This window comes from Leptopilina heterotoma, unplaced genomic scaffold, assembly GCF_015476425.1.
Source record: "Leptopilina heterotoma isolate Lh14 unplaced genomic scaffold, ASM1547642v1 Lhet_11, whole genome shotgun sequence".
Taxonomy (NCBI): Eukaryota; Metazoa; Arthropoda; class Insecta; order Hymenoptera; family Figitidae; genus Leptopilina; species Leptopilina heterotoma.
Window position 1 is genome coordinate 2,850,967 of NW_025110829.1, and position 65,586 is coordinate 2,916,552.

General features: G+C 26.7%; 4 protein-coding genes across 6 annotated transcripts; 2 read left to right on the forward strand and 2 right to left on the reverse strand.

Moving 5' to 3' along the window:
- The first annotated feature begins 231 nt into the window (after nt 1-231).
- LOC122504027 (tyrocidine synthase 3) lies at nt 232-32,894 on the forward strand. 3 transcript variants are annotated; one of them, XM_043614870.1, is made up of 13 exons: nt 232-649; nt 11,942-12,074; nt 16,095-16,370; nt 18,461-18,616; nt 18,698-18,924; nt 19,105-19,167; nt 19,283-19,493; nt 19,677-19,844; nt 23,872-24,068; nt 25,244-25,433; nt 29,110-29,470; nt 29,567-30,017; nt 32,441-32,894. In XM_043614870.1, the coding sequence occupies exons 2-13, from the start codon at nt 11,942-11,944 to the stop codon at nt 32,576-32,578; spliced, it is 2,571 nt and encodes an 856-aa protein (XP_043470805.1). In that variant the 5' UTR covers nt 232-649; the 3' UTR covers nt 32,579-32,894. The 3 variants fall into 3 exon arrangements, with proteins under 3 accessions (XP_043470805.1, XP_043470827.1, XP_043470816.1); XM_043614892.1 differs by lacking the exon at nt 232-649 and adding an exon at nt 7,592-7,613; XM_043614881.1 differs by lacking the exon at nt 232-649 and adding an exon at nt 11,177-11,422.
- Nucleotides 32,895-33,326: 432 nt separating this feature from the next.
- LOC122504078 (elongation of very long chain fatty acids protein 4-like) lies at nt 33,327-37,844 on the forward strand. Its single transcript, XM_043614979.1, has 4 exons — nt 33,327-33,649; nt 34,443-34,711; nt 37,206-37,505; nt 37,591-37,844. Exons 1-4 carry the CDS (start codon nt 33,604-33,606, stop codon nt 37,756-37,758), a joined length of 783 nt encoding a protein of 260 aa, XP_043470914.1. The 5' UTR covers nt 33,327-33,603; the 3' UTR covers nt 37,759-37,844.
- A 4,713-nt stretch (nt 37,845-42,557) lies between these two features.
- Nucleotides 42,558-44,135, reverse strand: LOC122503786. Its single transcript, XM_043614478.1, has one exon. It carries the CDS (start codon nt 44,133-44,135, stop codon nt 42,558-42,560), a length of 1,578 nt encoding a protein of 525 aa, XP_043470413.1.
- Nucleotides 44,136-56,330: 12,195 nt separating this feature from the next.
- Nucleotides 56,331-57,713, reverse strand: LOC122503801 (golgin subfamily A member 6-like protein 22). The gene has a single exon (XM_043614502.1). It carries the CDS (start codon nt 57,711-57,713, stop codon nt 56,331-56,333), a length of 1,383 nt encoding a protein of 460 aa, XP_043470437.1.
- Nucleotides 57,714-65,586: the final 7,873 nt, after the last annotated feature.

Here is a 65,586-nt window from a genome sequence, read left to right on the forward strand (position 1 = left end):
ATTTGTTGCTATGGCAGCAGTAACATTAACGTCATTTTCAATCAGTCATTTTTATTTGTAACCTTTTGAATTTTGGATTTTTTCTAAATTCCTGTGTTTCAATTGTATAAAAATACATTTGTACAAAAAAAGTACAATAGCTTTTGTTAGAAGGGTATGCAATAAATGATTATATTAACGATTCAGGGTCCTCGAAGGCAGCTTCATATAAAAGCACGAGAAACGTCCATGAGAAGAGACATTCTCTCGCGTCAGCCACGCCGATAATCATCTGACAAAAGATTTATCCCTCTCACCAAAAAAAATATCACTAGAAATTTCACTGAACAAACTTCTTCTTATGTTAAAGAGTTACGTCGTAAAAATTTTTTTTCCTTAAAAAAGTAAAACTAGGAATGTTTTCTTTCCGTATAAAAGAAAACGCGATTCATTGGATTACTGATTGCTAATAGAAGAAAAAACAATTGCTTATTTAATACAGATTAATTAGGAAGTTTAGTGAAATCATCGAACAGTTAAGAAGTGGGCGTATTAAATGATAAGGTGAAATGAGTTTCTATCGCAGTTAACTCTCAGCTTTGTGACTTTAATTACTGTGCTAATTACGTGTTAAGTTCATAGTGATCAGTGTATAAGGAATTAACCAACGGTGGGTAAACTACTTTTTTGTACTCAGAAAGCAATTAATTAATTAATTTTATAATTATTCTTTGTTTTTTTAATTGATTAATTTTTCTAGTCTTTGTTGCCTTTAATTTTTACTTCACACAATAAGCAATTAATTAATTAATTCTATAATTACTCTTTACATTTTAAAATTGGTTTTTTAAATGCTAGTATTTAAATTTTTGGTACACTTAATTTTTATCTTATACACGGAGAAAAATATGAAGTAACTTTTACTACTTTTATAGTAAAACATTTCTGGTTAAGCATTTCTAGTAACTTTTAAAAGCATTTCTTTTACTGGTTTTGGAGTGAATTTTGCTACGTTCGAAGAAAATTTTACTAATTTTTTACAAATATGTTCTTTGAACGTAGTAAAATTTACTTCGAGCGTAGCAAAATTTACTCCGAAAGTAGTAAAAATTACCAGAAATGTTTTACTATAAAAGTAGTAAAAGTTACTTTATATTTTTCTCCGTGTACATAATAAATTTTAAATTAAACTTAATTATTCTAATTAATATAATTCTTCTAATTTTTTTAATGCTGTAATTAACAATTAATAATTGTCCATAGAAGAAAGAAATTTCATCTTCCAGAGGATTCCTCTCATTTTCGAAAATTTCTCATTTGCAAATTTCAATTTTATAGCATCAAAATTTTATAATTTTATCCTCTTGCCAGTATTCCATCACTTAAAAATTAATCCTCTTTAGGTTGCACCCAGAGAAATAGTATATTTGTCTCAGAACCAACTAGACTTTTTATTTGTTTGAAATAAATTTTATTTATCTCAAATATATGTTTTATTTGTGTCGAATAAAATTTTTATTTAAAAGAAATAAAAAGTCTAGTTGGTTCTGAGACAAATATACGTTTATTTAACTCAAATAAAATATATTTGGTTTAAATAATATTTTTCTCTGGGTGTGCTTATTTAAATAATTAAAAATAAATTGAACCGAACTGCTTAATTTGAATACCAAATTAGCAACATTTTTTCCTATTATTAGCAACTAGTGTTTAAAACTATTAATTATTTTATTCACAAATTTTTACAATTATGATTAAATTAAAATTCAATTTTATTCATTAATTTGAATTACAAAATTTGGCATTTGGAAATATTTTTGAAATAAAATAACCGAGTTTTGTTATTTGTTTTTTTATTAATCGTCTCATAAATGAAAAGTTTAAAATTAGAAAATATTAAAATAAAAAATGTTGAATAAAAATATAAAAATTTTAAATTTTATTAGAGATGAATTAAAACTGCCTAATTTGAAAACAAATATTTTTTGTCTTCCTGCTTTAAAAAAAAGAATAAAAAAATGTTTAAAACTCTATTAATTATTTCATTACCTAATTTTTATAATTATAGTTGAATTAAAATTCAATTTTATTCATTAATTTGAATTACAAAATTTGACATTTGGGAATATTTTTGAGATAAAAGAAGCGATTTTTGTTATTTGTTTTTTTTATTTTATTGATCGCCTCGTAAGCAAAAAGTTTAAAAATAGAAAACATAAAATTAAAAAATTTTAAATAAAAATTAAATTCAATTAAAGATGAATTAAAAATGCCTAATTCGATTACAAGCATTTTTTTTCTTCTCCCTTTAAAACAAAGAATAAATGATAATGTAAAAATTTTAAATTATTTCGTTTTGAAGGAGAATAAATTTTTTTTTCAATGCTTTTCAGAACAAAAATGTTAATTTCGAAAATTGAGAGAATATCAGGAAAAAAATTTCTTCTTTTAATATGAGATTACTTTTTTCTACTTATTATCATATTATTATATTCTATTTATTAATCACAAAGAATTTATTTATTTAAATAAATTTTAATATTTGCTAATTAAAATTTTTTCATAAGGAAAAATATTGCTTGCAAATAAAAATGAAAAAGGAAATATTAAAATCGGGAGCAAATTTTTCTCTCGCAGAATCTTAATATGTGGATAAAAAATGATATTTGGATTAATTTTAAAATATACGGACAAATCTTTCCAATTCGGTGTGTGGCAATGCGTTTATTGAACCGAAACAATTTCAGCGTGTTCAACTTTACCAACTTTCATGTAAAGCATACTTGCCTAATAGAGCGACTTATTAGGCCCCCTTCTCAACACATTTTTCTTGCCAATAACTTTTCTTTTTCTTTCTAATTCTCTCCCACTTTTCAACTCTCACACACTTTTTTCTCTCATAAATTATTCTACATAGTATATAGTATACATGTTTCTTTGAGATTTCATAAGATAATCATTAGCGGACACAGCGAATTTAAATGATAGTTGCAAACTTGTACCTGTAATCGTTTGTTTCACAGACTATCTATAACTTAAAACTCTAAGCACATCTTAAAAAAATATATCATTTATAAAAGAGATATTTTTTATCATTCCTTTCTCAAAATTTTCTTAAAAAATTAAAATATGCTAATTTGAAAAATACAGACAAAGAAATTGTCTCAAAAATTAGAGGGATTTAAAAAAATGGAACTACTTTCAAAACAAAATTTTTCTTCCACTTATAAAGATAAATTTAATAAATTTTACGATAGGAGATCAAATTTTCCACTTGACAATTATCAAAACCTAATCTTGTGTCGGTTAAGTATGTATAATAGTATTTTTTAATTATTTAAAACAAAAACAATTGTTTATTCCAAATGAATAATTTCTTCCATCATTTAGTAATAAAAACAATAATCTGCATTATGTTTCTTTTATAATTTCAAGTTTATTAGAGAGAAAAATCCCTCATAAAAGAATAAATTTTTTTTCGAATCAATAAGAAGCAAAAATATTAACAATGTCTCTAAAATTCTAAATATTCAACTAAATAAAATTTACTAATTCAAACCATTTATTTATCAAAAATATTCAAAAGTCCAGAGAAAACACCTATTTTGTATACATTTCATTAAAATTTTTGATGTACATACTATAAATGAACGAAACTTTTTTTGTTTAAATATTTTTGTAAACTACTATACTAAATTGAACAAAAATCTTTCGAAATCTGAATTAGTTAAAAATAATTGATCATAAGTAGAAAATAAATTTAAATAACTACAAAAATAATCAAATTTCAGTAATTGAATTAGTTGATTACAGGACAAAAAATCCAATCCAAAAAATGCAGATCGAAATATCCAAGAAGAAAAGTCCAAAGTACAAAAAATCCAAAATAAAAATGTCCAAAGTCAAAAAATCCAAAATAAATAAAAAAGGTTAAAAATAAATAATGAAACATGTAAAAAAGCCACGTTTTTACATTTTACGCTGTAAAATCAAAATTTATTAATTATTAAATTGTTTTCAAAAATAAAAAAATTCTTCACAAAAATTCAATTATTTTCATAAATAAAAAAATTTCTAGAAAAATTCCAATTATTCAATTATTTTTTTCAATATAATTCCAATTACATCACTCGATTAATTTAATTATTTTCAAAATTTTAAAATGTTAATTATTAGGGCAGCTGTGCTGTCGATACATATGAAACCCATGAGCTTATTTAAGAAATTTATTTGTGATATTGATTCGGAAAAATTGTTAACTTCTTTCACCTTTAATATTTAAAACGTTAAGTTTACTTACTTTCGATTCAGTCATCGAAATAAACAACTCAAAAAAAGGACAATTTCATTCAAGGCAACCATTTAAATTTTTATATCTCAATTTTTTTCATTGGATTTTTCATTTCTTTTGACTTTTTGACCAGGACAAAAAATTTAAAAAATAAGTCTAAAGTTAAACTATTTTTGTTTTCTTGGATTTTTTGGTTTGGACTTTTTGTTTTGGACTTCTTGTCCGGATACCGAATTAGTTACCAAATATTTGCAATTTTGACCAAACCTAAAAGTAAATTTATCTAAAATTTACTTACAATTAATTATTATTTAATTAGTAAAATATTACTATTTGAATCAGTGACTGACATTTTACTATCAAATTAGTCATTTTTTACTAACTAAAATTTAGGGAGATGTAAATTAAACATTTTACTCAATAAAGAATTAATCATTTTATTACTTTAATTAATACTTTTTTTAATTTTATAAAATACAAATCAATAGTTAAGCATAAAAAATATCGAATTTCAAATGAACTGAATTGAACAACTGAATTGAACCTTTAAAACATTTTAGGGACATTTTTGTATTAATTAATAATACATTTTTTTGAAACATTAAATCAAAAATTGTACAACAATTTCTAATGTGATGAGAGAGTTTATAAAACTAATTAGATAAACAAGCGTCAACATAAATGCTTTACTAATTTTCTTAATTGAAAACATGTATTATGCTAATTATATCACAAGAAATCGTTGTTAAGATCTCTAATCGCGAAAGTCTCAATGGTAATAAAGCAAAAGAGATTGATATATCAGTGAGATTTAATGTGAAGTGTTGAATACAACACAAAATACGTGTGTAATAACTAATAAAGGGTATATTAATTGCGCATACAATGCATAATATAATGAAAGATTTTATATACCACAATCTCTATCAATGATTACAAATTTTATAATAAATGTTTCACCGTTATTTATCACCAATGACTTTGTACTGATTTTCAAAAGGCAATAACTTTTAAATATATACACAGTAACACACGTGTGGCTTTTTATCACACACAAAGTCTGACTAATGTATTTTCTTTAATAATTTTTTTACTCAATTTTCCCATGAAAATTATTCGCATAATCATTGTTTTACGCTGTACGTGGCAAGTGTGTCACAGTGAATTTTCTAGCTTTTTAAAAAAACATTATAATTAACCCTGAATCATTTATTATTTATATTGTTTAGTGGAACATTTTTTTACTAGGCGAATTATTTTTTTCAGATAGGGTCACTGCACTAGTGAATGAACATTCGATTGAAACCCTATATTTATAATAATTAAGCGTGAAATTTATTTCTTACAAAGAATGATAAATTAATATTTTCTAAAGTATTTTTTTTTGCTTGTATAAAAATTATGAAACAAACATTTTCACATTTTTTCTAAGGATATCAAATTGAGACAAAAAAACAAATCAAAAGTGTTGCGTATAACCATTTACTTGCTGAGTGATCATTATTAACTGGTGTTTTCATACATATTTTATATTTTTAATAATATTTTAGTTTTAGTTACTTTCTTATTGTAAAAAAAATGGTATTGAAAAATAAACTACATACAGTGTAACCTCGATTTTCCAAACTGATTCAGGCAGGACCTGGTTCGGATAATCAAAAGTTCAGATAATAGAAATTGCAATTATTTTCGTTTATATTGATTATTTTAATTTTTTTTGCACTATTAAGCAATTCATGAAAAAAATATTCATTTTTTTGACAACTTTAAATCAAGATTTGCTCATGATCTTCGACTTTATATTAATCAACATACTTAATTTAATTGCGATATCCACACAGTGTTTAGCACTAATTATAGAATATTTTTTTATTATAAAGGGTGTAATCTTGAAAACCCGTGTAATGAGTAAATAAATAAATTAATTAAATGCACTTAAAAAAATTTCTATAGTAGATTTGACCACCATGGCATTTATGCCTTCTTTTAGGTATTCACATTAAAAATCAGTGGTTAGTCGATAAAATTTCTTTATTTTTGTAAGATTTCTCTACCAATAAATGTAAAAATTGATAGTTTGTATTTAAGATGACGAAAAAGTTCTCGGATAATAGAAGTTCGAATGAAATGATTTACAGTTCGGATAATCGAGGTTCCACTGTATTCCAAAATATTATACTATTTTTTTCATAATAAAAACTGTTCGATCTTCCACTCACTTTTCCTCTAAAACCTTGTTCAATATAGTAAATGATTCCATTGAAACCCCAAAATCATATAAATAAAAAATAGTTACCAGTTCAAAAAAATAGTTTTCATAAACAAACTTTTATGGAACTTCTATGGTTCAACTTTTTTTTGGATTTTTGGATTATGATTGCTTCAGATAAATTAAAGATTACTTTTTAACTATCTGAACTCAAAATTAATTTTTATCAAATACTTATCTGAAATACTTTCGTAATAATGATTTACAAAACAGAAATTCGTGCTAAGAGTTGATTTTCTCTTTCCTTTTTTCCTTCACCTGTAAAATTTTCGATATGCTTCTAAGGTGCTTTTCTTCGCGACGCGTCACATTTAGTTATACCAAATTTAGATGAAAAATTCATAAATGAACCAATCTTTTATTCTAAGTTTTTATTTAAGATACATTGATGACTCAGTAATGTGCATCTCCAAGAAAAAAAATGAAACTATTAATATTTTTAATAATTACCATGATATCTTTAGTTCACTTATAAAACTTGATTGGATACTTCTATGTATCCTTCTTCTACATTTTGGAATTAAAATTAATTAAAGACAATAGCAAAAATTGTAAATGATTGGTATCACAATTCACAAACCTACTTTTTCTGCGGTAGATTATAAAATTTTAATTCATATAATAAACATATAATAAACAAATTTACAAGATTAAGGAAAAGAACTACCTACCAAATAAAAATATTAAATTAAATTACAAAAAACCGAATTAATCGAAAGGAGGATATAATAAATCTTAGCAATCTTTACTCACAATTCTTAACAGATATCAAAAATAATTCTTAGAAAAACAAAATATACTCTTTTTTAAATTACTTTACTTAAAAAGGAATTTTATTTAGTTTTTCAAGCTAAAGTAATATTGTTAAATATTCTAATAGAAATACTAGATACGATATCAATGTTCTGTCTTTATTCATAAATCACCATTGTCTACATTTTCATGACAATTAAACCGACGTTTATAACATTTATTTTTGCCTGTTAGTTAGTCACTTCGTATTATTCCGCATCAATGCTTAACAAAATTCTAATTTCATTATAACTTCAACACTTTTGTAAATTGTTTTTTGAGGTGATGTTTGTAATTTTACGTTTTATTAACAATTAAAAAATATTTTTAGTTTCTGACGTGGACAATATAGATACCGTAATGTTAAGTAAACAGTGTTTTATTATTTCAATCGGAGTGATTGATAAATTTCTATATTCTAATTATTATTATTGTTATTATGTTTATTATCATTATCATTATCATTATCATTATCATTATCATTATCATTATCATTATCATTATCATTATCATTATCATTATCATTATCATTATCATTATCATTATCATTATCATTATCATTATCATTATCATTATCATTATCATTATCATTATCATTATCATTATCATTATTATTATTATTATTATTATTATTATTATTATTATTATTATTATTATTATTATTATTGTTTATTATTACTACTTTTATCATTAGAAGAATTATCCGTAGGGGAGGGTGGTCCCATACCGACCCCCTTATGTTTCTTGAAGATGGTACCACTAAAAAATTCGCCAGTACCATCAGTCGAACACTTTCACAACACCAACAACTGGGCCACAGGTTTTATCAATGCGTTTGATTTCATTCTGAAGATTCAAGCAATATTAGATTTTAGCATTGTTTAAATTAATTTTTGACCTATACGGAATTCGAGCTAACAGTGTTTTTTGAATACAGGAATATTTTTACGAAATTAATTTTGATTGTGTATGACCTTAACTTCAACGCACAACATTCAAATTAAATTGATTCCATTGATATAAGTGATTGGCAAAACATTTTGTGAAAATAGTGGGGGTGGTCCGAAACCGACCCTCAAGGGGTGGTCCCAACTCGACCCCCATATTTTTACAATGTAATTGTTTATTCTCTTCTTCCTTCTTGTTCAAATGAAGTGAGGATAGGTTTTGCATATTATTACTTTTATTTTTTAGGAATTTATAAAATATTTTACTAGCAATCACAGCACTTACCTATTACTTAACTTTTATTCTCTTTTGGTTAAATATTTTATTCATTAATTATTATAGCAACAACGACCAGATATTCATAATAATTGTAAATAAAACGGCTTTTTTGGTCGAACTAATTTATTTTATTTTGCCAACGTTTCGAACTGGTACCAGTTCATCTTCAGGGCTAAAAAACGTTAGAACACATTTAATATTTGTTTAAAATTTACAAAAATCAACTAATTAAACAACCTACCATTAACAAATTCTTCTAAAACATAAAAACACAAAAACAAAAAAGAAAGTACAATACTTGTGTGTCTACATAGTTCCGACGGACTGACTGATGTGTTAAATTAAGCATAATCGAGACGTATATCGGATTGCCAGACTACAGGGGTTGTAATAGTTTACGACGTTTACGTTGATTGAATTTTTACAAGAATACCAAATATAAAAAAAAATAATAAAATAAAAATAATATAATATAATTTTTTTTTTTTTTTTTTTTATTTGTTAATGAATTGTTATTGAATTTGTTAATGGTAGGTTGTTTAATTAGTTGATTTTTGTAAATTTTAAACAAATATTAAATGTGTTCTAACGTTTTTTAGCCCTGAAGATGAACTGGTACCAGTTCGAAACGTTGGCAAAATAAAATAAATTAGTTCGACCAAAAAAGCCGTTTTATTTACAATTACAATTATTTTATTCATTGTCAGTTGTAAAATGTTCTTGACAAGGCGATATGAATTAAGAAAAGGTGTACTTTTCGACATCTTTGAAAGCAGTTAAGTACGAAAACGAAAAAGAATTAATAACAAAATTCGTATATATTTTACTAGAAATAGGGCGAAAATTAAAACAGGCAAAACCATTGCTGCTATTATATTGGAAATTTAGACACTGTTTAACAATTTATATTGATTATTATTTTAAAAAAGGCCTTAAAATTTATTTAAATAAAGTAATCATATTAATTCAAGTTTAACTATGTCAACATAACTTAAAGACATAAATAATCTCAGAGTAAAGTTACTAATGATTCATTTATTTACCTTTTTGTTCAGAAAAAGGTCCAAAAATGTATTTAAATAAAGTCAAAATAATTTAACAGTTCATTACAGACTGTTGAATTTTATTTTAATTACTATCAGAATTTGATATCTTGATTATTCTTGAGATTTCCCCCAAACAAATGGGGGGTCGATTTCAGACCATAGGGGGGTCGGTTTCGGACCACCCATTTTGAAAAAATTTAAAAACGTAAATTTTCGCTTTTTCTTTAGATCTTTTATTAATGACAATCAGAAACCTCGGGAACCGTCAGGAAACATTGAAAAATAGTTCCTTTACTCAAAAAAATTTTGACGAAGACAAAGAAACACATTTTTGGCACATTTTTAGCCTTTGCACTTTAGGGGGTCGGTATGGGACCACCCTCCCCTAATACCTTTAATATAATAATTGATTTTAAGAAAATCGGAAATCGACATTATAAAGCTTCCTACGAGGAAGCAAAATACATGAAAAACAAATAAATAAGTAAGTTATGTCTTTTTCCTTTATGAAAGGAGATATTCTCGAACTTCTATATCTTTTCCGCCTTGATTGGATTTAAAAGCTTTCAAGAAATTAATGAAGCTAATTAATCAAACTCTCTTTATCAAAATTTATTTACTTCTTGGTCATAGAAAAAAATTCGTTTCTCTTTTTGCGTCGACATTTATAAACGTTGATAATTTTAGCTACATAAAAGATCTGATTTACTTGAAAAATGTACAGCTAATGAATTCATGGATAGCAATAAAAAATATAATTTCAACAGAATTTCTCATTAGAGTGTTCGATATTAAAAATTTCATGCCAATAAGAAATCGCTCATTTCTTCATATACAATATATATTCATATATCTTGTTTAGAAGTGTGACAAAAAAAAATTTCGAAACCTATAATTTCGTTGGTTGTAATCATATGAACTTCAACACACAATCTACTGCTACTATACATAATTATTTTTTAAATATGTAATTTCTTTCGCTAATGTTCAATTTTTAAAAATTTATTCTATACATAGTATGCAGACAATCATCATATTTTCATTGGGTAATTATGTTCGAAAATTTCAAACAAGATGTATATGAGAATAGTAATAATAATAACAATAATTATTATAATTATAATAATGCACTGTAAAAACAGTGTCTCAATGTAAGACGTTTTTGTCCCCACTTTTGAAACATTTGAGGTGTTTTACCTCAATAATTTTGAGGTAAAACACCTCAAATGTTTCAAAAGTGGGGACAAAACGTCTTACATTGAGACACTTGTTTTTACAGTGTAGCAATAGTAATAATAACAATAATAATACTAATAGTAATAATAATAAAAAAAATAATTATTATTTTTGAATTAGCTTTAATAAGAAGAAACGGATATTTTCAAATTAACTACTAAAGTTTTTAACGGTGACGTTAATAGCAGTAATTTACGTAATAAAGTTCTATTACTCATGGAAAATATAAGGGACTAAGTAAACAGTTAATTAGAATATAAATCGTCTGATGATGAAGATGACCTATTCCTCAAGCTCACATCTAACTTTTGTCAGCTAACGTCTTTATTTTCTCTCCAACTTGATAGCGCACAATATGTGTATAAAATAATTGTAGGGGAATCCTTGAAGATGATAAACTGTGTATATCTCAATTAGAATACAACACATATAAAGAGAAAATCGTGACATTTTTACAAGTTTCGAAATTATAATCTCTTGACTGTATATGTATGTGCATACATTATAAGTACATATCTGCACAAGAAATTTCTTTCTCAACGCAGTAATTAATGAAAAAAAACGAAAGAGATTTTTCTATAGGTAATTAAAGTAGAAATGAATTTATCCCCCCCTCTCTCTCTGTCTCTCTCTCTTTCTCGATAAAATAGATTTATTCAATATAATTTCTAGTGTCAAGAAATAACGGAAATTAATAATCAATTTAAATTTGCATTACAAATTTTTCCTATTTTATCCTTTATGGAGAACCTTCTTTTGATTACAAATAATTCAACACAGAATCAATTTGTCAACAACGATTATTTCAATAAAATTTCATTATTTATAGTATTTCAAAGATTTATACTATATTATTTCAATGTATTCACTCATTTGCATTATAATAACTTGAATATAAATTATCAACAATTAAAGTTTATTTATTTTTATTGCCAGTAAATCAAAATAAGAGTTTCACTTTAGGTAATAAGTGCGATTTTATCAATAAATAAAATACTAATATTTTTATTTATGCCAATTTAGATAATTATTTTTATCTAAATAAATATTGACAATTATTGGATCATTAGAATGAATTATTAGAAATTTATTTGTTTTCAGATGGGTTCTCTTCAACAACAATCGGTTCTAAAAGGAAATAATACTCCATTCAGTGACAAGAAGCAATTAATTCACAACATTTTAACCGAAACTGCAACGAAATACCCGAATCGAACAGCAATTCTATATGAAGGTAAATTGGACCAAGGCAATTTATATTTAAATTTGCATAAAGTCAATTAAGAAAGTACCACCCCCTGAAGATAAATTTAGAATTTATAGCTTAAACAAGTTGCTAATATTTTTCTATTTCGCTTTTTTCGTATTAGATTCTTTTTAATCAACAAAATATGTAAAACTTTATGCATGTTTGCATTTGTGATTTATACAACAATTTATAATAATATATAACAATAAATTTAAAATTTTTTAAAATTTAAATAAATTTAATTTAATTTAATTAATTAAAATTAATTAATTAAATTAATTTTTAATTAAATTTAAATTTTTAAATTTAAATTTTAAATTTTTTATTTTTATTTATAACAATTTATACAACAATCTTTCGTAAATTGCAAATATCATTAAAAAAAACCTTAATGGGAGTTTCTAAAGCACACAATAGTTTTTAAATTTATACTCAAGGAGAAAGTTCCTGTCTTTAAAAAGTTTGTCCAAAAACTCAAAATAGAAAAAATATTTAGTATTTAACTACAATTTGTTCAATAGTATTACATTTTTTCTAAAGTGTTAGTGAAAACTTACAATCAATCATTTTTTTTTAATAATTTAAGTTAGTGGACAATATTTTACAAAGGCACCATTTGTCGATCAACATCTTTTCAAATTAACATAAGATTATAAAAAATTAATAAATTAAAAATGAAGCACTGAATTTGAAATTTTGTTTTTGGCTTAATCTATAATAAACAAATTAGCTTAAGTTAACATTAACAGCATGTAATTGTTAGGTCCCTAAATGTTAATTTTATCTCCCTCTTTTCTCCAAAAATTGAATGAATTCAATTGTTTCTTTGTAATTAAGTATAAAATATAATAAGAATAGGTTTTAAATATGTATGTGATATAAATATGTATTTGGAATATTATGAACTTTTTTATGCTAAGTTAATACAACTATTACTTATATTTATATTCAATTACATTAGGGTTGCCACAAAAATTTAATTTTGATTTTTCCTGATTTCTAGACAAAATTTTGATATTTTCCCTGACCCTAAAGAATATTCTGATTCACTCTAAAAATTATTAGATACTCAAAAAAACGTTCTATTGCGTTTATTAACGAATATCTTTAATTGTAAAATTATTTAAACCATTAAACCCATTAAGAACTTTATTTTTAAATAAATATTGAATCAATATTATTTTTCCATAGGTAGGAATTAAGATTTCCAAAAAATTTAAATTCAAACCTTTTTGAAATTCAACAACTTGGAAGAATATTATTATAAAACATGAAGAAATTGATCACTCCCAGTCGAAGACTTAGGGTAATGAAATTTATAGAATGAAATGTAGAGATGAAGAAATTGATTACTTCGAAGGTTTGAATATGAATTTTTTGAAAATCTTAATTCCTATGGAAAAAATAAAAGACCAAGTGATAAAATCATTATTTTATATAAATATATTATAAGAATATTGTTATTGTTACTTCCTCAAAATTATTTTCATCATTTCAATTCAATTATTATTTTTTAGAATTTTTAACTAAAATTCATCTTTAAATCAATTATTTTTAATAATTTTTGCAAAAGTTCTTTGAGAATTTTTAAATCCATTTGTTTACAATTCAATCTACAGAATTATTAAATTAAAAGTATGAAATTTTTAAAGATTTTAAATTAAAACCTTTTTAAAGTTCCATTATATCTAAAAATTAATTCTATAATGCTTTTAATATTCAATTATTATCGTTTTTAACTAAAATTTATTCTTAAATCAATTTTTATTAGAAAAATCTTCGAGAATTTAATTATTTAAGTATTAAAATAAGTAATTTATTGACAAATTGATTATTTCTTAGAGTTTAATTTTCATAAAGAATGTTATCAACAAATTTTTAAATAAATGAATTCTTTCAAAGAATTTTAATAAAATTTTTAAGAATAAATACATTTTCGGAGGAATTTGATTAACATTTAACTTATTGAAAATAATTGAAATTCTGCGATGAATTTTATTATTTCTGAAAATAATTGAATTCCTTTAAAAATGTTTATTATTTGTGAAAATAATTAAATTATTGGAAAAAAATTTATAACAAATTTGTAAATAATTGAATTCCTATGAAATTTTTTTTTATTTATGAAAATAATTAAATGTTTGCGTAGAATTTTATCAAAATTTTTTTTAAATAATTCTTTTGGAATTTTTTTTGATTGAATTCTTTTGAAAAATTTTATTAAAATAGTACGTATATATATTTAAAATCATTGAATTGAGGGATGTTTGAAAATAATTGAAATTTTGTCAAGAATTTTAATAAAATTTTTGAAAATAAATGGATTTCGGATAGTTTTATTATTTCTGAAGATAATTGAAATTTTGACGAGAATTTTCTTAAATTTTTGAACATTTGAATTTCTGCGAAGAATTTTATTACTTTTAAAAATAATTGAATTTCTGCAATCATTTCTAACTTTATTTATTTATTTATTTATTTAAGATTCTTACACGGGCTGAGCCCTTAATACAAAAAACGGATATAAAAAATAAGTCAATAAGTCAACTTCTTCAAAATTCAATTTTTTTAGTGTTTTTAACTAAAATGCTTCTAAAAGTCCATTATTTTTAATAATTAATTAAATATATATTAAAAAATTTAACTAATTTCAGAAGAATTTGAATTATTAAAATTTTTCAAAAATATAAGTTCTTTAAATTTTCTAATTAAATTTATTCAAAATTGAAATTTTATAAAATTTCAAATTAAAACCTTTTAAAGTTGATCTATTCTATTTACGAAAATTGTAAACGCAACTCTTTTAAAATTCAATTAATTTTGAAATATTTAAGTAAAATTATTCTTTAAATAATTTATAAGTTATAATTTTATGATACCTTTTCAAGAAAAAGAAAATATAATTGTCAGAAATATAAAAAAATTGAAGGTTTTGTATTACCTACACAGTAAAAAGAAAATCTTATTTTAAGGCACGAAAGCTGCCTTAAATTAAGATGCAACATTTTTAAGACAGTCAATGTTGAATTTACTCACGTTTTTCGTATCCTTTAACATTATAGCAGACAGTGTTGAATTTAAGGCAGCTCTTAAATATATAATCTTAAATTAAGATTTACTTTTTACTGTGTAGAATTCGTGGTAATTTCATAGTTTATGAGTCAAATAAAAAGACATCAAAATTCAAAATTTTCTTATGAATTCTGAAAATTAAATTTATTTCTGTGGCAACCCTGAATTATATTAAACTGATCGAGTATTGATGCCGATCGACTATACTAGTGCCGTTACACTGTAAAAAATTTAAGGAGTATATGACATTGGGAGTAAAACAAAAATAGTTTATCATTATAACTCCCTTGGGAATTATTTCGTAGTTATATTTAGTGAAGGAGTTAAAAAGAGAAATAAAATGTTAACTCTCTAAATTTAACTCCAAAAAGATTAGATTTTTATTATACAATTCTGTAGGAAATTAAAATGTTATTCTTTTTTTACAGTGTACTTTAATTCAAATTTAGAAGTGTGAGACATTTTTGTTTAATTCAATTCTAGGGGAAAAGCTTCTCTTCGAACTTCTACAAATTTTACTATGTTGGATAAATCTTTAGTTATTTTATTAAAAACTTCCTCTATTCTAGATAAACTTATCGCTGTTTAAAGTGAAGCTTTTTTCCGTCAAAAGTGTTGATTTGTTTTCTTAATGTGTATAACTAATTTTTAGTCAAAATGAACTAATTGGATGTAAAACTACTAGTTCGGTTAAGATTAAAGTAGAAGCTTTACTAAACTAATCAGTATAGTCTTTTATACTAATTAATTAGTTATTTTTGACTAAAAATTATCAAAAACTTGCTAATTCATGTAATGAACGAATCGACCCTGCTTATTTGGTCAAAAGAGACAAAATCAAATTAAAGTAGAAAGAAACTACATAATTTTTTATTACTTCTTATTAATTTTTGCTACCTTCCCTAAAACAATGAATTCAAAAACAAATTTCAGATGGAAGTGGTCAAGAACTTTCAATAACATATGAAAATCTTAACAAAACAACTGATCGATTGGCAAAAACACTTCGCAGATATTGCAATCAAAATAATAATGCGGAAAATATAGTTGCTGTTTGTTTAAAACCAACGGAACGATTGCCAATTATTTTAACAGCAATTCTCAAATCTGGAATGGCTTATCTGCCATTGGACTCTGAATTTCCCGCAGGAAGAATAAAGCACATTCTGAATGAATCACAACCAACATTGGTCATTATTGAAGAAGGAGGTAAAATATATTTTATTTAATAGTATCATAAAAATAATTTCTATATATTATTAAAACTCATTTCCTTGAAAAATTGGCAGATTGACATTTTCATTTACAAGTATCTATTAAAAGTTTACAGGTGAAAATTATACCCTTATAAACTTCCGGCATCTTTTAAATGCTATTAAGTAATTTAAAAATTTTCAAAGTCGTTTCTGAAATGTCAGATTTTTATCTATCCTTAGAAAAGCTATATAATTTCCTGCTATTTTTTTTTCTTTTAATTTGTCATATTTACAATTTTATTATTAACATTAAAAAAATATGTAACTAAAAAGTAATTACCCGTACATTATAAGCGTGTTGGTATGTAGATTATGTTAAGTTTTATTAGTATATCTATTTCCTTTTATATTGTCGACTTTAAGAGAGAGAGAGAATGATAAAAAAAACCTTGCTAGCGTCTGAAACAAGTCTCGATTAAAGAGGTAAACGGAAACTACTTTTTCCTGTCAATTGACTGGGTATGATAGCGAGTGTAAATTTAAATTGTCTATGTTTACTATTTTCACGAAGAATCTTTTATTCATTTGTTGTCCGTCTTTTTAGAGATTTATTTATTCAACTTTGATTATAAAAAAAACTTCATTAATTGTCTCTATTATAGGATTTCATCACCTTAGGAAAAAGTAAAATTTATAGCAGGAAACGAAAAATTTAGGTCAAATTGTGTAATTTTTTTAATAGTCAAACGAGAGGATTTATTTTTTAAATTATTATTAAATCAGTCGAGTTGATTACACAGGCCTCGGATCGACTTTAAGGCTAAAAAAATTAGTTTTATTTGCTTTGGTCAAAAAAAAAAAATAGAAAGTTTTTCATTTCATTAACTAAACTAGAAAATGTTACGCGCGGAACGTGCTATTGAATTCTTTTTATTATTATGCAAACAACAAAATTTTTTATTTGCGACTATAAATTTTTGAATAATTTCATAATCAAAATTTGAAAAATTCTCTTATTAAGTACATAATTAATCATATTATTGTTTATATTTTCAAAAATTTTAATATAATTCTTCGCAAGAATTCAATTATTTTTATAATATTAGTAAAATTTTTTGCAAAAATTCAACTATTTTCTTAAATCATTCAATTATTTTCAATAAAATTTCAAAAAAAAATTCAAATATTTTTTACAATTTTAATAAATGAGGAGCTGTATCGAAGAACTCGCTCGACCATTTAATAAATAATAATTCCATTTTTAATGAGAAAATTATGTTTTAAGCTCTAAAATACAATTTTTTAATAATTACTTCACATTTTTCTTTAAAAACAATTATTTGTAATAATTGTATTAAGACATTTTAAAATATAAAATTTTCCAAAATTCAATTATTTTCTAGAATTTTTAACTAAAATTCAACTCTAAATCAATTATTTTTAATAATTTTAAAAAAGTTTTTTGAGAATTCAATTATTCAAAAAAAAGAAAGAAATTTCACTTAAAATACGTTAGAAATTTAAAAGTTTTAATTTCAATTTTATGACATTTCTATTATTCAAAATTATTTCAATCAAATATTTATTATTTTGATTTATAAGAAAAAAATTGACTTTAGTTATTTTTCACTCTAAAAAAATCGAAATAAGTAGCATAACTGATTTTTTAGTAATTATTTTAACTGATTCAATTTTTCAGTTAATTTTTATTGATAATTAGCCATTTTTTTACTGACAATGAGTTATTTTTAACTGATTCAGAAGCAAAAAGTCAGTTACAAATTATGATGTTACAAACTATGATTTTTAACTGATTCAAATTTAGAGAGTTTCGAAATCTCGTAATTATCGAAAGTTGACTGCATATTTTATTGCAATATGTAAAAGAAAAAGCGAAAATGTCAAAATTCATAAAAATAGGTCGAAAAAATTCAGATTTTTTTGAAAATGATTTAAAGTAGTTGAAAAAAGTCATACAATCCGAGGCCTGATTATATTTGCATTTAGCAAATTCAAAAGCAGAGAAATTATTTATAATTAGCATTCAAATTTTATTCCTTTGAATAGAGGGATATTTATTTTAGGTATCTGTTTATTTAATAGAGGACAGATCAATATATCAAGGAAATCAATTATCAACTTATGAGCAACTTTTGGCCGAATCACACAAAGAATGGGAGGATCCATTGCGATTGAATGAAAGTCCAGAACAACTTGCTATTGTTTTGTACACTTCCGGAAGTACCGGAATTCCAAAAGGTAAGTTTTTTAATTTTTTTTTTACTTTAACGTTTAAAACTGAAAAAAAAGAATATTTTCTAAATATTGTCAATTTTTAAGGAGTCAGATTACCACACACAGCTTTATTGAATCGTTTACAATGGCAATGGAGGGAATTGCCATTCTCCCCAACAGAGGAGAAATGTATTTTTAAAACAGCTTTAACTTTCGTTGATAGTGCACCTGAAATATGGGGACCACTATTACAAGGACGTACAATAGTTGTCATGCCAAGACCACTAACAAAAGATCCAGAAAAATTTGTCCAAATGCTCGAGAAACATCAGGTATTTTATTGCAAAAATATAAAAATTAAAGTAAAAGAAAAGTAGTAAAACTAACATTAAATTCAAATTCTGTAACAAACAAGGCAGAAAAATATGTTTTTTTAAAAGCAAGGATAGGAGAAAAATGTATATAAATTTTTCAACAAGTAGCCAGAAAACAATTTAAATGTATAATTACAGATCCAACGACTTGTTCTGGTGCCTTCTTTACTAAGATCGATGCTAATGTATTTGAGCCTTGAGGTATTTTTTTCCGAAACCTATTTTCAATATTTTTTTTTAAATTATTTTTTTTCTTGTTTCATCATCAAGGAATATTGCGCAATATTTTAATCAAGCACTTTGTTAACAATTTCAGAACAGAAAAGATGCTTTATCGGATTTAAAATTATGGATATGTTCCGGTGAAACGCTACCCGTTAGTTTAGCGCAAGAATTCTTCTCTCGCTTTGGCAATAATGAAAAATTATTAGCAAACTTTTATGGCAGTACAGAAGTTATGGGAGATGTTACATTTCACCTTCTAAGCGAACATTCACAATTAGAAGATATTGACAAGATCCCAATAGGTAAACAATTCAGATGTACTTTTTTTCCTTTATTTTCTACGGAAGTAAAGAGATATTTATTGCTTTTTAAATTATTGCAAATGATGATTAATCATTTTGCCAGTGAGCAATAATAGTTAAATAATTACCAGTTTATTAGTAAACGTAGTAACAATTATTTAACCATTAAAAATTGTTCCTTAGGAAAACCAGTAGATAATTCAATAGTTTATATCGTCAGTAAAGAGATGAGATTACTTCCTCAAGGTGAAGTTGGAGAATTAGTGGTTGCAGGAAAGAATTTAGCAGCTGGATACATTCGAGGACGAGATGCTCATAAGTTTTTGGATAATCCTCACGTAATTGATCCAGGTCGGTTATTTAAAGCAATATTATTGAATTTCAATTTACAATTCACTAAATTTTATGTTTAGATAAATTAGAATAAATCTACAGTACATTGTACATTTTTTTTTTTACTTCCAGGCCTTGAATAGACTTTGACGCGCAAAAAGAACCGTTTTAGTTTTTTTTTAAACATGCAATTTATTTCAATAATAAAAATTTAATTATTTCTAAAAATATTCTAAAAATATGTTATAATTATTACTGTATTTCTTTTAAAATATTTTTCTAAAAATTTTTTCAAGAGTTTAATAATTTCTATTAAAATAAGTATTTAACGATTTGATTACACAGGCACACAAAAAAAAAAGTGTCGTGGCCGAGACACTACAGTAGTATATTCCCATGTATTTTTGGCCGCTGAATCCGAATCTGAAGTCCGAATGCTCAAATTGGTTCTTTTTTTTGAGTTATACTCAAAAAACGACTCAAAACACGAATTTGAACCAAAAAAATTAAAAATTTTTTTTGTGACATGACAATAGCATATTTCCATGTATTTTTTCCCGCTGAATCCGGATTCGAAGTCAGAATTGACAGATGTGCTCAAAATTATGAGCTAAACTCAAAAAACGACTCAAAAACCCGAATTAAAATGACGAAAATGAAAAATTTTTTCTGTGACATTGCAAAAGTATATTCCTATGTATTTTTGCACGCTGAATCCGAATTCGAAGTCAAAATTGACAGATTTGCTCAAAATTTTGAGATAAGCTCAAAGAACTGATAAAAAAAGCGATTTAAAATAAAGAAATGGAAATTTTTTGCTATGACACTACATTACAGTATTTCCATATCGTATCTCGCATTTAAAGTCAGAATTGACAGATTTATGACTGATTTGCTCAAAATTTTGAGATATACTCAAAAAACTGATAAAAATGTAATTTAATATGAATAAAGGAAATTTTTTGCTATGACACTACACTAGTGTATTCCCATGTATTTTTTCACTGTGATTCCAAAGTCAGAATTTTCAAAGTGGCTCAAAATTTTGGATTTCATTAAAAGTGCTCAAAAACATGCATGCTTGTACCTGTAACCAGGGTTTGAGTTCTAAAAAATTTTATATCATTCTGATAATTCTAACTTCGAATTTGTATTCAGCGTATATAAAATTCATGAGAATACACTACCGAATACCAAAAAAATGAACTCTTTTGCATTATATTAAATTTTGAGCATTTTTGGATTTAACTTAAAATTTTGAGCCAATTTAATCATTTTAACTTTGAATTTAGAAGCAGATGTAAAAACATGAAAATATACTAATGTAGTGTACTAGCAAGAAAAGTGTAGAGTTTCTTGACTTTAATTTTTGTAACTTAACAGATTTTCTTGTGTGTCTCAAAATTTTGAGCCATTAGAATAATTCTGACTTCAAATGCGAGATCCGAGTGTAAAAATATATGGAAATACTGTAATGTAGTGTCATAGCAAAAAATTGCCATTTCTTTATTTTAAATCGCTTTTTTTATCAGTTCTTTGAGCTTATCTCAAAATTTTGAACAAATCTGTCAATTCTGACTGCGAATTCGGATTCAGCGGGAAAAAGTACATGGGAATATAGTAGTGTAGTGTCATAAAAAATTTTTTCATCTTAATTCGGATTTTTGAGTCTTTTTTTGAGTGGTTTTTTGAGTTTATCTCAAAATTTTGAGCAAATCTGTCAATTTTGACTTCGAATTCGGATTCAGCATGAAAAAATACATAGGAATATACTTTTGCAGTGTCACAGAAAAAATTTTTCATTTTCGTCATTTTAATTCGGTTTTTTGAGTCTAGCTCAAAATTTTGAGCACATCTGTCAATTCTGACTTCGAATCCGGATTTAGCGCGAAAAAACACATGGAAATATGCTATTGTCATGCCTCACAAAAAAATTTTTAATTTTTTTGGTTCAAATTCGTGTTTTGAGTCGTTTTTTGAGTATAACTCAAAAAAAAGAACCAATTTGAGCATTCGGACTTCAGATTCGGATTCAGCGGCCAAAAATACATGGGAATATACTACTGTAGTGTCTCGGCCACGAAACTTTTTTTTTTGTGTGCCTGTGTTATTACTAAATATTATCTATTGAAATTTTTCAAAAAAAAACCTTTTACTGAAATTCCTCTCTAAATTAATTGTTTTTGATAATTTTGGAAAAGTCCTTCGAGATTTTAATTATTTTAAAAAAAGTCCACTTAAAAGTTAAAATTCATTTAAATTTCAAAAATTTTCAATTCAATAAATTACGAAATTTCGATGATTTAAAAGTTTCTTATTTAATAATATAAATATTACAAAATTTAAAACAATTTTGAATTAAAATTTTTAAAATATTTTTTAGCATTTTATAAAAAGTTTAATTCGAAATCTTTCTAACTTTAATTATTTGGAGAAATTTTCCCTATAACTTTTACAATATTCAATTATTTTTAGAATTTTAAAGTGAAATTCTTCTGTAAATTAAAAAATTTTTAGAAAGTTAGGTATTCGAGAATTCAATAATTTAAATATAAAAATAGATGTTTTTTAAAATAAAATTGAAGTTTTTTTAAAATAACATTTTTTTCTAAATGTATTATATTTTTAATAATTTTGAGAAACATCTGTGAGAATTTAATTATTCAAAAAAATGCAAATACTTATTTTTGATAATTTTCAGAAAGGTAATTGAAAATCGAATTATTTAAACATAAAAATTAAAATTTTTTTATAAAAATAATTAACTGTAATACTTTATAGTTTTTTTTTAAATTTCTGTAAGGTAAAATAGGAAATTCAAGAACAATTATCGTTTTTAATATTTTTAAAAGACCCCAAAAATCAGAATTCTTGTATCATTTTAAAAAATTTGATGTTTTTCTACTACTTTTCACAAAACACTCTATTTTTCTTATCTGTAACAACTCATTTGTTGTTGAAATTCGTAAATATGTAAAAACAAGTCTAACTCAAAAATAAATTTTGAAAAAATATTTAAAATTAAATTTTTTAAATTTGTTTTAAAGAATAATTTCACTTTGAAACACAGCAAAATAATTGTCAAATGAGAACGGAGTATTTTTTAATCAAAACTGTTTTTAGGTCTTAAAATATTACAAATAAAGGTTTTAGTACCCAAAAAATTGTCGTAATTTGCCAATTTTTTACAGTATAGACAAAGATCTTTTTTAAGCTCTAAAAATCTTGGAACAAAAGTAAGACTCTTTGGAAAGGAAAAGATTTAACCATAGTTACTTTTCACACCATGAAAATTGAAATAAGTTACATTTTATAAAAAATGGTATTTTGTTGCAATATGTTGAAAAAAATTGAAAAAGTCATATTTTTTTCAAATAGTCGTAAAAGTCATATACTAGCCAAGACCTATACTTTTAATTACTTTACATTTTTTCAAAATACACTATTGCAAGTCTAAAAAACAAGACTAGAATGCTTTATTTCACCTAACAAAAAAAATATTACTAAAGAAGTGAAAATAAAATTTATAAATAAGTGCATAAATACATTCCATATGAACAGGCTTCTGTGATTAAATTTAAATTTAAAACTTTAAATTGTATCGGTGACAGGAAATAATTAATAACTGACAAAAGGGGCGTTCCATAAAAATTAAAAGTCGATAAAATTAACTTAATTCTATATAATAGAGATTTTTAAAGCATAAATTGAACATAGATCTGCATAATATAAAAAAACCCATATAGTTATTAAGGTTACCCTCCTTTGAAATGCCTACGCCTTTCTTTTATATCCAAGGTTTTAATCCGATTCATTTGCTATTATTTAATAATACAGTAGATTATTTACGATGTACTATGATTGGAATAAATTAAAAATCTATTTATTAAAAAAAACAGAGATAAATCTGTTTTATAACAAATTTTTTACTTTTGATTAAAGATTTATTTCTAGACTTTAGTTTACAGATATAATTATGCTACTTGATATGTTTTTTTCATCTTTGATAAAATACGCTAATTTGCATGAAAAACTTTTTTTTCAGAATATTCAGTGATTTTTCGTACTGGAGATTATGCAAGAATTGATCGTGGTATCGTTTATTATGAGGGAAGAACTGATTCGCAAATAAAAATCAGAGGACACAGGGTTGATTTGTCGGAAGTTGAGAAAGCTTTTGTGAATGTAGCGGAAGTTGATAAAGCAGTTGTATTGTGCTATAAACCTGGAGAACTTTCACAAGTATGAAAAAACTTCTTTTTTAAAGTACTTCATCTGTCTAATAATATAATCTTTTGCCCCTAAAAGAAATTCGACATTTCTCAAAATTGTTCAAAAACAATTTAACTAAATTTGCATTTTTCGTTGCTACAATTTTTGTTTGTAAGGGACTAACAAATTTAAAGAAGAACAATAAATATTTGTAATTAATAGAAAAATATTGAAGCTAATAAGGGCAAATCCACGGAACCACAAGATTTAACGATAAACACATAAACATTTTTTTAAACTGCAAGCACATATTTTCAAGTGAAATTATTCATTAAATTAATTATGAGCAATTCTACGAGCATTAAATTATTTTAAATAAATTGAAATTATTATTGAAGTATTTGAAAAAATTCAATTCTAAAATTCAATTTTTATCAGAAATAGAAAATTTTTTAAGATTTTGTTCTAAAACTCGTGATTTCAAATTTTTTATACTAAAAAATTTTTAAAAATTGATTTTTTGTACATTGCATCAGATTATACATGGTTTTATGCACTTTTAGCAACTTTGAAACTTGAAAAATATTAATATTTGTGCAAACTGTAGCTTTTGCCCCAAAAAACTTTTTTTTAAAGCAGCTTGCGGTGTGCACGATAAAACGGGAACAACTCAACTGAAATCAAAATCAATGGATATTTTGATAGTTTACTATATCACCTTGTTCATGAACGAAGGGTTTTGAGAAAAAAAAATGTTCTATAAATAGCAATGATTTTACCCAAAAATCAAATTTTTAGGTTTTTTAAAAACCGATTTTTTGACCAAAAAAAATATAAATTTTTCAAATTTCAAAGTTGCTAAAATTGCATAAAACCATGTACAATCTGATGTAATGTACACTATTTTAATAAAGTTTTAATGAAAAGTCTAAAAATAATTATGAAAATAACTCTTTTTTTGCGATTTGAAAGTGTTTTAAGATGAATATTACTAAAATTTATATTATATTCATTATCAATTTTTTAACCATAAAAATCGGGTTCAGTTAATTTGCCCAAAGATTTTTCTTGGATTACTAAAGAAGTAAAAAGTAAGAGAGTTATTTCTGCTGAAACTGATAAAATACTTTGGAAATACACTTCGAAGAACTTTTTGAGTAAATAAAGATTCTTAAAAAGATGACAAAAGAAATTTCTATTTTCAGGCACTGGTAGCATTTGTAACTGTAAAGGAAAATAATATTTCTAGTCAACAAATCGAATCTTTTATGCAAACACTTCTGGCTCCTTACATGGTTCCGCAAGTTATCATCGTCGACTCTATACCATTGTTGACTAATGGAAAAACAGATAGGCAAACTCTCTTAAAAGAATTCGAACTATCATCTCATAACGGTAATTTTTTTATTTCCAACCACTTAAGGTGGTTCATCCAAGAGAATGCAGACCTCAAAAAATTATTAATTAATATTTAAATAATTAAAATATTATTATTAATAGCAATAGTATTATTATATTATTGTATAACTAATAATAGTGAAAATATTATTAACAGTATTTTTTAGAAAAACAAAAATATTAATTTTCAAGAAAAAGGAATTCACAATCCAGCCCCTCAATTTCATTATTAAGCAAGAATTCAATTATTTTCATATAAATAATAACATTTTTCGGAAAAATTCAATTATTTTTATAAATAGTAAATTTTTGCAAAAAAAATTCAACTATTTTCAACAAAATTTTAATAAAATTTCACGAAAGAATTCAATTATTTTCTAAAATTTTAATAAATCCTTCGAAACAATTTAATTATTTTTATAAGTACCCGTGCAGAAAAATGGTGAGGGCCCCCGGCGGGGCCCTCGTGGATTGCCCTCTTGCCATGTGGAATCCGTAATGGCAATCCACGTGGAGCCCTCGAAGGCGTGACATGCTTTCCCTCATGGGTGCCCTCGAGGAAAATCCTCATGGATTCCATATGGATTTTCCACGCGGTGCCCTCGTGGATTTCATAAAATGCCCTCAACTTTATTTTCAATTAAATTAATAAATTAATTATTTATTAATAACAAATTAGTCCAATTATTCATAAATAACATTCTTATTTAACAATTTTAATATCCATTTTAACTTTTTTTAATTAAATCGTGACCAAAAAAAAAAAAAAAAAATCTGACGCACGCGGGAATTGAGCCTACGACCTACTAACTACTAGACAACACTCTTTTTTTTTTTTTTTTTTTAAGATCATTTATTTAAACAATGCATATATATATAGTACAACAAACGACAACAAATGAACAAAAATCGTGTAAATATATATTTTTTTTTTTATATTAGATATCGATGCGGGCTAACATGGCCATCTCGTCGAATTTTATCGTTTATTAATCTCTCATTACTCATACATCACATTCGTTCTTTATAACCTATTGTTTTAAGATTATTTTTATAAATACAATTGTAATTCAGAAAAATTTAAAAAAAAATGATAAAAACTGAATTTTTTTCTTTATTTGATTTTTATCTGTTGATAAAGGGGAATTCTACGGTGTACATTATTAGGGTTGGTTTAAAAAGAGAGAGAAAAGAAAACAGAGTTAAAGTGAAAATATATATAATTATTTTTGTTCTTTTTCTTTATTTTAGTTAACGTTAACTATTTTTTTTTATATTAAAATGTAAATAATAAAATATACACATACATATTTCTTTTACATATTTCTATGCAGGACTTTATGTTTTTAGCAATTTTTAACATTTATACAATTCATATATATTTATTTTTGTAAAAATTAACAAGCTTAAGGAATGTGCATCCCTTACCCAACCAATTAAAACGGGGCGCTTTTTAGCCACCAATATTTATGTTTGTTTATTCTATAGTTTTTGATTCTATCTTTATTTTGCATTTCTTGGGAGAAGCGCAGTTTGATTTCCGGTTCCGCCAGCAAATCATCCGAGTTAAATTTGACGACTCTATCCCGTGAGTGTCTCAAGACATGATACAATATCGGATAGACAACACTCTTACCACTATGCTACGGGACCTACTTGAAAATTATTGCTTTATTGTAGGTGACTTACTGACTTGCTTTTGATAATTCAATAAATTATTTATTGAGACTAATACACCATGACAAATAATTAAATAATTTAATAATAATAATAACAATATTAATAATATAATAATAGACCATAAATATTCATAAATTAATATTTTTATCATTTCAAAAAAAAAAAAAAATGTCAAAACATTTGTGTTAAAAACGTGTTTTTCATTGTTTAAAATCATTATAAACATTAATTTTTGTTATGTAAAAAAATATTTTTTGTTTGGACTTAGAAATTTTTGCTAGTCAATGATGTGGGCGATCCATGAGGGCCCCTCGCGTGGGCCCTCAAGGATTTGCCCTTAGATAAGTTCAATATTTTCAAAAAAAGTAACATTAAATATTTATGAAAAACGTGTTTTTCATTGTTTAAAATAATTGTAAACAATAATGTTTTGTTGTAAAAAAAATTTTTTGTTTGGACTTAGAAAAATTGTTGAGCAGGGCATTCATAATGGCTAAGAGCAGGGGCCCTGCTGGTGCTTTGTGATAGGATTTCTGGAAAAATGTCACTTAATGTTTATTTCAGGTGCTTTGAAATGTAATTTAATGCAATCTGAACTAAAGTTTCTTAATAAAAAAATTTTTTTTTTAAACTTAGATAAATTTTTGAGCAGGGCAACCGTAAGGGCAAAGAACGGGGCCCCTGCTGGTGCCCTCGTGGATTTCTCCTCATGGATATTCCACGAGGGCCCCCAACGGGGGCCTCGGAGCTGTGGGGCTCGAGCGTGGCTTTTTCCACACGGGTAGTAAAATTCATAGCCAGAATTAAATTATTTTTTATAAATAATAAAATTCTTCTCAGGAATTCAATTATTTTTAATACAATTTTAATAAACTTCAATAATCAAATATTTTTAATTATAGTTATTAACAGACACGATTATTTTCAAAAGTTGAAAAAAATTCTTTGTTTAATTCAATTATTCTAAAAATTTTCAATTAAAATTATTTAAAAAACTCCATTATTTTAAAAATATTCAAAGAAAGTCTTCAGAAGAATTTAATTACGATTTTCAAAGATTTTACTAAAATTCTTTAAAGAAATTCAATTATTCTCAAATTTTTTGATAAAATTTTTCGAAAGATTTAAATTATTTTCAAATTTTTTGATAAAATTCTTTGCAAGAACTCATTGATTTTCAATACATTAATTTTTAAATTGAAAATATTTAAAAACTTTTTTTTAAAAAAGTTAGGAAACAAAAAAGCAAACAACAACTAACTTCAAACTGCGAACAGATTACTGAAATTACAACGATTATTAATATATAGATTTTATTAAAATTATTATTAATAGAAAATTAAATTCTTTTAAACAATTTTATTAGAGTTTTCGTAAATAATTAAATTTTTTTTGGAAGAACTTCTTTAAATTGTAAATTCAACTCTTATAATATTAAATTCAATTATTTTTGAAATTTTTAAGTAAAATTATTTATTAAATAATTTATAGATAAGTAATAGTTTTTTGATAGTTTTTCAAGAATTAAATTCTTATTTGTTTAAAAGAAAATTTTCATTTTTTAAACAAATAAGCATATGTTCAAAACGGCGTGCTTGTTAAAAAATACGTGCGGTTAATTTGTAGGGAATCATTTTCTGAAGAGAATAAGCGATACTAAATTAAAATCGATTCATTTTTTAAAAATTCTATAGAAGCGATATGACAGAAAATTTTGATCATATATGCAAATTGTATAAGTAAAGAAATTTTCTAGATTTTAAATGTTTTTCTTGAAAATTGATATTTGTTCTTCCAGTAAATACTAGATATTAATAATAAAATTTTTAATTTTCCAAAGTTAATTGATTATATGTTTTTGGAGGTCTGCATTTCTTTAGATGAACGTCCTTAAATTAAAAAGTAAAATTCAAAATCGAATATTTTAATTTAGATATTGATTGATGAATATTGGAAATATTGATATTTTAAATTGCATACCCTTCATTTTCAGACAATCATGCAACTATTGATTGTGATTATTCCGGAGTGCCAGAAGAAGATATGGCAAAAGCCGAAGTTCTATTTCCAACAGTTGCATCGGTAATTGGACATAGTACTCGACATGCAATAACAATTGACTCGAATTTTTACCATTTAGGTGGAAATTCTCTGAATTCAATTTACACAGTGACAAAACTAAAAGATCAAGGATATGAAATTAGCATAACCGATTTTATCACAGCTAAAACAATGGCTGAAATTTTACACCGAATGAAACTCAGTTCGGATTTAAATTCAGACGAAGACATAAATTCGAATAAAAATTATTACACCGAAATGTTGAACGATTCACACCAAAACGATGTGATAGAGTAAGTTTTTCACTATTTATCACTATTTCAAAAATTCCTATTTTTTCCCTCAGCCAAACAACAAATTAATGGAAAAAATGTTTTCTTCCTTTCCAGAATGATCACCGAAAGTTTCTACTCGAAAGCCGACCTGGAACAATGGATTCTATCAGATATATTGAGAAGTGATTATTCAGAGTTAATGAAAAAAATTTGGAAACCATTGGTTGAGAAGAATTTTAGCTTTGTGATAAGATCTAAGGAAAATGATAAAATTTTGAGTGTTGCACTTAATTTTGATGCACTGGATGAACCGGAAGTTATAATTGAATCAAAATTGACGGTGATTTTTGAATTTTTGGAATATTTAGAGGGACCAATTAGAGACACAAGATTGCCAAAAGGCCTTGGGAAAATATTGCACAGTTTTATGATGGCAACAGATCAAGATGTTAGTGCAGCGGAAAATGTCTTGTTAATGAAAGAAATGGAACATCAATGTTTAATTGTAGCGAGGCGAAAAGGTTTTGCGGGAATTTTCACCACTAACACTAGTCCACTCACGCAGGTAATGAAACAAAAATTAAAATTACTTTTACATATGCTAATTGAAAATTAATTTTCAAAATTTACTTTAATTAATTATTATTTAACCAAAATTTATTAAAATTACAATTTAGGAAGAAATTTGCCAATTTCAAAATTCAAGCCTCAAATCGACATTAAGGCGCAAAAAAAGTCGCTTACTCGATTAAAAATACAACAAAAATAGAAAAAATCGTTCATTTAATTCAGAATTGGCACAAAAATGAGATAATAAAAGAGTTTTAAAATAACAACGGGAGTAAAAGTGGGATAAGTGACTTGGGAGCAAAAAAAAACGTACTAATGATTTGAAAAATATTAATTATAAGAAAACAAGTCTTTCTTTACAATTTTAAATATTTTCTAATCATTAATTATAATTAATTTATCCATAAATTACACAATCATTTTAACCCGTTTTTGCTCCCAAGTCACTTATCCCACCTTTGCTCCCGATGTTATTTTATACCATTTTTATTATCAGCCCCTCAAATTTTAGTTTGTATTTCCCTGACCTTTCACTTATTTCTAAATTCAATTATTTAAAACTTCAATAATTTTGTTAAATAAACATTTAAATCCTTGTTATTTATTTTTCCGCAGGAATCACAATTTTTTAAATTTCAATTTCTAAACTTTTATTATTTCTAAAAATTACAACTATGTAACTCTTACAAGATTCAATAATTTTCTACAATTTTTAACTAAACTTCTTCTCTAAATCAATTACTTTTAATAATTTTATGAAAGTTCGAGAATTCAAATATTTAGATACAAAAATTGTATTGAAAGTTTTTTTGAAAATATTGAAAATAATTGATTTTCAAAAGAAATATAGAACTCAAATAAAAAATTAAATTTGTAGAGAATAAAAAAATTCCTAAAAATTGCTTGTTAAAAATATTTTTAAATAATTTTTGAAATATAATAGATTATTCAATTTATATATAATAAATTTTCAATTATAGTTATATATAGTATAAAATTTTACAAATAATTGAAATTAAGGAAAATTTTTTGAAAATAATTGAATTTATCAAAAAAATTTGTTAAGAATATTAAAAAATAAACAACTTTTTTTAAGAATTTTAATTGTATATGGATGAATACATACATGACTTTTTCAAAATTTTAACGTTAAGTCTAAAGAATGAATTTTTTAAAATGTCAGTTTACTTTTTTTGAAAATAATTGAATTTTAAGATATTATAATATAAAAATTCTAAAAATTACATGTTTTAAAAATATTTTATTATAATTTTTTGACGATAAGTTTCATGAATTTTTATTTAAAGATTTTTCATTAAAATTTTTTAGAATTAAATTATGGCCGAAATTTGCAATTAACATTTTTTAAAATTTGATATATAAAAATTCTAATGAATTACTTGAAAAAAATTAATTACTTTCAATAAGATTTTAAAAAATTTTTATTATGTAAAAACTTTTGAATTATATATTTCCAAAATTTAATTACAACTTAAAAAATTATTCAAAAATAATTTTTGAAAGATTTGACTATAGTTATATAGTCCCTTTTTTAAAATAGACGTAAAAATTACAAAAAAGTCGCTAATTAAAATTAACTTTCAAGTTTAATGTAACTTAATTAATTAACTTTTAAGTTAAATTTATTAACTTTATAATTTAGGAAAAATTTGAATAATTTTTTTTCAAATTGTGAAATATTTTGTTATGCCTTTAACAGCCCATGAATGAATTTAATTATTGTAATCAAAAAATATATTAATAATACATTTATACATTTTTTGAATTCTTTCTCAAAAACGTTAATAATTACCATTATTTATTAAACAAGAAATCCTCATTTTTAATAAATTAAAAGTATTAACAAAAATATCGAAGTTCATTTGAGCGTTCAAAACTTTAGGGACATAAAATAGCAGTTTTTTTTCACATTGTAAACAGAACCCTAACAAATGACTCTGTTTATTATATAAATTATTAAAGACAAATTCTTCGAGAAAAAGGTTTTTGAAATTAAATATAAATGAAAAGAAGGCAATTAATACTAGTAAAATAACATTTAGGTACCTTATTAATATTTGAGAAGGATGAATAGAGATACATGACTTCCTTTTCGAAATATTCTCCTTTTTTCCTTTTGTTCTTACTTTAGTTCCTCAAATATTTGTTAATCATCGTATACATTCTGATTAATTCACCTGAAAAAAGAGATTTAAATAAGTTACAAATAATAAATTATCAGTTTCATTGTTTGTTAAAATAATTAATAATTATTATATATAATAAAATAATAATTAACATAAAAATCTTAATTAAAAAATAATAAATAATAAATTATAAGTAATTTTTTCAGTAGATTCAATTCAATGAAGAAATAAAATTGAAAAAATAAATTTAATTTCTTTATGTTATTTTCAGCAACTCGGTACCGATATTTATAATTATGATGTACTTTTGGACTACCAAGTTAATCAATACATGGCACCAGATGGAACCAAGCCTTTTGGAAAAGCTCCTGACGATCAACGTGCAGTTTGCTCTTGGAAAGCCATTTAAAACAAATAGTTTAAGAAATAAAATAGTTGCTCCATTTTACACATAAAGTTTTTTTTTACATAAAACATTATTAAAATTAAGAAAATATAAATCATTTAACATCGAAACTAAAATTAATTGTAAAAAAAAGATATTTCTCTGGATGAATATGAAATCTTTCAAGTTTCTGCGATATTTTAGCATTAAATTTACGCTCACTGTAAATATTTCGTGTAAATAAGTATATAATATAGAAATCTACCATTTGTCAAGTTTTTCTTTCAAAAATTTCTTAAATAACAGTAGAGCCAATTTAATAATTTTTTCATATTGTCAAAATTTTCAAATTCATTTATTTATTTATCAACAATTCTTTCCTTATTATAAATAAAAATAATTTTTTGTGATAGAAATTAGTAATTTTATAGTTGAAAATAGAAATAAGATTTTCTTTGAATTTTCTACAAATATTTATAATTTAATGGTAAATTTCTTTGCTCATAAATAATATATACATATATAATGAATATCATATAAAAGTTACTCAAATAAATAAAATAAAATAAATTATTCATATTGGAAACGTATTTTCATTTACCATTTGAATTCCAAACTATCGAATAAATTTTTAAAAGATAAATATATAATTAAGTACATTACATCATTATATTATGATAATGTGTAGAATAATATAAAAATAAAGAAAAAAACTTTCTTTTATTCAATAGGAATTGAGGAGCCAGTGACTTGATACTATAAAAACTTTTAAAGCATGGGTCAAGAAGTTCATGTTTAATGAAACCACCTCCATGTATCGGAGGTAGAGTGAAGCTTAAAAAGAAATTCCTTTGTATTATAAAACGAATTACTACTTCATTTCGTATGAATGAGATTTCCAAATATTTTAAGCATCTAATTAAAAAGTTTAAGAACGAAAGACTTAGATCAGTCAGATTCAAAACTTCACGCGGGTTAATCGTAGGAACGGTCTCTATAAGAAAAAAGAAAGTAATTTAATCATAGTTAATAGTTACACTGAAAAAACAATGAATTTAACGGATATATATAATCACTATTATTACGAGCAAGCAGGTAAGTTGATTTAATAATAATTTTTTAAATAAACATTTTACAAAAAGTGTCAAATTTTTTCCTATATTCAAATTTGTTTTACTTGAAAACAATTTTTCCTGCTCTTCTTATTTTTAACGATTATTTAAATTTAATAGATGTTAAAGAGACAATTGTTTTTAAAAATTGTTAATAAGTTTTTTTTCTATTAAAAAAAATTTTATTATTCCGTTAAAATTAATTTAACAAAATAAGAGAATTTTTTCAAGAAAGGTAGAATGTGAGAAAATAATTCCATCTGCATTTAAAAGTATATCTAGCTGAATAATCGTATAATGCAAAAAATGTGTGATGCTGCAATTTAACTTTAAAGAAACACAGGGACGGAATAATACGTTTTTCAAATCCTTAATGATGTCATACTATACTATAAGGAAAAAGAACAAAAATTATCTTTAATTTCATGTTTTTCAATCTAGATAGAAAAAAAAATAACGGATCTATTATCGAATTAATTAAACTTCTTCTCGATTACAGTAAACTGTCTACGTCAGCGAATACTTTTCAAATGATTTATAAAATAGAAGAAAAATCTTATTTTATTCCTTTTATCATAGAAAAAAAATTATAATTTATTTCTTTTATCACAAAAAGATGAAAATATTAGTTATATTTATAAATTTATTTTATACAAAATTTATATATTTATATTATTATTATTATTAGTTTCAAATTTTTATTTTTTTTGCACTTAAAGCGCAAAAGTGATTGAATCGAAATAATTCTAATGTTGATAATTCCTGTTAAATTTTAGATCCAAGAGTAACAAATTGGTTTTTAATGGGCAGTCCATGGCCGATTGCAATAATATTACTCAGTTATATAATATTTATATTTCATTTGGGACCTCGTCTCATGAAAAATAGGGCAGCATTTGAATTAAAAACATTTATCAGATTCTACAATATATTTCAAATTATAGCAAATGCTTATATAATAAGAGAAATTTTGGTTGTTCATCCTGACGCAACTGCTTTACGTTGTGATGAAGGAGATTATTCCATGAATCCTGATGCTGTCAGGGTAAGTTTGGGATATAAATTATATAAATAAGTTATAATAATTACTATTGATTTATTCAGGGTTGCAGCAAAAATTTAATTTTGTTTCTCCCTGACTTTTCCCTGATTTCCAGACAAAATTTTGACTTTCTCTCTGACCCTAAAGAATATTCTGATTCACTCTAAAAATTATTAGATACTCAAAAAAATGTTCTATTACATTTAATTACGAATTTCTTTAATTGTAAAATTATTCCAAAACACCAATAACTTCTTTTTTAAATAAATATTTAATAATTATTAATTTTCCACAGGAAATAAGATTTTCAAAAATTTCAAATTTCAATCTTTTTGAAATTCAACAACTTATAAGAATATAATTATTATTATAGAACATGCAGATATCGATCACTCCGAGTCTTCGACTCGGAATGATCGATTTCTTCATGTGTTATAATAATTAAAGTTAACCGAGTGATAAAATCATTATTATATATTATAAGAATATTGTTACTGTAACTTCTTCAAAATTATTTTCATCATTCAATGCTTTTAATTTTCAATTATTATCTACAATTTTAACTAAAATTCATTTTTAAATTAATTTTTTATTAGAAAATTCTACGAGAATTCAATTATTTAAATACAAAAACAAATAATTTATTGAATAAATTAAATGTTTATTAATATTGAATTCTCAACAAGAAATAAACAAATTTTTTAATAATTGAATTCTTTTGACGAATTTTAATAAATTTTTTTTAAATAATTACATTTTTCGAGGAATTTGATTAAAATTGTATTAAAAATACTTGAAATTCTGCGATGAGTCTTATTATTTATGACAATAATTCAATTCCTAAAATGAATTTTATAATTTATGAAAATAATTGAATGTTTATGAATTTATTTATTTATCAATTTATTTATGAATTGAAATGTTTGCGTAGAATTTTATTTAAAAATTTTTTAAATAATTTATTTAATTTTTTTGAAAAATTTTAGAAAATAATCGAAATTTTGTCATAAATTTTATTTAAATTTTTGAAAATCATTGAATTCTTGCGAAGTATTTATTAAAAAATAGTTGAAAATAATTGAATTCTTCCAAATAAGATTATTAAAATTATTAAAAATAATTTAATTCTTGCCAAGATTTTATTAAAATTTTTGAAAGTAATTGAATTTTATGAAGAATTTCTTTTTAGGTTTTAAAATAAGTTGAAAATTATTAATAGAAAATGAAATTCTGATAAACAATTTTATTAGAGTTTTCATAAATAATTAAATTTTTTTGAAGAATTTCTTCGAATTTTTTGATAATATTTCAGTTTTTTTTAATAATTTCAATTAAGAATTTTTAAAATAATTGAAATTTACAAAGAAATATATCAAAACTTTTGAGAATGATTGAATTTTTTAGAAATTTTTATTTAAAGTTTATTGAAAATAATTGAATAATTGAAGAAAATTTCAAAATAATTGAAGAATTTTATCAAAATTTTAGGAACTAATTGAATTCTTTCGAAAAATTGTATTAAAAATTTTATAAAATAATTGAATCCTTTCGTGAAATTATATTAAAATTATTTTAAAAGTAATTGAATTCCTATAAGATTTTTAATATTTATGAAAATAATTAAATGTTTGCGTAGAATTTTTTCAAAATTTTTTTTTTAAATAATTGAATTCTTTTGGAAAATTTTATTAAAATAGTAGATATTGAAAATCATTGAATTGAGGGATGTTTGAAAATAATTGAAATTTTGGCAAGAATTTCATTAAAATTTTTGAAAATAATTGAATTTCGGCGAAGAATTTTATTATTTATAAAGATAATTGAAATTTTGAAAAGATTAATTAAAAAGTTTTGAACATAATTGAATTTTTGCGAAGAGTTTTATTACTTTGGAAAATAATTGAATTTCTGCAATCATTTGTAACTTCTCTAAAATTCAATTTTTTTAGTGTTTTTAATAAAAATTCTTCTATAAATCCATTATTTTTAATAATTAATTAAATATACATTAAAAAATTTAACTAATTTCAGAAGAATTTGAATTATTAAATTTTTTCTAAAATCTAAGTTCTTTAAAATTTATAATTAAATTCATTCAAAATTGAAGTTTTATAAAATTTCAAACTAAAACCTTTTGAAGTTCATCTATTTCTGAAAATTGTAAACGTAATAATTTTATGGTAGTTCTTCAAGAGAAAGGTTGTGTATTAGAATTCGTAGTAATTTCCTAGTTTATGAGGCAAAAAAAAGACACAAAAATTCAGAATGTTCTTATGAATTCTAAAAATTTAATTTTTTATAGTACTTTTAATAACAATCTCTGACTTTTCCCTAATTCTCTTACCAATTCTACTTTCCCTGACTTTTCCCTGATTTCCTTGACCTGTGACAACCCTATTATTCTTTTTTTAAATAAAGAAAAAAAAAGAAAATGAATTACAAAATATTTTTGTAATTAACAATAGATTAAATTTAATCATGTGAAAAACAATTACAGCTTGCCAAAGCATGTTATGTGGCGACAATGTTAAAAGTTATTGACCTAACGGAAACAATTGTTTTTGTACTACGAAAGAAAAATAATCAGGTTTCATTTTTACACGTGTACCATCACATCACAACAGTATCTATTGCAATGCTCTCAACACGATACATCGCTTCGGGAATGGCTGTTTTCTATCCAGCGTTAAATTGTTCGATTCATGTGATAATGTACACGTACTATCTTCTTAGCAATATAGAAGGCGTTAAGAAAATGATTTTTCCATTCAAACGCTATATAACAATTGCACAAATGGTAAGTCTCAATTTTTAATTCTTTTTATTAATTTTATATAATATTGTAAACTATGTTCCAATTAATTGGAATTTTATTATTTCAGGTTCAATTTGTGCTTCTAATTTTCCATGCACTGGTTTCTTTACAACCGTCGTGTAAAGTTCCGAAATTCCCCGGAATAGCTATGATTCCAAATGTTATTTTTAATTTTATGTTATTTTTTAATTTCTACAAACGAGAGTATTTGAGTGAGACGAAAAAAACTGAATAAATATTATTCATTTTGTTAAAAAATAATTTATATGTAATAATGTATTTTATAATTTGTATATGAAATAAAACAATTTTTTACAAAAATTACTGCTTTTGTTATATAATTATGATTGTATATTTAATTTTAAACCGATAAAATTGTTCCCTAATAATATCATAGTTTCTAAAGACAATTTTCATTTATATCGAAGAAAAAAATTAATATGGAATTAAAACCATTTTTGAGACTTGGACAAATTTACAGGTTATGTCAAATAAGATTAAAATTTACCATTTTTCTACTATTATTCATAAAATTTTGATTTTACTACCTAGAGTGTATTTTTTTACAAAAGAAAAAATATACTCCTAAAACGAAGTTGAATGTCAGGATATAGAAAACTAACTTCCTGTATACCTCATAATTTTGGCTGAAATAAAAACTGTTTACAGAAAATATCACAATTAACAAATTTTTCATTTATGATTTTGATTATAGATAAAAGTAACAATTGATATAATTGACAATAGTAAATTGCAAATAACAATCATCATTTTCTAATTGCGCCAAAAATATTGAGGTTATGTTAATCAGAAGACAATATTTTTGTGCAAAATCTGAAAAATAAATTAAATAATTGAAAAATTTCAAATTATACCTGAATATATATTGCTTGTAACGAAAAATATTAGATAATTCATTCACTTTCATCACAAAATGATCAATGAAATGAATGAAATAAACCAGAAATAAACGACGTGGTCACGAAGCTTGGTTAAGTTAAGTTAAGTTAAATTTGATTGGCACTATACTGGCTTTATGCCTGTATATCCGGCCATGACCTGGTGAGTGGATGAGGCTTAACATCTGTGAACAGAAGTAAAAGGTGTCGCCGTCCGGGCGCGCGGAGGTGCAACCGGAGATCCAAGATGGGTCCCCGGTTGAACCACCGCGCACCCGTAATGAGACACGGTGGAGGAGAGAGCGAAATTTAAAAAGAGAATAAATGAAAGATAATTAAATAAGTAATAATAGTAATTAAATTAATTTAGATTTTTATTTTAGCGCGTTTTAAGAATCTAAAAATGTGAGAAACAACCCTGGGGGTGGGATTGGTAAGAAATTGAACGCAACTAAAAGGAGGGGGACATTTTAAAGCTCTCGAAAGAGATTTTATTAAGTCCACCCGAAGAGCATTGAATCTGGGACAGGCCCACAATATATGGTCTAGATCTTCTTCTATATTAGGACAGTGTGGGCAATCGCCCGACTGGATGTAATTCTTTCTAGCAAGACTCGCGTTCAGGTTGTAGTGATTAGCTCTCGCGCGGCATATTGAAACGATCCATAGTCTGCGAGCTGTAAAGTTCGCAAACCATGGTTTTTTACGCGGTTTGTAATAAAGTTGGGTATAATGAATACCCTTGTTTTTACCTACATCTTTAAAGAAAGAGTTACAACTGTCGAATAATTGTTTTTTGGCGAGGCAAAAGAAGTCAGAAAAAGGGAGAGTTATGTTAACTAAATCTGGGTTGGCAGTTGCGTCCTTGGCCGCAATGTCCGCTTTTTCATTTCCTTCAATACCTGAATGACCTGGAACCCAAACAAGAGTTGTTGGACGATTCAGGTTGTTGAGTATTCTTAATCTATTTCTAATTGCAAATATTATGTAAGATTTTATTTTGTATGTATTTTTTGAAGCTAAATTGTTGAGGACACTAAGAGAGTCTGAAAAAATAACTGTGTTAGAGAGATGAGAATTGATTATATAATCTAGGCAAAATAAAATTGCAAATGCTTCTAATGAAAAAATTGACGAGTGATCTGAAATTTTAAATTTGGAAGTTAAATTTAGAGAAGGGCAGACAAAGGCGCAACCTGCCAAGTGGTCCATATCAGATTTGGAGCCATCAGTGAAGAAAAGTGTGTGATTGGGGAAATTAAAGTTAATTAAGTCCTTAAATACGATGGATGGATTACATGAATTTTGTAATGAGTGACCCCAGTTAAGGACAATCTGGGGAGTAAATGAGTGGTCCTCAAAGAGGAACTCAAAGTAAGGGTCAAGGTCCTTACTTCTAATTAATTGGCTGTAAATTTTTGATTTCTCATATGCGATTAAAAGGGGGTAGTTAAATTTTACATTTGAATCATTGGTAACGCGAGAAAGCTCTGGAAGTTTATTATTTAATGGATGAGTTGAATTTGAAAAGACTCTGTACAGATATTTTTTAGCAAGGAAGTTAAATCTTGATCTTAAAGGGGGTTCACAACATTCAGCTAACATTACATTAATAGGAGTGCTCTGTCTATAGCCTACGGCTAGTCTCAGAGCTTGATTACGTACTTTTTCTAAACGGGAGAAATTTTTATGAGATTTAAAATTGGAAGCTTGTGAACCATAATCGATAGGACTTCTAAGTAATGAATCATAAATACGGAGGAGCAGATGTGGGTCCGCTCCCCACCAAGTGCCTCTAAGAACTTTTAATACATTTAGAATCTTTCTTCCTTTGTCACATAGATAGTTAAAGTGAGTATCGGAAGAACCTGATTCATGAAAATATACACCAAGATATTTAACTGTGGGAGATGGTTTAATAACTATTTCGTTTAAGGTTAGAAAAAGATTAGGGTCTTCTGAATTAATCTTTTTGTTACTAAAGATGATATATTTAGTTTTAGCTGGGCAAACTTCCAGACCCTTATCGGCCAAAAATTCAGAAATTATGTTAAGACAATTTTGAAGAGAAGTAACAATTTGATTGAGGTCAGGGGAGCGACAAGTGACGGATAAGTCATCCGCGAATTCGTACAGTTCACAGTCTGCAGGAATGATGGTGTTGAGGTTTCTGGTGTAAATTGAATAATTGATTGGACTAAGTATGCTACCTTGTGTGAGGCCAACCGTACTGGTTCTCGGGCCTATAACTTCGCCGTTGATCTTGACAAACATATTCTTGCATTTAATTGAATTATATATAAAACGAGCTATTGACTCAGAAATACCAATTTCTTTAAGATCTTTCATTAAAATGTTTGGAACCACACTAGGAAAAGCCCCCTTTATGTCCAGAAAAAGTGCACCCGTGAATTCGCGTTGTGCTAAACCCGTCCAAATCTCAGTGGAGATCAGAGAAAGATTATCCGTGCAGGATTTACCTTTTCTGAAACCAAATTGATTTGGACTGAGGATCTTATTACGTTCGATAAGCCAGATAAGTCTGTTGTATATTAATTTTTCAGAAATTTTGAAAAGGCAGGATGCTAGGGAAATTGGGCGAAATTTACCTGGTGAGGATTTTGGAAGGAAGAAAATAAGGTAATTATTCCAAGAAGAAGGGAAAACGCCATTTGAGATTATTCTGTTGATAATTGATAAAAGAGTTGATAAAGCTATGTCTGGAAAATGTTGGATAATATTGTAATCTATTTTATCAAGACCCGGGGATGATTTAGTTTTACATGATTGGATAGCTTTTGACAATTCGAAAATAGTAAAAGGGGCTTCTAAAAATGAATTTTTGTCAAAATCAACGGGAAAGTCGTCATGGAAGACAGTAGGTGGATAAAGTTCGTCAATAAGTGAGTGTAGTTTATCCACAGTCTCCTTGTCTGCCGAGCATGAAGAAGAGGAGGGTTGTGTGTATCGATTTTTAAAAGATTTAATAACAGACCAAACCTTTGTTAAAGGTGTGTGTCTGTCTAAGGAATCGCAAAATTTTTTAAAAGATTGGCGTCTGGCTTCGCTAAGAGTACGCTTAGCTACAGCTTCAGCCTTTTTATAAGTAAGAAAATTAGGGTAGTTTGAGCATTTTTTATAATTTTTTAAAGCTAATTTTCTGTTTTTTATTGCTTCGTCGCAATCGTTGTCCCACCAAGGCGCAGGAACAAACGGTTTTTTAGAAGAGGGGGAATTTTGTCTTGTGTTAGGTGAAGTTACGCGTTGGGGGCAAATTGTATTAATTGTCGTGTCTACAAGGTGTACAAACTGATCATAGTCAGAAATAGGGCTATCTGTATTGAGGGTGTTTAGATTTGAGTCTATGGATGAATGGAGTTCAGAAGAAAAGAGAGGCCAGTCTATACCTCTCAAATTATATTTATGTGATGTAAATTTGGAAATAGGTATTGTAATGCCTAAAGATGAGAATATGGGAAAATGATCACTGCCTAAAGTGTCATTGTGAACGCTCCAAGAGGAGGACGTGAATAAATTGGAAGAGACAAGGGTGAGGTCTAAGACTGAGCCAGGATTTGGTGGGCGGCCTACTAAAGTAGGTGTTCCATTGTTTAGAAGGATAAAATCTGTAACATCCAATTCGTCACATAGGTTGCGTGCATTCGGACAAACATGGGAGCTACCCCATAGAGTGCTGTGACAGTTAAAATCCCCCCCTATAAAAACCGTCTTGAAGCCCGAGTTTTTAATAGAGTTAAAAAATTTTTTCCAGTAGGAAGGAGGAGTTAATTTACCGGGGACTCTATAAACCGATACTATCAAAAGTTTACCTATGGAGGAATCAATTGAAACAGCGAGTGTTTCAAGTTCATCCTCGCGAGTAAAAATAGATCCAATTTTTGAAAAAATTAAGTTTTTGCGAATTGCAAAAGCAAGGCCACCGCCTTTGTTTGTTGTTCTATCTGATCTAATAATGTTAAATTGTTTAAGTATATTGAAATTAACGCGCTTTTCAGGCTTCAAGAAGGTTTCGCAGAGGAGGAGAATGTCGAATTTGTTTGAAAGTTTGTGAACTTCGGGTGTCTTGTTAGAGACACCACGACAGTTCCATTGCAGAAGATTTAATTGGGAAAGACTAGCCATTTTTGTGGGCTGGAAGAGCTAACAAAGAATGGAGGCTAGTCGTAATGTTAGAGAGAGTTTCTAAATTTTGTTTCGTAATTTCTGGTGAAGAGTTGGAAGAAATGTGAGTGATATGTGTTTTTAGTAGTGAGAGGAAAGAATTGAGTGATTCTACGATCTGGGTGTCAGAGTTAGGTGTGTGTGATTGAGTCGGGGTAGGAGAAGGAGAGGTAGATGAAGGATTCGAAAGAGCAAAACCGTTAGGCATGGAGATCTCGGATCTGCCATTGTTCCAGTTTGCAGCGAAGAAGGTTGAAGAAGAAGAGTTTTTTGGTGTTCGGTTTGTGTGAGAGTGTGGTGCTTTGTTTGTTGTCTGTTGAGAATGGTTGTTGTGAACTGTTGTCGCTTGAGAGAATAAACGTTTTTGGAGGTTAGAATTTTGTGTGAAGGTTGAAGAAGGGGCAGGTTGATCTGCCAGATCAGGAAAGTCGGAGAAGTTAAAAGCGTCCATGCGACGAGTGTTTCTTTTTGGTTTGAGGATTTCCTTTGCTTCGTCAAAGGACATTTTATGTTGAGTTGCGTAGTAGCGAACTTCTTTTTGAAACGTGAACTCTGGACATTGTTTTGACGAAGGTTTGTGTGGACCGTTACAGTTTGCACACCTTGGGGGGCCTGACGCGTTGGTGCAAGGGTTGGTATCATCATTGTGGGGGGCTGAACCGCCACATTGTTGGCATCGAGTTTTTGACCTACAGTGTTTGGCTATGTGACCAAATCGCAGACAATTCATGCACATGCGTGGGTCTGGAATGTAGGGGCGTACTGGAGATGAACCTTTATAAATTGACACACGCTCTGGAATGGTAGTTCCTTGAAAAGTAAGAAGGACGGTGGTAGAGGGTTCAAACGTAACTGTGTTTTTCTCGTCAATTTTTCTGCGGTTAAACCTCAGGGCATTGATAATTTTACAATCCTTACCGTAGTTACCAATAATTTCCGCGTTCTCTAAAATCTCTTCCGTGGAGATGTCTAGCCCGATATTGTTAATTATTCCCTGACACGTGACGAAACTCGATGGGATTATAGCTATTAGACCTTTTGATTTAAGAGTCGGATCAGAAACAATTTGGTTGGCTGCTCTGCCACCATTCATGATAACTCGGACTTTTCCGCGACCGCTTGGGTAAATTCCAACAACTTTACCGGGATAAAGATTGTGGATGATTTTACCGACTGACACATGATTCAGGTCTTTCGACGCATCGTTTGATTTGGGATCGCGCTGTAAGAAAACCGGGCAATTTCCCTTATTAGAATTTTCGTATTTGACGAGTTTGACTTCTTTTTTACCTGTCTTCTTACCGGATTGATCTGCACGCACTGTGTTAGGGTCAAGAGGCGGTTTGAATGGGTCTGGTTGATTCTCACATTTACGTTTTTTGTCCGAATCTAGGGACGATGTTGAGTTTGTCCGCGATCGAACATTTTTTGACGATTGTTGTTGATAATACAATAAATTTCTTGCAGCTCTCTGCTCCTCCGTCTCATCGGAGAAATCCATTCGGAAGTCTGAATTTTCGCTAGAGGCCATGCCTCTGCGATACGCGCGCTCAGCCACGAGGCTGGCTAACCTAAAAGGAAACGAACTACTAATAAAAGGGTTAGTACACTATGAAATAGGTACAATAAGACACGATGTGTCTTTAAAAGGGATCCCGGTTTTAATCGCGTACAATAATGAGCACCACTGAATTAAATAAAGCCCGTAAATCTATATATATTTCGTAAGCAAAATAACGCGTCCGCTCGGTAACGCATTCCTTACGGAACTCCACGAAGCTTGGTCAACGCAACTCATGGGTGCGCAGCCAGACAGCCTGCAGAGGTCTGGGTACGGATCGATGACCCTAGATGTCGCATGCGACAGACCATTCGAGATGGAAAAAGCTATTCTCGAACGCTTGTCGCATGCGAGATTTCATGTCGTATGCGATAATTTCCGAATGGTTCATCTCGAGTGGGTAGTGGCCATTCGAGATGCAAAGTCGTATACGAAATGCTAGTAAAAAATAAGGTTGTGTGTCATCCTTGTAATAAACGTATATAATATAAAGTAGTATTAGTGTGCATGAACCGCATGCTAAAGTAGAAAAACTATAAAAAAAACCGCTGCCAAGTTGTACATTTTTATAATTCTGGTGTTCATTTCATGAACACTTTGCTTCCTCATAGAAATAATAATAATTGAAATATAAGAATTACTTTTTATAAAAGGGTTAAAAATCATTAAATCTTGGTCCAAAAAATGTGTTTTTATATATTCTATAAGATGGTAATAATAGTTTAATAATTACACATAAGTTAATAAACAAGAATGTTGAAAAATGATATTTTCCACAATTTTTGATTTTTCAAATACCAATAATTTCATAATTTCTGCCCGAATCAGGTTCAAAAATAGGTCAATCGAAACGTTTTTTAATGTTCTTCAAGTTGGTAATAATTTTTTGAAGTTACTTTTACATCATTTAAAAAAATTTTTATAAAAGTCTTATTTTTCAAAATTTTAGATTTTTAAAAGTTTAATATCTCCGGTTAATATGGACGAAAAATGTTCAATTAGGGCTTAAAACATGCGTCTAAAAAAACTTTACAAAACTAAATACAAAACAAAACTAAACTTCTACAGTTTTTATCAAAATTTTTAAAAAAGTCTTATTTTCCAAAATTTTTGATTTTTAAAAGTTTAATATCTCCGGTTAATATGGACGAAAAATGTTCAATTAGGGCTCAAAAGATGCGTGTGAAAAAACTCTACAAAACTAAAGAGAAAGATTTATAAGTGTCCTAACATTTTTTTAAGTGATGTCCAAAAAACGTTTTTTTACAAAATGAAAAATGCAAAAAAAAATAGTTGAATTTCATGAATCGGGCTGAAAATACTCTCATTTTATGTCCCCCGGGGAGACCTACAATTTAAAAAAAAATTGAGGCCTTTAGCTCTTTCTCGTTCTGAGATATTGAGGCAAATGTAATGTTAGTACACACACACACACACATCGGGAAAATTTTTAAAATCCGTTTTTTGGACTTCGGAGGTCAAAATACGTCGAAATTTTTTTTTATTTATTTAGAACATTTATACGGGGAGTTCCTGTGCATATATAAAGTACTAAAGTATTAGGCATAATAAAAAAAAATTTATAAATATGTCAAAAAATGACAATCCAAAATTTTGCTAATACAAAGCTTCCTTTATGAGGAAGCAATAACCTAAATGTGTTGTTTAAGAATTAAAAGTAAACTTGTGAAATAAAAGTTTATGTAAATAATTTATAATATGCAAAATTTATAATGGACAAATTTCACATGTTTGTGTTATTTTTGTGAATGAATCATGTAAACAATATAAATTTTTTTAATCTTCGTTTCATTTTTTCTGTCTGTTCACACTTTAAAGTTAGTTTTTGTGTATGCTTTTGTTTTTTTCTTTACAAAATATTGTTTCACAAATTGAAAGTATGCTCTTTTTTAAGATTTAAAATAAAACAATATTTAAAATTATAAAATTACAAAAAATTTTGATTAATAAATAAATTTTCTTTTTGCAAAAATAGGAAATATATATATATTTATTAATTAAAATTATGCATAATATAAAGGGATATATCCCTTTATTATGCATAATTTTAATTTTTCAATAACAATATTGTTCACAAACTGATTCTTTTCTTTAAAAAAAAAATATTACATATTCCAGTTTCTTAACATTTTTGTAGAAAATTCTCAATTTACAAATGCTAATATTAAAACTTTAATATTAAAGAAATGTTGTTACATTTATTTACGAATTTCTTTAATTATAAAATTATTCGTCATAATATCAGTAACTTCTATTTAAATAAATATTTGATTGTTTTTAACTAAAATTCTTCTATAAATTCATTATTTTTAATAATTAATTAAATATATATTGCCAAAGGGCTTAGGGGGTTAAGTGTGCAAAAACTGCCCCCGCATCTATTTTTCTCAAATTTGGCCCATATATTACTATCCATATGACTATAACTTTCTGCAATTTTGAACTCAAAATTCGCTTTTTTGGGGGAGTTATGGAGGGGGAAAGCACAATCAAAAAACTTATTTTTCTCGAAAACTACTGAACCGATTTTAATGAAATTTTAAGAGGTTGTAAATATAGATAAGACGATTTATAACATTATAAGGACATTATAAGGAACTTTTTACAACAAAAGAGAAAGTGGTCACTTTAAAAAATAACCCTAAAAAAATTTTTGAAAATTTTTTCTGAAAAAAAATTTTGATTTTTTTTTCTAAAATCGTCTTATCTATATTTACAACCTCTTAAAATTTCATTAAAATCGGTTCAGTAGTTTTCGAGAAAAATAAGTTTTTTGATTTTGCTTTCCCCCTCCATAACTCCCCCAAAAAAGCGAATTTTGAGTTCAAAATTGCAGAAAGTTATAGTCATATGGATAGTAATATATGGGCCAAATTTGAGAAAAATAGATGCGGGGGCAGTTTTTGCACACTTAACCCCCTAAGCCCTTTAACTGATTTCAAAAGAATTTGAATTATCAAAATTTTAAATTAAATTCATTCAAAATTAAAATCTTATAAAATTTCAAACTGAAACCGCTTAAAGTTAATTTGTTTATAAAAATTGTAAACGCAAAATTTAATTGATTTTGAAATATTTAAATGAACGGATAACTATTTGTATTTTTTTCATATGTCAAGTTCTCTTCCTCCTCAATTATGATTGGCAGATAAGTATTTGGAAACGACGGCAACAATGTATGAATGTCGCACACGGAAATTTTCGAACAACCTATTTTGAACGGTCATTGAAGTTGAGTCTCCAATGTGAGAGAGGTGCGCATCGATGTTCATAGCTATAGATATACCACAGCATACTTTAGTATACCTATAGCTATGAACATCGATGCGCACCTCTCTCACATTGGAGACTCAACTTGAGAATAGACTTTCAGAGTCGCATGCGACATTAACCATTCGACATTTTACGCATGCGAGAATTGTCGAATGCTTTCGAGAATACGGCCCCTGAATGCTACTCACCAGGTCATGGCCGGATATATAGGCATAAAGCCAGTATAGTGCCAATCAAATTTAACTTAACTTAACTTAGGTCTGAATGCTCCTTAAGACGTCAAATAAGAGATGCATGCCCCTAATCGCCAAGTCGTCGAATGATCAAATAGTCGAATGCCAAGTAATCGAATGGACAAAACGTCGAATTGCTAAAAACATCGAATGGACAAAACGTCGAATGCTAAAAACACCGAATCGGCATTTATTCGAATGCTAAAAACATCGAATTGTCAATACGGCGAATGTTCAAAACGTCGAATGTTAAAAACATCGAATTGTCAATACGTCGAATGTTCAAAACGTCGAATGATAAAAACGTCGACTGCTAAAAACATCGAATGGACAAAACATCGAATGCTAAAAACATCGTATCCTCATTTAATCGAATGCTAAAAACATCGAATTCTCAATTCGTCCAATGTTCAAAACGTCGAATTATCAATTTGTCGAATGCTCAAAACATCGAATTGTTAATTCATCGAATGCTTAAATCATCGAATTTTCCATTCGTCGAATGTTCAAAACGTCGAATGATCAAAACGTCGAATGATCAAAACGTCGAATGCTAAAAACATCGAATTCTCAAATCGTCGAATGCTCAGAACATAGAATAGTCAGTTCGTCGAATGCTCAAATAGTCGAAACGCCATCTGTTCGAAATGTCAAGTAGTAGAATGATAAAGTAGTCGAAACGCCATCTGTTCGAATTGCCAAGTAATAGAATGGTAAAGTAGTCGAATGTTCAAAACGTCGAATGATAAAAACGTCGAATGCTCAGAACATCGAACTGTCAATTCGTCGAATGGTCAAAACGTCGAATCATAAAAACGTCGAATGCTAAAAACATCGAATCGACAAAAGTTCGAAAAGATGGCGTTTCGACTATTTGAGCATTCGACGAATGGACTATTCGATGGTTTTACCATTCGACTAAATGACGATTCGACGTTTTGAGCATTCGACGTTTTGAACATTCGACGAATTGAGAATTCGATGTTTTTAGCATTCGATTAAATGAGGATTCGATGTTTTTAGCATTCGATGTTTTGTCCATTCGATGTTTTTAGCAGTCGACGTATTGACAATTCGATGTTTTTAACATTCGACGAATTGATAATTCGACGTTTTGAACATTCGTCGTATTGACGATTCGATGTTTTTAACATTCGACGAATTGATAATTCGACGTTTTGAACATTCGACGTATTGACAATTCGATGTTTTTAGCATTCGACTAAATGCCGATTCGATGTTTTTAGCATTCGACGTTTTGTCCATTCGATTACTTGGCATTCGACTATTTGATCATTCGACGACTTGGCGATTAGGGGATATGCATGCGTCTCAACAATAACTTTTCTTTGTTTGGCAACGTCGCAAATCGCAATCGCAGCTATTTGGCGCCAAATTTACTCAGGAAAATATGTTCCATACTGCACATGGCGGAAGTAAGGAATGTGACGAGCGACTATTATCTCGCTCGAGTGTTTCTCGATTAATCGAGATGCGTTTAAAATGTCGCGGCAAAATATAATAGTGACTGTCCACGAGAAAACAAGGCTTAGGTCCAAAAAATCAATTTAAATTTTTTTATGGTAATCGACAGATATTATGTTGCTTTTTCAAATGCAAAAGTCAAAAGTTAAAAATATCAATTATATTCGACAATATATCGTTTTAAAGCTGGGTATGTTAAGCGTAGTTAACTTCAATCGTCGACTGTCCACGACAAAACACGGCTTAGGTCCAAAAAATCAATTTGAGTTTTTTATGGTAATCGACAGATTTTATGTTGCTTTTTCAGATTCAAAAGTCGAAAGTTAAAAATATCAATTATTTTCAACAATATATCGTTTTAAAGATGGGTATGTCAAGCGTAGTTAACTTCAATCGTAGTACTTCAATCGCTCGCCCTGTGAAATTCACGTTTGGGAGCTAAGCCGTGTTTTCTCGTGGTGATTTATTAATTATATTTTGATTAAAGCCTTGAGATTGAATTGAACTTAGCATCGTATTTTTACAAATATACCTTCAAGTAAGAATGTGTTCAAAAAACATTCTTATGTTAAAAATATGAATGAAAAGAAGAATTAAGAATAGCCTTAGGGATTTCCAAGCAATATGTTCTTCTAATAAAATCATAAAACTTAGTCTAAGACTCAAAAACACATTTCCAGTAATAAGGAAATAGAATTTCTCGTCAACTAAAAAAACAACGTTTTCTAGAAATCCAATAGAGTTGTAAACCGTAGGTAAAAAAGGTGTCATAAAATATGCGAACTAATTTCTTAAGATGACCCTTTTTAGGTAGAGCAATAAAATTACATCTGTCTGCAAATTTCGTTATAGAGTCAAAACGCGTCAACCGTGAATACATTTTTTTTATAGTTTTGGAAAAGTCAAAACATTTATGAAAATCTGTAGTTCACAGCAAACTAAAAAAACACTTTTAAACGTTTTTCAAAATTTTAAATATTTATACCTTTTTTTATAATAAAAAATTTTTGCATTATTTAAGAAAAAAATTAATAACTCATTACTGTTTTGCTAGAAATTAATGGCAATTTTTTTGGTAGTCATTGAATATCCACTCTATTAAATAAACTTAATTGTGAAAAAAAATTTTGAAAAATTTTTAATTTTTAATAACAATTTTATAAACAATTAGTGTTTTTTATGCTTTCTAGAGCAAGGATTTTAATGAAATTTATATGTACACTGAGAAAACTGGAGTATTGGACTAAACATCTGGAGGGACAAATCGTTGATATTTGAGAGTTAGCTATTGGGTAATGTCGCGTCACAGGTTATATTTTACGTATATTTCCGTTGGATTCACAAATAACCAATGGCTGGATTCTTTTTACTGTGAAGGTATACTCTCACCTCACTGCCTGCCTGCCTGCGCAGGCAGGCGCCATAAGAGTGAGAGAGAAAAAACATTTAATTTGAATTTTCTTACTCTCTTACTCCTATGTGTTACCATGTCAACCTGCAGGCAGGCAGGCAGGCAGTAGGAGCTGTGCTAGCGCCTTTATAACCGCTTGAAAGCGGGCACTGAATTTAAATTTGAATTTATTATTCAGATTAAAGGTGGGATAAATAAATGTACACTTATAATTGATTGGAAAAACCCCTTTCGGGTAAAAAACCAATTTTATTTAAGTTCAAATATTGTTTCTTTAAAATATACACTTCACAATTCTGTTTTACAAATAATTGTTTTATTGTTAAATATTAATTTAACAATTGTTTGTCGAAGGTTTGATTTAGTTATTCACAAAATGTAAGATTCGTTGATTTAACAATAATACTTTTAAAGATATACACTAATAATTAGTGGTCTCTTCTCAAGTCTCGAAAATTGTCTGTATATTTGGGTCTCAGGCGCTCTCTTTATATACCCAACTAAAAGGGGGGAAGTTTACCCTCCCCTCTTTGTTTAACCAATCAGAGCGCTGATGACGTGGCACTTGACCAATAAGCGTTGAACATTCAAGATCAAGTTATTGCGCATTTACCAAATGCCCAAAATAATGACACGTGTCAAGGTTAAATTATTACGCATTTAACAGATCTCAAGGTTAAATTATTACGCATCCTACAAATGACTCATTATTGTCATTCATTCTACTGCGCAGTTTTTAACTGCGCAATAAAATAACCGTCATACGAAGATTTACAATATAATTTCACAGTTTTTCTTATCAATAATAAGAAGTACAAATTCAGTATTTCATAATCATAATTTCGTTTCATTTTTAAATTATAAGTAAAATATTTAATGCATATTCGTTAATTAATTAAACACTAATAATAATAATAAACTTAAATTAATATTAATATTATATCGAATTACAGTTTTATATAATTACTAGCAAACTTTGCGCGCTACGCGCGCATATCATATTTCTTATTTCACAATGAAAAACTTATTATGATATGTGTATTAAACCATTAAAGATATGTTATTCACGTATCCGATATATTTTATTATGGAAAAATATATCACATTAAATAACATGAATATAATTCTGATGAGAACATGAATCAGAATTCAGAAATTAAATGTTTTAATTTTAGCCTGATGCCTAGTAATAATTATTTCTGTTAATTTTTTTAAAAATTTTGATAAAAAAGAAAGTTAAATATTTTTAATATTAATTATTTTTTTGCAAGTTGTTTATTAATGTTTATAGAATACAGAAAAAATTAGAAAAAATAATAAAAAATTTAAAAAGTTATAAACTGTTAAATTTCATAACTGAAAAAATTTCTGGTTGACACAATAACAAAAAATCTACTTAATCGATTTACTTTAAATTTTGCAGAATTCTTTTTTATAATCAATTATTATAGTAAATAATAATTTCTTTAGGTTTTTTGTTTTAGAACATTACAAAAATCTTCACATTGTCAACCAGTTCGTATTTTCTTTTTTTCAGCCCCCACTTTACCAGTTTATAACTTTCATTTTTTTCTGTATTCTTTAAACATTAATAATAAACAACTTGCAAAAAACTAAATACTAAAAATGTTGAACTTTTTTTTTATTCTACTATTGCAGTTATTTACGAATTCTCTTAATTGTAAAATTATTAAAAAATATAAATAACTACATTTTGAAATAAATATTTACTTATTATTTTTCTGTAGGAATTAAGATTTTTAAAAAAAATTTGACTCGGAGTAATTGGTTTATTTTTTTAAAATAATAATTAAATATAATTTAGGTATAAAATTATTATTTTATTTAATAAAAAAATAAATTGTTACTTTAATTTTTTAGAAATTATTTTTATAAAAATTTGTATTAGAAAATATTATATTTAGAATAAATTAAAATATTATTATAATTGAAATTAAAAATTATAAAAAAATAAATTTATAATAAATAATAATATTTTTAATTTAATAATAAACATAAAATTATAGAATAATCTATTGTTTTTATTTGCAGTAATTAATATTACACGTTTGTTGTTAATTAATTGAGGGATCGAATCGAAGAACAAAATAAAATAATCATAGAAACATTGATTAATTTATTTTGGCGATTTTGAAGCCTAATATGGTTTTCTCCCAAGGCATTCTTTCTTTTCCTTCGATGATTTTAATGTTATCCATTTCATTTACAGCAATGTATGGTAGTACGTCTTCTGAAATGTAAAAAAATTATAATTAATTTTATATGCTTATTTTAATTATAGTAATAAAAATAAATTCTTTCGAAATAAGTAAAATTTATTATTAAAAAATTTATATTATTAGATAAATTTTTACTATTTTTAAAAATATTACTTTATTTACTCTCCCTGCTTAATATTGCAGGGTTCGAGGAACCATAATACAAAAATTCTTATCCTAGTGTACAATCTCTTAACTTAACTTAACCTAATACAAAAATCTTATTTTCTAATTTTCTAATTATTCGCCAGTGCCGGGCTTCCGTTTCCCGTTCCATTAGGCTTCATCAAACTTTAAACTTTATTTTAAACTCGTTCCCACCCTCTTTATCTTTAATTTACCTTAATATTTGTTCTCATTTGTTCTAATTCAATCATCCATTTCTCACCTTGCCCATTCTCATCCAATATCCATCTTATCCTTTCATCCACACCTTTTTCATTCTCTCCACCACTTGTACATCTATCTAGAACATGTTCCCAATCCTCTAACTCAAAGCCACACACCCTACACAATCTCTCACTCTCATCCTTCCAATATTTACATTCACGCATTCCTTCCCCCATTCTGAACCTTATCATTCTGTTCCATCTCTCCTCCTTCCTTATTCTCTTTAAGTATTGTGGTATATCTCTTCCTCTTACCAACCCGTACCATCTATTATATTTCGAGTTTATTATTCTTTCCCATCTCTCTTCCTTATCTTTTTCTTTCCACCCCTCTCTCACTTCTGTCCATTTTCTATCTATTTTCTTTAATTGCCTCCATTCTTTTAATCTCCCACCTTGACATTTCTTTCCTTCCCTTCAACTCCCTTTCTTTCACTTGCCCCCAGCACTTTCGAGTCCAACTACACCCTCCACCCTGTCTTAATTTTTCCTCAAAACCCCACGCTCTGCTTCTCTGTCTTACTTTCATTTTTTCTCTCCCAACTTCCTCTCTTAACATGTACCCCGGACAGTTTCCACTCACACCCATAACCCATCTCAAATATTTTTCATGCATACTTTCTACTTTTTCCATTTCCATCCATCCCCATACTTCCACACCATAACTCACCACCGACCATACTAACGTATCGTACAACCACAATCTCTTTTTCCAGTCATTTTTGAACCTTCTCTTACCTATTCCCCATACCTGACCCATTATCTTATTCGCTCTTTCCACCCTTCTACTTACATTCAACTCATGCCCTCCACTATAATGAAACCAAAAACCCAAATAACAAAACTCATCCACTTCCTCAACCACTCTTCCATTCACTCTCCATTCATTCTGCTTTCCGTCATTTTTCTTCATAAATCTCATCGCCTTAGTTTTTTCCACATTTATCCATAAACCTTTCTCTCTCACATATTTTTCAAATTCCTTAATTAACAACCTCATTCCTGACTCATTCTCGCACATCAATACCACGTCATCCGCGTATGCAAGTGAGTAAATTCTCCCATTACCCAATATTATCCCCCCCTTTCCTCTTCGTTTCAACTTCTCCTCCAAGTCCGCCATTAACAAACTGAAAAGAACAGGGCTTAGAGGGCAACCTTGCATCAAACCTCTACCCAACCAAAACTCTTCCCCAATTATTTCTCCTACTCTAACCTGCGCCCTCACATCCGTGTACATTTCTTTGATCCTCTCTACAATCCCATCTTTAATCCCTCTTTCCTTTAATGTTCTCCACAATATGCTCCTATTCACAGACGGAAATGCAGCCTTGAAATCTACGAAAAGGGCTATTAATTTGCCCCCCTTCTCCCGCAATTTTTTATTCACTAAGTAATTGAGGGTATATATATGGTCCATGGTGCCCATACCCTTCCTGAACCCAGCCTGATTGTGTGGAATTCCTCCTTTTTCCTCCACTTCTTTTTCCAACCTTTTCCTGAGTATCTCCGCATATACCTTATAGCTCACTGGCATTAAGGTAATGCCTCTATACTCTTCTATTTTCTCTCCTTCCCCTTTTTTGACTAACGGTACAATCAGGCCTGTCTTCCATTCCTCTGGCCATCCATTTCCTTTCCACACTTCGTTGACAATTTCCCATATCACCCTTCTCACCTTTTCACCACCATATTTTATACCCTCTCCCTCCATCTCATCTTTTCCTACCGCCTTATTCCTCTTCAGCTTGTCTATCGCTTCGTCTACCTCTTCCCTTGACACCTCTTCCACATCATCATCTCTCACCATCCTTCTTCCTTCCCCCCTTACTTTGTGTCCCGTTCCCCCACTCATGTCCATAAAATACTTAGTCCACTCTTCTATTCTAATCTTCCTATTCATAGGTTTCCCCTTCTTTCTTTCTCTATTTATTACCTCCCATTCTTTACCTTCTTGCACCGCTTTTTCTACTTCCTCCATAAACCTTTTCTTCTCCATTTCTCTTTTTCTCTTTAATAATTTCTCGTGATCTTTGTGTCTCCTGTTGTATTATTTTCTTTCCATTTCCCCGTTCCTCCATTCTTTAATGTATCCTTTCATTCTTTTCCTGCTCTCTTCACATTCATTGTCCCACCATTTTCTATACCCTAACTCTTGCACTTCTACATCCCCCATTTCTTTTTTCACTTTATCGATCTTGTCTCTTATTTTAATTATTTTATTATCCACTCCCTCTTCATCCTCCCACTCTTCCATTTCTCTCCGCATTTTTTCCTGGAATTCGCCAAGCCTCTCCACATTCCATTTACCCATTTTAATTTTCTTTTGTTTTCTAACCCCTTTGTCCAGTCCACTTCTTCCTTTCTTTTTCCCATCCCTTATTTCTACAACCAGAGGAAAATGGTCAGACCCTATTTCTCTTCCTACTTTCATTTTAATGATTTCATCCCTTCCCTTGTCATCTGTCAGCACATAATCTATAACGGATTCTCCTTTTCCTCTAAAGGTGAAATTCCCTTCCTCATCACCTCTCATATTTCCATTGACAATGGACCATCCTTCTTCTTCTAACAATTGTAGTAGCCTCTTACCCTCTTCATCCACTTTCTTATGTCTGGAAACTCTGCTGTATTTTTCCAGCTCTTCATCCCATAAACCACCCCCCAATTCCCCGGTCCATGCATTTAAATCCCCCCCAATTATTACCTTTTTGTCCTTTCCTTTTTCCATCCAATCTTTAATTATTCCCCATCCCTTTTCCTCACCTCTTCTTCTATAAATTCCAACAATATCTATCGTTTCCCTACCTCTTTTAATACTCCTCACTAAATAATCTTCATCCACAACCGTGCAACCCTTTCTTACTTCCTTAACCTCTTTTCTTACCCCTGAAATAATCCCTCCCGATCCTCTTCCTCTTTGTCCTTCTCTCTTTGCTTCCTGCATTTTCCATCTGTACCCTTTTGGTAATAGCCTTTCTATTTTCTTTAAATCTTTCCTTTCCACCCACGTCTCGCTAAGAAACATCACGTCCCATTTCTCTATCGTTCTCCAAAACCCTTCGTCTTTATTTTTAATGCCCCCTACGTTCCAAAACCCAACTTTTATTCCTGCTTTCTGTGATCTTCCCCAACTGCCCCCCCCCTTCCCTCCGAAAAACCTGTCCTCTGTTTCTTCTATTCCTTTCCTGTGAGGTGTTTCTCTCTCTTCCCCTTTCCTCCTCCACCACCTCTCCAGTTGTATTACAAACCACCCATTTAATACCATTAACCCACAGACAGTCTCTTCCCCTTTTAACTTCACTTCCTTTTGCACTCTCTTCCCATTTTCTCTGATCTAATTTCCTTGAAACCACCCTCTCTTTCCACGTTTTATCCTCTTCTATAATTTCCTTCCTCCCTCTCAATTTATTTTTCGCCGAGATCACCTCCATTTTTTGTTCTTCATTCTCCAGTTGCACTATCCACACTTTCGGTTTCTCTTTATCCTCTCCTCCTACACCATTCAATCCTATAATTTTTACATCCGTTCCTATGTCCTCTAATACTTTTTGTATAGCTTTCCTTCCTTCTCTTCGTATCACATTCATTCCTTTAATCACAATATTATTCTTTCTCTTCTCTTTTTCTGTCCTATCCATCCATCTCGAAACCTCATTCATTTTTTCCTCCAGTACCAATCCTTCCTGACTTCTTATACCTCCTTCTGTCCCTGTTTCTAGGCTAGTAATCCTCTTTCTTAATTCCCCTATTATTTCTCTTGACTCTCTCACTTCCTCTTTCACCATATTTAATTCCCCTTCCATTTCTACTTCTATATCTTTCTGCCCTTTTTCTAATTTTTCCAACTTTTCGTACATTTTCTCCTTCTCCTCACTCCATTTTCTTTCCCATTCTTCACACATTTTTTTAACTTTACCTATTTCACTACTCAATCCTTCAGAGACACTGTCCAATTTTCTGTCCAAATTTTTATTAATTTTCTCCATACAAATATTCGTATTTTCCCCCATTCTCTTAATTAATTCCTCTAAGTCTCCTAACTCTTTGACTTCTTTCTTCGCTTTAATTTCTCTTTTCCTGTCTAATTCTTGTTTATCTTTGTTTTTATTAAAATCTTTTTCTCCTAATTTATCCTTTAAAGCAAATTTTTCCATCATTTCAGAAGATCCTGCACCCTTTAGTCGCTGCGTTCTTTGAAAATTAGTCAACCTTCCTGGTTTCAAATTCACATTTGATTCGCCCGGCACAACATCGTCTGTCAAAGATAAACTCCTGCCTGCTCTCTGGTTCCCCTCTTGCCCCTTCACCGTTTCTTTTTCCTTCAACGACTCGATTAGTTCCCTTTCTCCCTGATCCACTACTGTCTCTCCCCGCTCTCCCCTATCATTCTTCTTCGTTCGCTCATCGTCTAAACCCCCCTGCCCTTTCCCCTTTACCGGCGATCTAGTCGTCATATTTCTCAGTCTCCCACGTGATTATACCTCGTGATCTTCGCCTTCCTCTAATCTCTCTCTCACCCCCGTACACCTCTCACACTCACTCACCACGTTCTAAACCTAACCCACAAATTCGTTCTTTTCTTTCTTACCTTTCTATGCAATCACACCACACTTTTCATCCAAACTTTTTCACAAACTTGACACAATTTGTAATAATTAATAATTTTTAAATAATAAAATAATAACATTTTTTCAAATTTGGCGCCACATTCTTCAGAGATGGGAAACATCGTAACCGGATACTCATTATGTGAAATAACTATTCGGTGCAATTCTTATTATGTCATTTATAGGTTAGGAAAATAAAAAATTAGAGAATTTAAATCTTAGAAAAAATGTATGTTATGTAAAATATGAATTAGGAAATATAAAAATTATCAAAAAAATTTATTTGGATAAATAAATATTAGGAAAAATAAAAAATCGGTTAAAAAAATTATTTAAAATATAATTTCGGTACGAAAAAAATTATACGAAATAATTATTCGAATAAAATAAAATTATAAAAACTGTTTATTATACAAAAAAAAATTTGTATAAAAAATTATTATTTATTACAAAAATTTTGAAAAATAATATTTCGATATAATAATAATTATGAGAAGTGACAATTCGGTAAAGTTATAGTTAGAAGAAATACAAGTTAGAAAATGTAGTAATTATAAAGAAGAATGATTAGGAGTAAAGAAAATTATGAGTAATGTTAATTCGAAAAAGTTAAAATTATTTTGAAAAACATTTATAAGAAAAGAGTTTTATAACAAATGATATTTCGAAAAAAAAAATTTAGAAACTTTAAAATATAGAACATTTACACATTATAGAGAAATATTATTAGGAACAATAAATTTTTTAAGAATTGGTAATTATTATTAATTATTATAATAATTATTAATAATAATTAATTATTATTAATTATATTAATTAATAATTATTAATAAATAAAATATTAATTAAATTAATAATAATAATTAATTAAATTATTATTGTTTTTGTAATTTAATGTTAAAAAGTAACAAGTTTCTTACAAGTAAGAAGTCGCTTTAAAAAAATCAAGAAATTCGAAATTTAAATCAATTTTTTTCCATTTAGTGTAGGAAAAATAGGAAATAAATAAATAAATTTTACAAATAGGAAATCGCTCAAAAAAATTTATTTGAATAATTAAATAAAAAATTATTTAATTTTAATAATTAATTAATTAAAAAATTAATTAATTGAATTATTATTGTTTTTTCACTTTTTGTGACATTCAAGTAAGAAGTCGCTTTGAAAAAATCAAGAAATTCGAAATTTAAATTAATTTTTTTCCATTTAGTGTAGGAAAAATAGGAAATAAATAAATAAATTTTTCAAATAGGAAATCGCTCAAAAAATTTTATTTGAATAATTAAATAAAAAATTATTTAATTTTAATTATTAATTAATTAGTGTAGGAAAAAAAGGAAAAAAATAAATAAATTTTTCGAATAGGAAATCGCTCAAAAAAATTGATAACAAAAATTATTTGAATCAAATAAATATTTTTTTTGAATAATAATAATTTTTTTAAATAGTAATAATTTAATTTATTAATGTAAATATTTGAATAGAAAATCGCTCAAAAAATACAAAACAAATACAAAACAAAATTATTTGAATGAAATAAGTATTATTTTTAATTATTTAGCTATTTTAAAATAATAATCTTCGTATTTATTTAATTTAATTTATTTTAAATAATAATAATTAATTAATTATTAAATTATTAACTACAATAATTTTATAAATAATAATAATTTTTTTAATTTAATTTATTAAATAAAAAAATATATTTAAATAATAATATTTCATTTTTATTCATTTTTTTAGTGTAATATTCGAATAAGAAATCGATCAAAAAATCGAAAATCCCATAAAAAATACGTAGGAAAATTATTTGAATCAAATAAATATTTTTTTAAATAATATTTTAAATAATTAATTATTATTTATTGAAATTTTAATTAATTTTTTTAGTTTGATTATAAATTTTATTTATTAATTTATTTTATTTAATAATTTTAATTCTTTTATAATTATTTGTTTAAATAATTATTAATATATAATAATATAATAATTAATTAATTAAATTGTTTTTTAAAATATAATTTTACATTTAACTAAGAAATCACTCGGAAAAAATTGAGAAATTCGAAAATTTAAATTAAATTTTTTTATCCATTTAAAATTACATTCAAATAGGAAATCGCTTAAAAAAGTCGAAAGTCTCATAAAAGATACATAACAAAAATTATTTGAATCAACAACAAATAAATATTATATTTTTTGTTATATTTTTTAAATTCTAATATTTTAAAATAATAATTTAATTTATTTAATTTTAATTAATTTTAATAATATAATAATAATAAACATTAATCATAAAAAATAAAATATATATATTAAATACATAAAACTTACCAATCTTTGCTGATCTTTATATTTCTGCAATAATATTATTTCCTCTTCTTATTCTCATTCACTTCTTATTTTTGATCATTCTTATTCTCACTCACTTCTTATTTTTGATACTAATCATTTCACTTCACAATTATGCAAAGGAAAAAACGCGATTATTTATTATTTTGCATTAATCAAATCAAACTATAACCTCAGAATGATACAAAAAGATAAACATGTCAAAATTATAGTATTCACAAAAAAACAAAAGAATCCACAAAAGTCTAACTTCAGGTGTGGACAGAGATCGTGAAATCCGGATACGAAGATTATTATAGTTAATTTATAATAATAGTTTTACAATATCTTTAAATAATACAATGATTACACGATAGAGAGAGAAAATAAAATTAAATGTCGATATTAAGGTTTTCCTATATTTTAATAATAATAATAATAATATTATTATTATTAATACTGTATAATGTATTATTTATATTTAAATTTGAATCTCTCAAGATTACAATAGAAAAATTTAGTTTATTTATTAAGGATTTAAAATTCCCTGGAAAATTTACTAGGCACTGATGCCAGATGCCACAGATAACAATCTAAGGGCGGTATTCATAGTCGATACTTATTTCTTAAGCAGCGACTTAAGCTGCCACCTAGATTCATAGTCGTGCAATAAGCATTGCCTTAAGCCGCAACTTAAGCATATGCTTGATAAAGTAAATGCTTCGATTATAGTCCCATCTTAAGAATGACAAGTATTCATAGTCAAATAAGATGATCTTATTTGACATTGCCGGTGAACTTATTTGAACGAATTGAGGTTATGATTTTAAGTCAACGCTTTACATGACTTAAGCAATTACTTATTTATAGTCCCATCTTAAGAATGACAAGTATTCATAGTCAAATAAGATGATCTTATTTGACATTGCCGGTGAACTTATTTGAACGAATTGAGGTTATGATTTTAAGTCAACGCTTTACATGACTTAAGCAATTACTTATTGTCTTTTTATAAATATTTATAATAAAAATGAAAAGATTTTTTGTTAAAAACAATTTAATAATAATTAAAATTTAATAATTTAGAAAAAAGGTTCAAAATTTATAAAATTTTCACGAGAAATAAAAAGTATTTTTTTTCATCGAAATGTTGAAAAAACATTTCGATATGCATCCACACACATACATCCGGAGAATTTGTTCCCCATGTTGAAATATTTATATACGCTATACTTGAAAATTTGTAAAAATAATTGATTCTAAGAAAATCGACACCCTATGAGGAAATAAAACTGTTAATATTAAATAATTATTAAAAAATACTATTTTTAAAAATTTTGTAGTTCCAAATGAAAGTTAATTGTTTTACCCCGTTTATATGCACTCTTGGTTCATTGTTTTAGGAAAAATAAGATTTTTTTATAAAAAGTTGCAAAAAAATTCATTTTACAATAACTTTTTTTAAACAAAATTTTTTCTGTCGTTTGTTTGTTAGAGACAATGGCCAAATAAAAATGCTTTTTTTCATTTCGATTATAAAAATACTCCTTATTTTTTTTTAAATTTCACTGATTCTGACTCAATAATTTTTTTTAGAAACAATATAATAATAGTTAAAATAATTTTTTCTATTTTTTAATACAGAAAAATTTAGAATCTAAATATAATATTTCGTGAGGAATAAGAATATTTCAATTTTCATCATTCTGGTAGTCATTTCTTGTATCCTTTTACTTTATAACTTTTATCCTAAAAATATTAAAATATGCATATTTTTCAGTTTTTTTGACCCCCCCTCCTCTCCCTTATCAGATATTTTATGTGCATTAGCGTCATTTTTTCTAATGAATATAAGCTATCTACTATCGCTTATTGGTAGATACAAGAGAATATTGACGGAAAAAGCCGAACGCTCAATAAGATCATCTTAAGCATTTGCTTGGTCAAGAAGTTCTTAAGCTGCATTTCCTTTACCAAGCAATTGCTTATTTTTGACTATGAATTCATACGGTCTTAAGCTCGACTCATTCGAATAAGACCGACTTGATCAAGCAAAGCTTAAGTCCTTGCTTAAGTCGGGACTATGAATACCGCCCTAAGGGCCAGCTTAGATAAATATACTAGATGCGGCGAGGCGTTAGTTTAGGCACATGAATCCAGGGTGGCGTTAGTGTAGATCATGTGCCCACATGTGCCCTTCGTGTGCCTCTTATAATCGGACCAATCGGATTACTTCGTCAATCTTCGGTCTATTAAAGGCGGAAATGTTTGAAAATACTAACAAAGCGATCATTTCTCATTCAAATTTAAGATTAAAATTGTATACAATTTATAAAAAAAATTGTTGTTTTTCTTAACTATATATAATTAATTATAGTAAATTAAATTCTTTTATTTCGTTGTATATTTAAATGTGTGAATCCGGGAAAAAATAATGTTTTCGTGATCGCGTTCTCATCGTTCTCATTTAAAAAGAAATAAGAAAAGAATATTTTCAGTCAGGGTTTTTTGGTAAATATAGAGAAACGGTTTGATATCACGGTCTCATTTTGAGAGGATAAAATTTTGCGAGAAAATTATTTTATTAACGATCTCACTTTTGCCAAAAATCCAACTTTTGTTATTTTGTTTTTCAATATTTATTTCAAAAATTACTTGCAAATTCCGAGAATATTCTTTATCATCATGAATTCCCCTAATTATCATGATAAATCGGAACTAAGTATCTCTAATTATTTAGGAGTGAGATATGAAACGCGGGAAAACACTTTTTGGGGGCGATTTTTCCAAACAAATGTTTTTAAACATTTCTCAATCAACAATTTTCAAAAGAAAAATTTTACATTTTACATTGATTTAATTGATCGGTCAATTAATCGGTTATTTGAATCAAATACATTTTTTTCAGTGTAAAATTTTTTCAGACAGAAAATATTTGTTTAAAAATTTAAAAATTTTTGCATTATAGAAATTTTATTATCGTTTATTATAAAGTATTCCTCATTTTTCAAACTTTATGTATTTTTTTAGCCTTTCCTATTCTATTAAACAAAATTTTTAAATTAAAATTCAGAAATCTAAATGATTTCCTCTTCAGGAAGTCTATCCAAAAAAATATACAAAATTAAAATAATAATAAAAATTATATACATGATTAAAATAAAAATAATTTAACAATAAATAAATAAAATAAAAATTAATGGATAATTATCTTACCAAAAAAAAAATATAATTAAAATAGATGAAGACTTAAATTTTTATGCCCTGACGATGGAGTAGAGTCTCGAGTAAAAGAAAATTATAAAAAAATTAATATTCATCAAATAAATTTAAAAATAATTGAAAAAAATTGTTTAAATTTAAAATTGTGAAAAATAATAATCAATAATAAATTTAGTAAAAAGTTAATAACAAATTAAAAATTAATTAATAAAAAAAATTAAAATTTATGAAACATTAAAAATACAATTATGAAAATTAATAATAAATAAAAATAATAAATAGCACATGCAAAATAAATAATAAAATACCATAAATAAATAAATAAATAACGGTTCACAATACAATAATTCATAATAAAATAAATTAATAAAATAAAAATATGTAATTTCTCAAATTAAGTAAAAATATAGCTACGTATTTCAAACTGCAACGTCAAATTTAAAACTGAGCTCCAAACTCTATCGAGTCATTACATTATAATGAACATTATAATTATCTATTGATTTTTATTTTATTTATTTTTAAATTATTTTTATTATTATTATTTATTTTTTTGCCTAGGGAATTTTGGGAAATCTGCCTACAGATACCTTGGATTCTACACTCCAAGGTTATGTGGGGTTATTTAACTAATTAAAAAAATTAATTAATAATTAATTTAATAATTAAATAAATTATTTTAATAATACATTTAATAACTAAATTAATTAATTTAATTAATAATTAAAAAATTTTGTTTCAATTAAAAAACTAATTAATAACTTTTTATTATATAAAGGAAATTAATTACAATTAATAATCAAAATATTTTATTTTATTTATAAGAAAGTTAATTAAAAATAATAATTAGGTTTTTTTATTTTCAATTAAAAGTTCTTTATTTTTAAAAATTTTATTTTAAAAAATTGATTTATTAGTTTTTATTGAAAAACACGTTGTTTTCAAAAAAAAAAGTAGTGATATTGGCGAGAAATGAAATTCTAGCCTTTCACGACTCAAAAAACGCGATTTCCAAGCGGTATCCTTGGAAACGGCGAAAAGTTGAAGAGGGCAGCACTAACATACACTGAAAATTTAGTATGCTATATATATCGGTAGTCCCCACCATCGACCCTCGCCGCATCTAGTATATTTATCTAAGGTCGTGCAATGAGCATTGCCTTAAGCCGCAACTTAAGCATTTGCTTGGAAAAGTAAATTGTTCGATTTTGAGATGCATAGTCCCATCTTAAGAACGCCAAGTATTCATAGTCAAATAAGATGAACTTATTTGACATTGCCGGTGAACTTATTTGAACGAATTGAGGTTATGATTTTAAGTCAACGTTTTACATGACTTAAGTAATTACTTATTGTCTTTTTATAAATATTTATAATAAAAATAAAAAGATTTTTGATTAAAAACAATTTAATAATAATTTAAATTTAATAATTTAAAAAAAAGGTTCAAAATTTATAAAATTTTCACGAGAAATAAAAAGTATTTTTTTTCATCGAAATGTTGAAAAAACATTTCGATTTGGCCTTAAGAATGTGTCTACCAAATAAATGCATCCACACACATACATCTGGAGAATCTGTTCCCCATGTTGAAATATTTATATACACTATACTTGAAAATTTGTAAAAATAATTGATTCTTAGAAAATCGACACCCTATATGAGGAAATAAAACTGTTAATATTAAATAATTATTAAAAAAATATTATTTTTAAAAATTTTGTAGTTCCAAACGAAAGTTAATTGTTTCACCCCTTTTGTATGCACTCTTGGTTCATTGGTTTAGAAAAAAAAGATTTTGTTCAAAAAGTTGCAAAAAATTCATTGTACAATAACTTTTTTTAAACAAAATTTTTTCTGTCGTTTGTTGGCGTTTAAGAGAGACAATGGCCAAATAAAAATGTTTTTTTTTCATTTCGATTATAAAAATACTCCTTATTTTTTGTAAAATTTCACTGATTCTGACTCAGAATAATTTTTTTAGAAACAATATAATAATAGTTGAAATAATTTTTTCTACCTTTTAATATAGAAAAATTTAGAATCTAAATATAATTTTTCGTCAGGAATAAAGAATATTTCAATTTTTCATCATTCTGGTAGTCATTTTTTGTATCCTTTTACTTTATAACTTTTTTCCTAAAAATATTAAAATATTATGCATATT

Coding starts and splice junctions, on each gene's coding strand:
- LOC122504027 (XM_043614870.1), top strand. CDS start 11,942: ATGGGTTCTCTTCAACAACAATCGGTTCTAAAAGGAAATAATACTCCA. Junction 18,925..19,104: donor AAATGCTCGAGAAACATCAG/GTATTTTATTGC, acceptor GTATAATTACAG/ATCCAACGACTTGTTCTGGT. Junction 30,018..32,440: donor ACACTAGTCCACTCACGCAG/GTAATGAAACAA, acceptor TGTTATTTTCAG/CAACTCGGTACCGATATTTA.
- LOC122504078 (XM_043614979.1), top strand. CDS start 33,604: ATGAATTTAACGGATATATATAATCACTATTATTACGAGCAAGCAG. Junction 33,650..34,442: donor CTATTATTACGAGCAAGCAG/GTAAGTTGATTT, acceptor GTTAAATTTTAG/ATCCAAGAGTAACAAATTGG. Junction 37,506..37,590: donor ATATAACAATTGCACAAATG/GTAAGTCTCAAT, acceptor TTATTATTTCAG/GTTCAATTTGTGCTTCTAAT.
- LOC122503786 (XM_043614478.1), bottom strand. CDS start 44,135: ATGGCCTCTAGCGAAAATTCAGACTTCCGAATGGATTTCTCCGATGAG.
- LOC122503801 (XM_043614502.1), bottom strand. CDS start 57,713: ATGACGACTAGATCGCCGGTAAAGGGGAAAGGGCAGGGGGGTTTAGAC.